Below are 72,089 nucleotides of genomic sequence, written 5' to 3'. Positions count from 1 at the left end.
AAATACAGGTGAAATTTGCACAATATTATGGATGAACTAAATGTCATGGGATTGATTATACATGTTAAAATGGTTAATGTTATGTTATGTAAAATTAACTTAAATAAAAAATAAGACTGTGCTTTTAAAATAAACTTATCTTGAATATGTGTTTTAAAATCCAATCTTACAAATCTCTCTTTTATTTGTTGTGTTTGCTATGTTTAGAACATTTCAATTTAATGTAATTATAGATGTAGTTAACTTAAAGTTTATAATTTATATAGATATATATTTTTACCCTCTTTTTTCTCTTTCCATGTCTTTTTCTTGCTATCTTTTGGATATTGTATATTTTGTAATATTTTATTGTATTGAGCAGTTACTTTTTTTACATCTCTTTGTATTATGTTTTAGTGGTTTTATATATATGTATATGTATATATATATTCATATAATATACACACCTAAGTGCTAAAAGTCTACCCAGAGTTGATATTTTACCAGTTTAGCAAAAATGTAAGCCATATACCCATAATGTCTTCTTATCTTCTCCATTTTATGCTGTAGTTATTGTGTTTATATACATTGACCAATCATCAAGGAATAGATAAACATTTTATGTTTATCCATATATATATATATATATACCATTTTATTGTTCTTCCTTCATTTTGGAAGTTCTAATTTTCCCATTTCTTTTATTTTTCTTCAGCGTGATATACTCTCTTTAGCATTCCTTTTAGAGCAGAGATATTGGCAGTGAATTCTTTTGGGTTTCCTTCATCCAAGACTACCTTTATTTTACCTTAATTCCTAAAAGATATTCTCAGTGTATAAATAATTATTGATTAGCATTCATTATTTTTTAAACCAATTTGTACTTAATCTCTTCACCTTCATCATCCAGTCATTAATGGCCCTACCCTCTAGCAATCATCAGACTATTCTCTATGTCTACAATTCTGTTTCAATTTTGTTTGTTCATTAATTTTGTTCTTTAGATGCCCCATATAAGTGAAATCAAATGATATTTCTCTTTTTATGATTGGCTTATTTCACTTAACATAATACCTATAGATCCAACCATGCTGCTGCAAATGGTAAGATGTTGTTCTTTTTTGTGGCTGAGTAATATTCCAGTGTGTGTGTGTGTGTGTGTGTGTGTGTATACATACACATATATATATTCCATTGTATGTAATATTCATATGTATATATAATGGAACATATGGCTCATTATATTCCTGGTATATTGTGGGGAACTTTCACCAATATGGAAGTATATTGGTGGGAACTGGTATATTGGTGGGAACTTCCATAACTTGGCTATTGTAAATAACTCTGCAAAAAACATAGAAGTGCATATATGGTTTCGAATTAGTGATTTGTGTTTCTTTGGATATATACCTAGAAGTGAAATTCCTGGGTCATAAGGCAGTTCCATTTTTAATATTTTGAAGATCCTCCATACTGTTTTTCATAATAACTGAATCTACTTTCATTCCCAACCACAGTGCATGAGGGTTCTCTTTTCTTCACATATTTGCCAACATTGTTCTTTGTGGCTTTATTGACAATAATTCTTCTGATAGGTTTGAGGTTGTACTTCATTGTGGTTTAAATTTACATTTTTCTGATAATTACTGACATTGACAATCTTTCCTTATGTCTATTGACCACCTCTGTTTTCTTTAAAGAAGTGTCTATTCAGGTTCGCTGCCCAATTTTTAATTGGGGTATTTGTTGATGTTGAATTGTGTAAATTCTCTTTTATTATATTCTATTGTTTATACTTTACTGTTGTCCACACTTTGTCCACTTTTGCCAACTACCCCCCAGGCAATCTCCATACCATAGTCTGTATCCATGGGGTTATACATATATGTTCTTTGGCTAGTCCTGTCACTTTAAAATCCAGTGTCCACTTCTCCCTCTCCTCTGACAGCTATTAGTCTGTTCCATGTATCTATGCCTCTATTCCTATTTTGTGTCTTAGTTTACTTTGTTCATTAGATTCAACATATAAGTGAGATTATATGGTATTTGTCTTTCTTGACTAGCTTATTTCACTTAGTGTAATAGTCTTCAGGTCCATTCATACTTTGCAAAGGGTAAGAGGTCCTTCTTTTTTATTGCTGTATAATATTCCTGTGCATAATATTGTGTAAATGTACCACGCCATTTTTTAGGCTGTTTCCAGATGTTGGCTATTGTAAATAATGCTGCTATGAACATAGGGGTGCATTTATTCTTCTGAATCAGTGTTTCAGAATTCTTAGGATGTATTCTTAGAAGTGGAATAGCTCAGTCAAAAGGGAGTTCCATGTTTAATTTTTTGAGGAAACTCCATCCTTTTTTTTCATAGTGGCTGTACCAGTCTTCATTTTTACCAAAAGTACACTAAGGCTCCCTTTTCTCCACATCTTTGACAGCACTTGTTGATTTATTGATAACAGCCATTCTGAATAGTGTGAGGTGATATCTCATTGTGGCTTTAATTTGCAACTATTTGATGATTGGTGACATTGAGCATTTTTTCATGTCTATTGTCCATCTGTATGTCATCTTTGAAGAAGTGTTTATTCAGGTCCTTTGTCAATTTTTAATTGTATTGCTTATCTTCCTGGTATTGAGTTGTATGCTTTATAAATTTCAGAAATTAACCCCTTATCAGATGTATCATTGGCAAATACATTTTTCCGCACAGTGGGTTCCCTTTTCATTTGATGATGGTCTCTATAGCTGTGGAGAAGCTTTTAATTTTATGTAGTCCCATTTGTTTATTTATTTTTCTTTGTTTTCCTTGTTCTAGGAGATATATCAGCAAAAATATTGATTACTGAGATCTGACATTCTACTGCTTATGTTTTCTTCTAGGATTTTTGTTTTCATGACTTACATTTAAGCCTTTTATCCATTTCTAGTTTATTCTTGTGTATGATGTAAGTTGGTGGTCTAGTTTCATATTTTTTGCATGTACCAGTCCAGTTTTCCAAAAACCATTTATCAGAGAGACTGTCTTTTGCTCAATTGTATGCTATTGCTTTCTTTATTAAATATTAATTGACCATAGAGCTATGGGTTGATTCTGGGCTCTGTTCTGTTCCATTCATCTGTATGTCTATTCTTATGCTAGTACCAAGTGTTTTGATTACAGTGGTTTGATAGCATAGTTTGATACCAGATATTGTGATACCTCTAACCTTGCTATTCTTTTCTCAAGATTGCTGAGGATACCTGACTATTTTTGGTCCCATGTAAATTTTTATACTATTTATTCTAGATTTGTGAAATGTTCTATTGGTATTTTAATAAAAATTGTGTTAAATATATAGCTTGCTTTGGGTAGTATAGACATTTTGATAATGTTAGTTCTTCTAATCTATAAACAGGATATATACCATATTTTTTGGACTATAAGACGCACGTTTCCCATCCCCCCATACTTTCAGTTATTTGTATTTTTCTCAGTTTCTTTCTTCAGTGTCCTATAGTGTTCTGAGTACAGGTCTTTTATGTCCTTGGTTAAATTTATTCCTAGGTACCATATTTACTTTTGTTTAAGTAGAAAATAGGGTTGTTTTATTCTCTTTCTGGTAGTTTCTCTTTCTGGCAGTTCATTATTGGTGTATAAAAATGCCATTGATTTCTGACTATTGATTTTGTATCTTGCTATTTTGCTTAATTCATTCATTAGGTCTAGTAGTTTTTTTTTATGATGTCTTTAGGGTTTTCTATGTACAATATCATGTTGTCTGCAAATAATGAGTTTTTCTTACTCTTTTCCAATTTGGATGCCTTTTATTTTCTTTCTTCTTGTCTGATCACTGTGACTAGGATTTCCAGTACTATGTAGAATAAGAATGGTGAAAGCAGGCATCCCTGTTTTATTTCTATTTTAAAGGAAATGTTTTTAGTTTTTGTCCATTGAGTATGAGTATTATGTCCATCTATGGTCTTTATTATGTTGAGATAAAATCCCTCTATTTCCACTTTACTAAAAGTTTTTATTTTAAATGGTGCTGAATTTTACCAAGTGGTTTTTCCTCGTGTGATTTTTGTCTTTCATTTTGTTTATGTGATGTATCACATTTATTGATTTGTGAATATTGAACCAACCTTGCATACCTGGGATAAATTCCACTTGATCATGGTGTATGATATTTTTAATGTATTGCTGTATTTGGTTTGCTAATATTTTGCTGAGGGTTTCAGCATCTATGTTCATCAGGGACATTGGCCTATATTTTATTTCTTTGTTGTGTCTTTATCTGGTTTTGGAATGAGGATAATGCTGGCCCCATAAAGAGAGTTTGGAAAACTTCCCTTCTCTGGAATTTTTTGCAATAGTTTGGCAAGCATAGGTGTTAGTTCTTCTTTGAATGATTGGTAAAATTAGCCTGTGACACCTTCTGGTCTAGGACTTTTGTTTGCTGGGAGTGTTTTTGATTACTACTTCAATTTAATCATTTGTCATTGGTCTATTTAGGTTTTCTGATTTTTCCTAATACTGTTTTGGAAGATTGTATGTTTTCAACATTTCTCTATTTCATCGTGATTGTCCATTTTCTTGGCATATACTTGTCCTAGTATTTTCTTACAATCCCCTGTATCTCTGTGGTATCAGTTGTTACTTCTCCCATTTCATTTCTGATTTTGTTGATTTGGGTCATCCCTTTTTTGCTCTTGATGATTCTGGTTAAAGGTTCACTATCTTGTTTATCATTTCAAAGAAACAGCTCCTGGTTTTATTGATCTTTTGAATTGGTTTCTGGTCTTTATGTCATTTATTTCTGCTCTGATATTGATTATTTCCTTCTATTCACTCTGGGCTATGTTTGTTGTTGTTTTCTAGTTATTTAGGTGTAGGGTTAGATAGATTATTTGAGATTACTTCCCTCCTTGAAGTAGGCTTGTACTACTATGAATTTCCCTCTCAGAATTGCTTTTGCTGTGGCCCAGATATTTTGTTTTCTGTCTTCATTTTCATTTATTTCCAGATAAGTTTTGATTTGTTCCTTGATCTCATTGATAACCCATTTATTATTTAGTAACATGATGTTTAGCCTTCATGTATTTGAATAGTTTTGAGTCTTTTTATTGTGGTTGATTTCTACTTTTATGCCAATGTGATCTGAAAAATGCTTCATATAATGTCAATCTTCTTGAATTTGTTAAGACAGACTGTTCTAACATGTTGTTTGTCTGTGGGAATGACCCATGTGCACTTGCGAAGAATGTATATTCTGCTGCTTTGGGATGAAATGTTGTGTTGCTATCAAATCCATTTGATATAGTGTGTCATTTAAGGTCACTGTTTCCTTGTTGATTTTTTTTTTGCCTGGAATATCAACCCATTGATGATGGTGGGGTGTTAAAATACCCTAATATAAGTGTATCACTGTCAATCTCTTCCTTAAAGTTCATCAAGATTTTTTTTATATATTTAGCTGCTCATGTGTTTGGTGCATATGTTTACAAGGGTTATATCTTCTTGTTGTATTGATCCCTTTAGAGTTTTTTTACTGTCCTTCTTTGTATTTTATTATGGCCTTTGTTTTGAAGTCTGTTTTGTCATATGTAAGTATTGCTACCCCAGCTTTTTTTTGTTTCCATTTGTATGGAATGTTATCCTTCACTTTCAGCCCATGTAAATTTTTTGATCTGAGGTGAGTCTCTTGTAGACAGTACATATCAGGGTCATATTTTCTTATCCAATCAGCTACCCTCTGTCTTTTGATCGGAGCATTTAGTTCATTCACAGTTAATGTTACTAAAGATAGATGCGTGCTTACTGCTATTTCAAATTGTACCTATGCTTCTCTCTTTCACTATTTCTTCTTTTCTTAAACCAGTTCTTTTTAACATTTCTTCTAATGCTAGTTTGGTGGTAAGGAACTTCTTTAGACTTTTTGTTTCTGGGAAGCTCTTTGTTTTGCCTTCAATTTTAAATTATACACTTTCTGGGTAGAGAATTCTTGGTTGCATGTCCTTATTTTTCATCACTTTGAATATTTCATGCCAATCCTGTCTGTTCTGTAGTGTTTCTTTTGAGAAATCAGCTGACATTGTCATGGGAAATCCCTTGTAGGTAACGAACTGTCTTTCTCTTTCTGCCTTTAAGATTTTCTTTTTGTCTTTACCCTTTCCATTTTAATTATAATGTGGATCTTTAAGTTTTGGCTGGCCAAGGCAGAGGCATAAGTAGATATGCTGTGTTTTCTTGCACAACCAAGAGAAGGATAACAACCAATTGAAAAACAAAAAAATCATCAGAACTGCCAGAAAATTGAACTGTATGGAAGTCTGACAACCAAGGAGTTAAAGAAACATCCTTCCAGATTGGTAGGAGGAGTGGAGACAGAAAAGCAGCAGGTGGGGCAGGGTGGGGGGGAGGGCAAGGATGTGCCACAAGGTGGCAGCTGATGGACTGGGTTATCTTACACTTGAGTGCAAATAAACTGGGAGGAACAACTGGAGAGCAAGACAAATTATGCAATCCAGTGTTCCAGCATGGGGAAATAAAGGATCAAAACCCCTGGCTGTAAAAACTTGTGTTGTTGTGGCAGCAGGAGAAACTCCCAGTCTTACAGAGGAGTCCTTGGAGGGGCCCATATGATTCTAGGAACATACGCAAGCCCACCCACCCAGGAATCAGCACCTGAAAGGGAACAATCCACTTGTGGGAAGTGAGAGAAGTGACAGAAAGTGGGGCAAGAGCGAAGTAAGCTGCATTGTTCCCCCTCTGACCCCACAGAGTTTTTTCTCAATACCTCAACTCCCACAGGTTTTGTTAGTCAACAGTTCTGAGGCTTTATTTCCCCATGCTGGAACCCTGTGTTGCATGGTGTATCTTGCTCTCCAGTTGTCCCTCCTAGTTAATGTGCACACAAATGTGGGGTCCTCAATTTTACTTATTTTTTTTTATTTTTTAATCATTGTTCAAATACAGTTTTCTCCTTTTTACTCCCAATCCAGACCCCCTCCCACACCTCCCCACTTCCCTCCCATTACCACTCTCCCCTTAGTTTATGACCATGTGTCCTTTAAGTTTGTTCCTGTGAACCCTTCCCACTGTCCCCTTAAATTCCCCCTACTCTCCCCTGTGGTCACTGTCAGCCTGTCCTCTATTTCAGTGTCTTTGATTACATTTTGTTTGTTTCTTTGTTTTGTTATTTAGGTTCCTGTTAAAGGTGAGATCATATGGTATTTGTCTTTCACTGCCTGGCTTGTTTCGCTTAGCATAATGTTTTCCAGCTCCATCCACTCTGTTGCATGGGCTAGGAGCTCCTTTCTTTCTTCTGCATGGAATTCCATTGTGTAAATGCACCATAGTTTTTTGATCCATTCATTTACTGATGGGCATCTTGGTTGCTTCCAGCATCTAGCTATTGTAAATTGTGCTGCTATGAACATTGGAATGCATAGGTTCTTTTGAATTGGTGTTTTAGTATTCTTAGGATAGAGTCCTAGCAGTGGAATTGCAGGGTCAAAAGGCAGATCCATTTTTAGTTTTCTGAGGAAGTTCCATACTGCTTTCCATAGTGGTTGTACCAGTCTGCAGTCCCACCAGCAGTGCACTAGGGACCCCCTTTCTCCACAACCTCTCCAACACTTGTTGTTTGTTGCTTTGTGTATGATGGCCATTCTGTCTGGTGTGAAGTGGTATCTCATTGTGGTTTTAATTTGCATCTCTCTGATAGCTAGTGATATTGAACATCGTTTCATGTGTCTTTGGATTTTCTGTATGTCCTCCTTGGAGAAGTGTCTGTTCAAGTCCTTTGCCCACTTTTCAATTGGATTCCTTGTCTTCTTAGAGTACAGTCTTATAAGTTCTTTATATATTTTGGAGATTAAACCCTTGTCTGAGGTATCATTGGCAAATATGTTTTCCCACACAGTTCGTTCTCTTTTAATTTTGGTACTGTTTTCTTTGGCTGTGCAGAAGCTTTTAATTTTGATGAGGTCCCATTTGTTTATTCTTCCTTTATGTCCCTTGCTCTAGGAGACAAGTCAGTAAAAAAGTTTCTGCGTGAAATATCTGAGGTTTTCCTACCTACATTCTCTTCTAGGACTTTAATGCTGTCACGCTTTATATTTAAGTCTTTTATCCACCTTGAATCTATTTTTGTATATGGTGTAAGTTGGTGCTCGAGTTTATTTTTTTGCACGTGGCTGTCCAGTTCTCCCAACACCATTTGTTGAAGAGGCTATTTTTACTCCATTTTATGTTGTTGCCTCCTTTGTCAAATATTAATTGACCGTAGAGCCTTGGGCTTATTTCTGGCTCTCTGTTCTGTTCCATTGGTCTATGTGCCTGTTTTTATGCCAGTACCAGGCTGTTTTGATTACAGTGGCCTTGTAGTATACATTAGTGTCGGGGATTGTGATCCCTCCTACTTTACTCTTCTTTCTCAAAATTGCAGCAGCTATTCAGGGTCGTTTATGGTTCCATATAAATTTTTGAAGTGTCTGTTCTATGTCTGTGAAATATGCCATTGGTACTTTAATAGGAATTGCATTGATTGTGTAAATTGCTTTGGGTAGTATGGACATTTTGATGATATTAATTCTTCCAATCCATGAACACGGTATATGTTTCCATTTGTTTGTGTCTTCCTTGGTTTCTCTCCTCCGTGTTATGTAGTTTTCTGAATACAGGTCTTTTACCTCTTTGGTTAGGTTTATTCCTAGGTATTTTATTTTTCTTTTTCCTATTTCGAATGGAATATTTTCCTTGATCTCTGCTTCTGCTGTTTCATTGTTGGTGTACGAAAATGCCTTTGATTTCTGAATATTGACTTTGTATCCCGCTGTTTTGCCAAATTCATTTATTAGGTCAAGCAATTTTTTGGTAGAGTCTATAGGATTTTCTATGTATACTATCATGTCATCTGCAAACTGACAGTTTTGTTTCCTCCTTTCCGATTTGGATACCTTTTATTTCTTTTTCTTGTCTGATTGCTATGGCTAAAACTTCCAGTACTATATTGAACAGAAGTGGTGAAAGTGGACAGCCTTGCCTTGCTCCTGATCTTACTGGAAAAGATTTTAATTTTTGCCCATTGAGTATAATGTTGGCTGTAGGTCTCTCATATATGGCCTTTATTATGCTGAGAAATGTTCTCTCTATTTCCACTTTGCCGAGTGTTTTTATCATGAATGGGTGCTGTACCTTATCAAATGCTTTTTCTGCATCAATTGATATAATCATGTGGTTTTTGTCTTTGCTTTTGTTTATGTGATGTATTACATTTACTAACTTGCGAATATTGAAACATCCTTGCATCCCTGAAATGAATCCCACTTTGTCATGGTGTATGATCTTTTTAATGTATTGTTGGATGCGGTTTACCAGTATTTTGTTGAGGATTTTAGCATCAATGTTCATCAGTGATATTGGCCTGAAGTTTTCTTTCTTTGTTGTGTCTTTATCTGGTTTTGGAATTAGGATGATGTTGGTCTCATAAAAAGAGTTTGGGAGACTCCCATCGTTTTGGATTTTTGGGAATAGTCTGTGAAGGACAGACGTTAGCTCTTCCTTAAATGCTTTGTAGAATTCTCCTGTGAAACCATCTGGTCCAGGGCTTTTGTGTGTTGGGAGTTTTTTGATTACTGCTTCAATTTCTTTTGTTGTTATTGGTCTGTTCAGGCTTTCTGCTTCTTTTTCATTGAGTTTTGGGAGATTATATTTTTCTAGAAATTTGTCCATTTCACCTAGGTTTTCAAATTTCTTGGCATACAGTTCTTTGTAGTAATTTCTTACAGTCCTTTGTATTTCTGTGGTATCTGTTGTAATCTCTCCTCTTTCATTTCTGATTGTGTTTATTTGGGTCTTCTCTCTTTTTTTCTTGATGAGTCTGCTTAAAGGCTTGTCGATTTTGTTTATCTTTTCGAAGAACCAGCTCTTCGATTCATTGATCCTTAGAATTGTGCTTTTAGTCTCTATGTCATTTAATTCTGCTCTGATGGTGGTTATTTCCTTCCTTCTGCTTGCTCTGGGTTGCCTTTGTTGTTGTTCCTCAAGTTCTTGTAGACGTAGGGATAGGTTGTTTGTTTGGAATGTTTCTAACCTTTTTAGGTGGGCCTGTATCGCTATGAACTTCCCTCTCAGGACTGCCTTGGCTATGTCCCATAAGTTTTGAGTTGTTGTGAGTTCGTTTAAATTTGTTTCCAGAAATGTTTGATTTCTTCCCTAATATCATTCTTGACCCATTCATTATTTAATAGCATGCTATTTAATCTCCATGATTTTGAGTGTTTTTGGCTGTTTTCCTTAGGGTTGGTTTCTAGCTTCAGTCCCTTGTGGTCTGAGAAAATGCTTGGTATGATTTCATTTTTCTTGAAATTGTTGAGGCTTGTTTTGTGTCCTATCATGTGGTCTATCTTTGAGAATGTTCCCTGTACATTTGAAAAGAATGTATATTTAGCTTCTTTTGGATGGAGGGCTCCGTATATATCAGTAAAGTCCATTTCATCAAGGGTATTGTTCAATGCCACAATATCTTTGTTGATATTTTGTTTAGAAGATCTGTCCATTTTTGATAGTGGGGTGTTAAAATCTCCAACTATAATTGTGCTGCTGTCCATATCTTTCTTGAAGTCCTCTAAGATTTTCTTTATGTATTTGGGTGCTCCCATGTCGGGTGCGTATATATTTACAATATTTATGTCTTCTTGATGGATTCTTCCCTTGAGTATTATGAAGTGACCTTCTGGGTCTCTCTTTATGGACCATTTTTGGAAGTCTATTTTGTCTGATATGAGTATTGCTACCCTGGCTTTTTTTTCCTGTCCATTTGCTTGGAAGATTTGTTTGCAACCCTTCACTTTCAGCCTGTGTACGTCTTTTATCCTGAGGTGGGTCTCTTGTAGACAGCAGATATGTGGGTCATTTTTTCTTATCCATTCAGCTATTCTGTGTCGTTTGATTGGAGCATTTAATCCATTTACGTTTAAGGTTATTATTGATAGGTACTTATTCATTTTCTTTTATGTACGTGTGTTTCTCCCTCCCTCTCTCTCTCTCTCTCTCTCTCTCTCTCTCTCTCTCTTCCTTCCCTTCCTTAAATCAGTCCCTTTAGGATCTCTTGCAGTGCTGGTTTGGTCGAGGCGTATCCTTTTAGACTTCTTTTGTCTGCGAAGCTTCTTATTTGGCCTTCTATCTTAATCGAGAGCCTTGCTGGATATACTAGCCTTGGTTGCAGACCTCTGGTTCTCATTACCTGGAGTATTTCTTGCCATTCTCTTCTGGCTTGAAGTGTTTCCATTGAGAAGTCAGCTGTTAGCCTTATTGGGGCTCCCTTGTATGTTACTTCCTTTTTCTCCCTTGCTGCCTTTAAGATTCTCTCTTTGTCTTGAAATTTTGCCATTTTAATTATGATGTGTATTGAGGTGGGCCTCTTTGGGTTCCTCTTGATTGGGACTCTCTGTGTTTCCTGTATTTGTGTGACTTTTTGTCTCATCAAATTAGGGAAGTTCTCCTTCATTACTTGTTCAACTAGGTTTTCAATCCCTTGCTCCTCTTTTTCTCCTTCTGGTATCCCTATTATATGGATATTATTACGTTTCATATTGTCTTGCATTTCTCTTAATCCCTCTTCAATCTTTCTGAGCCTCTTTCCCTTTTCTTGCTCTTTCTGGATGTTGTTTTCTACTTTGTCCTCCAGCTCGCTAATCCAATCCTCTGCTTCATCGATCCTGATTTTCATTCCTTCTACTGTGTTCTTCAGTTCAGAAATTGTATTCTTCATTTCCTCTTGACCTTTGTTGAGAGTTTCTATTTCCTTTTTCATGTTTATATAGTTTGCCGTGAGAATGATGTAGTTTCCCTCTAATTTCTGAAAACTCAATGTGAGTTCATTGAACTTCCTGGTAATCATTGTTTTGAACTCACTATCTGATAGTTGAGTTGCCTCTATTTCATTTACCATTTTTCCTGAGGCTTCCTCATTTCCCTTCAGTTGGGGGTTGTTTCTTTGTTTTCTCATTGTTCGTGGGTTTCTTCTTTTTTCTTCTTGTTTGTTAATTTGATCTGTTCTGATTCCCTGTAATTATGGTGTGAACTTCTGTGGTAGAATATTTGTGAGATTCAGTGGTGCAATCTCCTTCATGTAACCTGGTGTTCACAGCTTCCCCCTACTCTTTTTTGTGATCAGTTGGAAGAATAAGGCAAAATGGTTTAAGACAGCAAGACAGTATACTATGATATTTACTATAGCAACCAGTAGAGAAGAGATGGGTTATCCTTTGCCTCCTGATAGTGTTAACCATGATCCTCCACCCCACTATCCACGTTTTAGAAAGTGTGGAAAGAAGGTAAGACTCTTATTGGGGATGAGAGGATTGTTAGTTGGATCTAGAAAGCTGTGAGGCTGTGGGATGTCAGATTCTAAGGTAGGATTGGACTAAAGATTAGTATATAGGAGCCATGAGTAAAAGAATAGAGACAACCCTCACAATTGTATAGTTCAGAAAATTGCAAAGTGGGCTGAGATCAGGTAGGGGTATTGAGAAGCAATTACAATTGTATAGACTAGGTCTTACTAGTAGTAATAGTAAAGTGACAGTCTTGTGGCAGAATCGATGAGGTCTAGATAACAAGAGTAAGGAGTATAGGACCTTGAGAGGTGTATTAATGGAAGACAGATGAAGGATAGTAACTTATCAACACCTTGTGACTGAGATACCAAGGGGTACCTATCAAATGACAGTATAACCAGCCAAGCAAAGAAGATTATACAGAAAGAAAAAGAATACCAAAATATTATTAAAATAAAAAATGTCGGAAAAGTGAGAAAAAGATAATACAAATTTACAGTAACTTGCAAGATAAAATAAAAAGAAAAAGGAAAGAAAAGCAGAAGATGTAGTGCAGGAGAGATAAATTTGGAGTGGAAAGAATAATATTAGGATGAATGGAAGAGAAACATAAGGGATTGCGAGATAAAAATAATAAGAATTGAAAAATAAAATGTCACATAAAACACAAGATAAAATCAATCAACTAACAACAGCCACAAAAACAAAGCCAAACCAAACCAAACCAAATAAAACCAAACCAAACCAAACAAAAAAAAAAAAGGAGGAAAAAAAAGAAAAGAAAAAAACCCCCCAAAAAACCTCTTGTTGGTTTCTAACTGGCCAGACCAGTTTTTCTGATCTTGCTGGCTTCAACTGGCTGACGGACCTTTGAAATGCTTCTCTGTCTCCCAGCCCAAATCTCAGCAAGTCTGTCAGAATACAGACTTGCTGTACCCTAGGCGCTCCTGAGCACACTGGCTCTCTGGATCTCACTTCTACGTTCTTCCGGACTCTGGAGTCCTGCAGGATTCCAGGTCTATGATCTCAGGAGGCACCCACAACGTTTTGGGATTCACTGTGCCCTCCCTGCGAATGGTAAAAGGGCACGCCCCTCCCCCAAACTTTTGAAATTTGGGGTCTAGGATCGCCCTTAGCGCCTCGCTGCGCCCGTTCCGGGTTCACAGCGATCACGAAACAGTCTTCCCGGTGGTGCGCAAGCCGAGCCCTTTCTAGCTCCGTGGTCACCACCGAACCGCACTTCAACCGGGTGTTGGCGCCTTTCCCGGCTCCCCTGGTCAGGCTGGCCGGAAATTTCTGAGCCACTACTATAGGAAAGCACCAAGCACCAAGTCCCTCCAGGGATCCCGGCGCACGATTCAGGCCTCCCTATGGGGCACGAACCAAGCGCGGCACGACTCTGTGCTCTCCACGGATCTGCACTTCTTCTGGGCTAGGGATGCAGGCGCACTTCCAGGCTTCCCCTGGTCCTGTCGGCCAGAGTCCCTCACTTCACTTCTCCCAGGTCTCTGGGCGGGTGTTCAAGTCCCTGGGCGATTTTTTTCCCAGTCCAACTGGCCAATCTGTTCCTTCTAGCAACACGCTCTCCCCTGGAGTTGCTCACCCCCCGTATTCGGGGGAGGGAGCAGCGACTCCCCTCTCCCGGGAGCCCCAAGAACCGGGCCTGGGGACTGCACACCCCTAGTCCCCACGCTGATCCCTGGGCCCCTTTTGTCCTGAAGAAGTCTCCTTACCGTCTGGTTTTTCTGTGATCACAATAATTTTTGATGTCCTGCTTTCAAAAGTGATTCGGTAACCTAGTCCACTTGCTCTGTTTCTCCACGGATCCGCAAGTCACCCTCCTCTTCACAGAAGCCGAGAAAAACGCTGCCTAGAGTAAAGCCGCCATCTTCCCACCCCGGGTCCTCAATTTTTTTTAAGACAAGAAAGAAAACAGATAAAATAGGGAATTTCAACATTCATCTAAAAAGAGTTCCAGAGAGAGAGAAGAGAAATGAATGGAGAAATTTTTCATAGGAGATATATAGAGTTTTCTAGAAAAAAACAGGTCATGTTTCTTAAAAAATAAAGAGTATCCTATACAATGAACAAATAAGTCCCCTAGTAAAGCACTGAAATTTGTGAATTTTCAGAAAACTGATATGAAGATCAGATAGCAAATTGTTCTAGAAAACAACAAAACATAATTCAAAAACTTTCATTATACTTTCTGACAAAAACTGTGAAAGTACAAACTTCTGGTTTAAGATATGTAAGTCCTGGGGATGTAATTTACCCCATGCTCACTCTAGTTAACAATACTGGATTGGATTTGAAAGAATCTAAAAGAATAGATCTTAAAAGTTCTTATCATAATGGAACAAATTATAACAATGTGTAGTGATGGATGTTAACTAAACTTATAATGATTATTTGCAACATATACGTACATTAAATCATTAGTAGTACATGTAAAACTAATGTAATGTTATAGTAAATTGTATCTCAATCAAAAAAATTTTATTTGGTTTTTATTTTTAAATCATTTTTAAAAAAGATTTTGTTTATTTCTTTTTAGAGAGAGGGGAAAGGAGGGAGAATGAGAGGGAGAGAAATGTCCATGTGATGTGTGAGAGATACATTCATCTGTTGCCTCTCACGTGCCCCCAACTGAGAACCCAGCCCTCAACCTAAGCATGTGCCCCAACTGGGAACCAAACCAGCAACCCTTCACTGAGTGCTGGCCTGCAAAATGTAACCACACTAGCCATGGTTAAATCATTTTTATTTTTGATTACAGTTGATACATTATTACATTAGTTTGTGGTGTACACCCAGTGATTAGACATTACATAATTACTATGTTATCATCCAGATAAATCTTGCACCCATCTGGAATGATACATAGTTATTAGGATATTATTGACTATATTCTCTATGTTGTACTTTACTTCCCCATGACTATTCTGTAACAACCAATTGGTACTTCTTAATCCTTGCATCAGATTCACCCATCCCCCCCAACACCTCTCTCATTTGGCAACTATCAAAATGTTCTCTGTATCTATAAGTTTCTTTATGTTCTGATTATTTAGTTTTTTTTTAGGTTAAATTCTTGATAGATATGTTTTTATTGTCATTTAATTGTTCATATTTTTATCTTGTTTTTCTTGAGGAAGACTCTTTAACATTTCATATAATACTAATTTGGTGGTGATAAATTCCTTTAGCTTTTCCTTGTCTGGGAAAATCTTTATCTGCCCTTTCATTCTAAATGATAACTCTCCTGGTAATCTTAGTTGTAGGCCCTTGCTTTTCATTGCCTTGAGTATTTCTTGCCAATCCCTTCTGGCCTGCAAAGGTTCTGAGAAATCAGCTGACAGTCTTATGGTAGCTTTCTAGCAAGTAACTAACTGCTTTTCTCCTGCTGCTTTTAACATTCTCTTTTTGTCTTTGACCTTTTGCATTTTAATTACGATGAGTCATGGTGTGGGCCTCTCTTCTTCTGGCACTTCTATGATGTGAATGTTGGTACTATTAAGGTTGTCTCATAGGCTCTTTAAACCCTTCTCATTTTTAAAAAATTCTTTTTTTTAGTTTTTGTTGTTCTGATTGGGTATTTTTTTTTTGTATCTTTAAATTGCAAATCACTGATTTGATTCTTGGCTTCATCTACTCTTCTGTTGATTCTGTAAGTTATTTTTCCATTTCAATTAGTGTGTCCTTTTTTTATGCTGTTGAAGTTGTCACTGAGTTCATTGAGGATCCCTATAACCAGTGTTTGGAACTCTACATGTAGTAGATTGCTTGTCTTTATTTTGTTTAGTTTTTTTTTTCCTGAAGGTTTGATGATATTTCATTTGAAACATGTTTTTAGTCTCATTTTCCCTGCCTCCCTGTGTCTGTTTCTATGTATTAGGTAGAGCTGCTATTACTCCAGGGCTTGGTGGAGTGGCTTAATGTAGTAGTTGTTCTGTAGGGTCCAGTGGCATAATCTTCCTGATCACCCAAGTTGGACACTCGAGGTACATTCCATGTGAGCTGAGTACACCCTCTTCTTGCAGTTGAGCCTTGATTGCTGTTGGCATGTCAATGGGAAAAATATACTCTAAGGGCAATCAGTTGCAAAGACTGGCTGTGACCTCTGACCACTGATCTCTGACCTTGGTTGAGGATCAGCTGTGTAGGGGCCCACTCCACAGAATAGTAGTTACTTTAGTGAGGACCTGGTGCCTGCTGACTCTGCCCCTTGAGTGTGTTGCTTACGGAGGTGATTCAGGAGTGATGCTTCAATGTTGTCTGAAGCTGTCTACTAGGTGCACTGGCTCTGAGGCCTCCCAGGAGGTGCAGGCCAAGAGCAGTTGCCACTTGTGTCCTGTGTGGGGCCACCTGATATAAGTTACAATGTGATTAGCAGATGGCTGCTATTTTTGTTGGGCTTGGAGTTGCCCAGGCAAAGGCAAGCTGCCAACCAGACTGATTGTCACTGGTGCTGGGCCTGGCACCATTTAGTTAGAGGTATGGGGCATGGTGAGGCCCGATGCTGCTTGTTTGAGAGATTTTAGGGAAATCTGGTGCATGAGCTAAGACAAACCAATTGTAAGGAAAAGCCACTGGGAAAATACAGGTTCTGGCCAAGATAGAGGCATAGGTAGAAATGCTTTGCTTCCTTGAACAACCAGAAGAAGGATAATAACCAATTTAAAAACAACAAACAACCAGAACTGCCAGAAAATCAAACTGCATGGAACTCCGACAACCAATAGTTAAAGAAACATTCACCCAGACTGGTAGGAGGGGCAGAGACAAGCAGGAGAGAGGACTCACAGCTAGGTGGCAGACTGTGCAGGTGAAGCAGGGCTGGCTGACCAGGAAACTAAAGACTCAAAACCTCTAGCTATAAAATACTGTGGGGATGGTGAAAGTGGGAGAAACCCCCAGTCTAACAGGAGAGTTCTTTGGAAAGTGGGGCTGGAGCAGAGTGAGAGATGGTCATTGTTCTTTCTCTGACCCCTCCCCCACAGACAGAGCCACACAGCAAAGTGGGTTGCCCCACCCTGGTGAATACCTAAGGCTCTGCCACCTTACAACATAACAGGTTCATCGAGACGAATAAATATGCCCAAGTGAAAGATCAGATCAAAACTCCAGAAAAAGAGCTAAGTGATGAGGATACAGACAACCTATCTGATGCAAAGTTCAAAACACTGTTATGATTGAGAAATGATTGAGCTCATTTGCAAAATGAAGTTAGAAATGAAGGCTTTGCAAAGTGAAATAAAGGAAAACATTTAGGGAACCAAAAGTGAAGGGAAAAACACCAGAACTCAAATCAACAATTTGGAACCACAGGAAGAAATAAACATTCAACTAGAACAGAATAAAGAATCAAGAATTCAAAAAAATGAGGAGAGGCTTAGAAAACTTGGAACAACTTTAAGTGCTCCAACATCAGAATCATAGGGGTGCCAAAAGGAAAAGAGGAAGAGTGAGAAATTGCAAACATATTTGAACAAATAATGAAGGAAAACTTCCCCAATCTGGCAAAGGAAATAGACTTCCAGAAGGCCCAGGAAGTCCAGAGAGTACCAAAGACATTGGACCCAAGGAGGAGCACACCAAGGCACATCATGATTACATTACCCAAAATTAAATATAAGGAGAGAATGTTAAATGCAGCAAGAGGAAAGGAGACAGCTACCTACAAAAGAGTACCTATCAGACTATCAGCTGATTTCTCAAAAGAAACCTTATAGGCAAGAAGGGGCTAGAAAGAAGTATTTGAAGTCATGAAAGGCAAGGACCTACCTCCCAGATTACTCTATCCAGCAAAGCTATCATTTAGAATGGAAGAGCAGATAAAGTGCTTCCTAGATAAGGTCAAGTTAAAGGAGTGCATTGTTACCAAGCTTTTATTGGATGAAATGTTAAAGGGACTTATCTAAGAAATAGAAGAAGATTAAAAACTATGAACAGTAAAATGACAACAAACTCATAAATATCAACAACTGAACCTAAAAAACAAAAAAACTAAGCCAGATGATATGCCCCTCCCAATTTTTATCTGCTGCCTGTGAGAGTGGGATCAACCCATTCCACAGCTCTACACCTTGCATCAGTCTCAGTCCTTATGTAGCTCCTTTAAGTCCCTAGAGGTAGGACTTCTGTTCAGCCCTATTTCAGGCAATTCTAAACAATGGTTATTCTGCAGTTCAGTTGTAATTGTGATGTGGTTGTGGGAGGAGGCGAGTACATTTACCTACACTGCTACCTTGCCAAGAAGTTTTCAATTAAAAAAAAAAAAAGAAATACTCAGGCCCCACCACAGACATAATGAATAAGATTAGATGGTGGTGGGACCCAGTAATCTGTCTTTTTCTTAAAAAAAAAAGATTTTATTTATTTTAAGAGAGAGGGGAAGGGAGGGAGAAAGAGGGAGAGAAACATTGATTGGTTACTTTCAGGGGACCAGGCCCTTAACCCAGGCACATGTCCTGACCAGGAATGGAACCACAGGGCAGCCTTCAACCAACTGAGTCACATTAGTCAGGCCTAGTATATCTGTTATTAAGAAGCTCTCTGGGTGATTCTGATGTTCCTAAAGTTTGAGAATCACTACCTTAGATATTACCCCTACACTTATCTATAGCTGTGTCTTCTACCTTTTTATCAAGCATAATCACTTCCATGTACTGTGGTAATCAATCCCTTGATTTTCTTTGTTTTCAACATCTGTTTATCTTCATTTAGTTTTCCTTTTTTACATTAAAAATACAGCCACTGTTTTTTAAGGAAAAAAAAACGATTTTTTCTAGTCTTTTTAAAGAAAAAGACTACACGATAAGATATAATTCTTTTGAAATACTAAGGGAAAACTCTGTCCAACCAAAAATTCCAAACCTATTTAAGCTACCATCCCAAAAGGGTAGAATAAAGGCATTTTTAGAGGTGTAAGGGTCCCTAAATTTTACTCCAAATTGAGCTTTCTCAAGGTGCTAATGGAGCAATTTATTTATTTACAAAAATAAGCAACTAAACTGAGAGAAAAAAAATAAGTCATAAAATCTAGGAAACCAGAGACTGATCATAAGAAAGAGGTGAAGGAAACTCCTAAGATGTTCGTCGGCTGGCTGTTTACTTATAGTCTTTCAGTCCCATAATGAACCTCCTATACGCTTCTTTGTAAGGTTGGAACTCGGACTCTGCAAACAAGGCTTAGGACTGACTGACGGGAATCCGCTGCTCTTTTGTGTGCTCGGACTACATTTCCCATAGGATCTGTAGCTCGAAGGTACTTCTGCCGCGAACTGGGTGCCCGTCCTTTCCATACTTGAGATAACCAGGATGCCAGGGACGAGCAAAACGGGCAACTCCCTCGGCCGACCCGCTCCATCCCTGTAGGGGTCCTTGTGGTCGGATTTGGTGTGGAGGAGGGGTAGACAGCTCAAACACAGTTTCCGCTCTGAGAGGAATGGCGGGGCGGGATTAGGGAGGGGGGCGGTGCTGTGGTCCGCCTCTGGACTACATTTCCCAGAGGACTCCGCAGGCAGGCGCACCATTCGGCGGGCTTTCGGCTCCCTGTGTACGGAGTGGTGGGCCGGTAGGCTCCGAGGTCTTACCTCCTCCGGAGACTTTGGATCCCGGTGCAACTTGGCCAGTTTGCACTAGACCGGAACTAGGGGAGGACTAGGGTGAGGATTCGGGGACCCAGCCTTTAGGGTCTGGAGCTGGCTGATGGGCCGGTTCTTTCGTGTCCGAAGGGAGCTGACGAGAGGAGATCGTTTGTGTGTGAGAGATTGAGATTGTTACTGTCCTCGTGGTATGTGATTGTGACTGTATGTGGTGAAAACATACAGTCTCTGGGTGATGGAATGGAGTGCTCGTGGCTGTGTATTCCTGCAGTGGGAATGTAATAGTGGCTACATAACTCCACCATTGTGCACGGGGATGTAGAGGGACGGTGATCGTGCTGTTGGGACTGTGTGTCCCTGTGTTGGGTGTGTGATTGTGCAGCGCACCGTGTGTGTGGGAGTCGGGAGTCTGTGACTGTGTGGTATTAGGCGCCTGTAACTATGCAGGTGCAAGTAGTGTGACCCCTTGTGTGTGTACTTGTGTGAGATTGTGATTGGCTGTGGGGCAATGGGTAGGTGGATGTGGGGAAGTCTGTGGTAGTGGGATTGGGATTTTGTGAGTCCCCTACGTGCTCATATGGGATTCTAAGTAACCAGGAAACTAGGTACAACACTATGAACCTATGGTACACATATGGTACACACATGGGAGATGAAGGGTTGGGACCGTGTGAGAGTGACTTCACCACTTTCTTTACCTAGGAGACTGCCTCATCCTGTAAGTACATTGGGTTGTACTCTTCAGTGTCCCCTGATCTTCCTCTGTATGTATGTGTGGGTAGAAGAGGGGCTAGAGGAAGTGTGGGTTGAAAAGCCAAGTGTCTTATCAATTTTTTCTTTCCACAGTTCTGTCACTAAGAGGAAGAAGACAGAATGGTTATTGAACATTCAAAGACCAAGATCAAGGTGCTTTGGGGTATTTCTTTCTTCCCTGAGATCTTTCTTGTTTTTCAGGGGGTAATTTTTTTTCCTCTTCTGGCAATTCCCAGTAATCAAAGCCTAATTAGTAGACCTTGTCCGCACTACTTCCCATTTAGATATATAATGGGGGACCTTGGGATTAGAACCAAAGCCCAGTTTCCTATCTATCCCTTTCATCTTAGTTTTCTTGTGACAGTTTCTTTTGTGTGCCATATCTCTAAGAGGCAAATATAAAAGCCTTATCATAATAACTGAATTGTTGAAAATAAGATTAGTGCATATGTAACATCACACATCACAGTCCTGTTATTGAAAGCCATGGAATTTGTAAGATGGTGTTGGTTAGTCTCAGTTCAAGTAGGTGACAGGATCTTTCACTTTGCCATTATTTTTGCAGTATGAGTGAGATTAGGGGCTTGATCAAAGAGTTTTTTACCAATCCCACCAAGGATTTGCCAGGTAATCTGTGAGTAAGCCCTGAATCAATTTTCAGATCTATTTGGAATTAAATACTCAAATGGTCCTCTTGGGGTTCTCAGCCTGGAATTCTTGGACTCCATCATTGGATTTCTAAAGGGAAGGAAGAGTGTAATGATATTCATTAAGGGTTATAAAAAAGGTAGAACCATGGATAGAGACTATAACATGTTGGGACAAGACTTAAGATAATAGTATCTAAAATTAGTTTTCGTAAATAGGGAAGTTTTAAGTAAACCCCACTATGAGATGGTATTTTATACAGCTAATTAAAACTACGTTTGAGATATACCATATGCATTTTTATTATGACTAACATTAAGCAACACTAAAATAAATAGAAATAGTCAAGGAATTGTTATTTAAATCTACCTCCTTATTTTTTTTTAGGAAGAGAAGTATTTGTAAAAGGGCTAATGGAATTTGAGGTCTTCAGAATGACAAAGCTTTGGAACACAATTTGCAGCTCAGTAAATCGCAAAGCAATTCTTAGATAGAGTTAAGCTCTTCAGGCACTCCTTTGAGATTCACATGACAAAAAGATGTCATAAAAGGCAGATTATGAACACTCAATGAGCAAAACTAGGCTTTTTTCCTTCTCTTGTATAATATCCTTGAAAAAAAATCCCTCTGAACAGAATTTAGTCTTTTGCCCTCCACCTAGCAAATGATGACTACATCCATGAATACTTCCCTCCTCTGAGATGGCAAAAATTTTCTTGTCCAGGGGCCTGTGTTTCCATGTTGCCCTGGTGCGGGTGGAAATAGGGAAGGAGCAATGAGAGGGAAGATAAGGTAATCAAAATGTTGTAAGTAGACAGCATGTACACAGGCAATATTTGACATTCTAAACTTCACACAGTAATCAATTAGATTATAAAAATCTATAGTTTGAGTTGTAGCTAGACTTATTTATTATTGGAAACAAGGGTAGTTCCAGATAGTGGAGAGAAAGGTGATAAGCCTATGCCCAGGTGAGTGAGGGGAACTCAGAATTTGGAAGCCTTGCATGTGAGAGTTCATCTGGTTTATGTCTAGGCCACAGTCTTCTTTCATTTGATCTGTTGCAGTAGACTATTAACTGATCTCCCTACTTCCTTCGTGGCCTGCCTTCTTTTTTAACAGAGCAGCCAGGGTGATTTTTCTAAAAAGTAAGTTAGATTATATTATTTCTTGACTTAAAACTTTCTGTGGCTTTCCATCCTACTCAGAATAAAGAATAAAGTTTCTATAGTGGCTTTTTCTATAGTGGCTTAACATACTCATATGTAGTTTGTCTCTGTTACCTCCCTGACTTATTTTCTATAATATTTTTGACATTCAATTCTTTTCCCTATGCATTTGAGCTTGCTGATTGCCCTGCTAGGAATTTTCTTATTCCTGATACCTGCATCATTTACTCCACAACTTCTTCAAGACTTCCGTCATCTGTCTCCAAATTGGAAAAACATTCCTTGAATACCCTACATAGAATAGCATCTCAACCAACACATTTTCTATTTTTCCTGTTCTATTTTACTTTTCTCCGTAGCTATTATTATTTTTTATGGACATATAATTGACGTATAACGTTAGTTTCAACATTTGTATATATTGTGAAATGGTCACCTCAATGAGTCTAGCTACTAATCACTATAGATAGCTTCGATTTTTTTCATATGATGAGAACTTTTAAGATCTATTCTCTTGGCAACTTTCAAATATACAGTATTATTAACTAAGTCACTGTGCTTTACATTACATCCCTAGGACTTACTTATTTTATAATGGAAGTTTGTACTTTTTGACCACCTGCACCCATTTTGTCCACTTTCCACCCTCAACCTTTGGCAATCACCAATCTATTCTCTGTATTTATGCATTTTTTTGTTTTGTTTCTTTAAATTCCACATGTAAGTGAGATTGTATGATGTTTGTCTTTCTTTGTCTGACTTATTTCACTTAGCATAATGTGTTCAAGTTCCATCCATGTTGTTGCAAATGTCAGGATTTCCTTCTTTTATACATATTCATTCACTGATGGACACTTAAATTGTTTCCATGTCTTGGTTATCGGAAATAATGCAGCAGTGAACATGGGATGCAGATATCTTTTCAAATTAGTGTTTTTGATTTTTTCAAATAAATACCCAGAGGTGGAATTTCTAGATCATATGGTAGTTCTATTTTGAATTTTTTGAGAAACTTTATATTGTTTTCCATTGTGGCTGTACCAATTTACATTCTCATCAGTAGTGCACAAGTGTTCCCGTTTTCCACATTGTTGCCAACACTCATTTTTTTTTAAGATTTTATTTATTTACTTTTAAAGAGGGGGAAGGGAGGGAGAAAGAGAGGGCGAGAAACATCAACGTGCGAGAGATACTTGATCGATGGCCTCTCACATACCCCACACCAGGGACCTTGCCCGTAACCCAGGCATGTACCCTAACTGGGGAATTGAACTGGCTACCCTTTGGATCACAGGCTGGCACTCAGTCCACTGAGCCACACCAGCCAGGGCAACACTCGTCATTTTTGATAATAGCCATTCTAATATATGTGAGGTGATATCCCATTTTAGTTTTGATTTGCATACCATATATATTTGTATCCACCATCTACAACTAAGTCTTAAGTATATCTCTGGTGAGGGAGTTGACAAGGAATTTAGTATTATTACTGTAGCAGTAGCAGACTAGACTAGGCCATGCTATTTTAACTTAAATGTCAGTATCTTAGCATGCAAAGTTTATTTCTCATTCATACTACCTACCCATCATGGGTTATATACAAGAGTGTAGCTAAATTCTTGTCTTGTTTCCTATCCATTGGGTTGGCTAAAAAGTCTTTTTAGTTTTTTTCCATAAAATTTTAAAGATACATTTTTTACTTTCATCAATAACATTATTGATTTGGATATTTTCAGTATGTTGGCTATCTCCCGTGTGGTGTGATGTTGATTGTTCTCAATTAATGTCTTGATTGGACCGATATCAACTTCAACTGGTCTACCTGGCCATGGAATATTGTCCAGTGAGAAATCACCAGCATGAAACTTCACAAACCACTTTAGACACATTCAGTCAGTTACACCACCTTCTCCATACACTGCACAAATCTTTTTTTTGTGTTTCAGTTGCATTTCACCTTTCTTGAAATAATAAAGCATAATATAGCAAAAATGTGCATTTTCTTCCATCTTCAACATTTAAATGGCTACACAAAAAATTCACCAATTTTGGTATTTTTTAAGAATGCATGCTAATATGACAGCTGTCACAATACAATCTAACAAAATTGTTTTGAATGAAGTTAAAGACAATGAAGTGCTAGTAGAGCCATCTTACAGAAAATAACAGATTTCTTGGCTAACCCAATAGTTTGTGGGGCAGGGTATCAAGGCCTTCTGGTCTCTGGCATGCCTGTCTTAGATTTGGTGGTCCATAATGCAGTCAGAAGCCAAGAGATTTTTACATCTTAAGCCTGGTGTATACTGGGAGCCTCTGAAAGTCTTTGTCTAAGTATGGAACATGTGCAAGTATATTGGGTTTCCAGCTTGAGGACTCCATCTTTGACTTAAGCTGTGACTTGGGTTACCTGGCTTGAGGAAAACTGGCCATACCTACAAAGGGGGAACTATGGAGCCATGTTATTATATCCACCTGAGGTTCAGACCAACATCTTTAGATTTGTGTAATGGTCTGCCTGAATCCCTCCTGCAGAGGTACATGGGCCCCTTTAGTACTGGAGCATATCTGCCCTGAATCCATCCTGATGTTCTTGGGTTTCACAAGCTTAGGGAAGTGCTGGGATTTGTATACATCCCTTTTAGTTTCCATCAGGGAGAGTGTATGTATGTGCCTGGGAGGAGTAGGGGTAGGCAGCACAGTAAGTAAATTGAAAGAGGAGTTATTTTGGGCATATCTGGGAGTTATTTTTTTCTTATCCCAGCTGCTTTCTTGGGATGCTGTACTTTTCCAAAAGAAGAATTTAGGAATGTACAACTCAGCATAAAAATTTTAAAAGGCATACTCTGAGTCATTTCTTCTCTCCTGAAATATAATGTCTTTTTAAAAAACATTTTTATTGAGGTATAATTGACATGTAGTTTCAGGTGTTTAACATAATGATTAGCTATTTTGATATATAATGATCACCATAATAACTAGTTAATATCTGTCACCATACATAGATACAAGTTTTTTTCTTGTGATGAAAACTTTTAGGATCTACTTACACTCTTAGCAACTTTCATATATGCAATATAGTACTTTTTAAAATCTTCACCCAAGGATATTTTTATTGATTTTTAGAGAGAGAGGAAGGGAAGGAGGGAGAGAGAGATAAATCGATGTGAGAGAGTAGCATCAATTGGTTGCCTCCCATTTGCACCCTGACCAAGGATCAAACCCACAAACTTGGTGTATGGGATGATGCTCCAACCAACTGAGCCTCCTGATGAGAGGTGCAGCCTTCTTCTTGCCTTTATTTTCTTGACTCTCTTCATGTATACTCTGATTCTTTCCGGTTCCTGCCTTACTGGATGTTCCTTAGGATTAACTCCCTGAGTTGCCAAATAAACCCAAAACATCGATTTTGTTGTGTAAGCAGAAAATACATCCACTATTACATGTTCAAGTGGGCCCAACTTCTGCAACAACTCATTTCTAAAAACAGACGTCTTGATCTTCAGCATGTCATCTACAGCACCAATGGAATTCTCAAATGCTGATAAATACTCATGAATTTCTGCTGGATTGTCTCCAATGATTTCTTTTTCTGTCTTTATGACTAAAGTGGTACCAGTATTGGTGAAACCTCGCTTCTGATTACAGACTGCCGACTTCTTGTATTCTCATTTGGGGAAGGCCTCCTTTAACTTCAACAGTACAATATAGTTTTATCATTTCAGTGGTTGGTGACTTTCAGGGATGTGGCTATAGACTTCTCACAGGAGGAGTGGGACTATCTGGACCCTGCTCAGAGAGATTTGTACAGAGATGTGATGATGGAGAACTACAGCAACCTGGTCTTACTAGGTAAGGTTATTTATCCCCAAACATCTTGTGAATTTTGGGTGTATTTTGTGCCTTGCAGTTTAGGATATGGGTAGCTCTTTGTAATCCCTTTATCTTCTCCATTCTTTAGAACTTTATAACTTGTTTTTCATGTAGTTGCCTACTTTCTTGAGAACTAGGTTTGAATTCAGCAACAGCATGGTTATGTCTTATTATCTTTTCTTGTAAACAGGACTCTCTATTTCTAAGCCTGATGTGATTTCCTTATTGGAGCAAGGGAAAGAGCCCTGGATGCAAAGGAACTTGGAGGGAGGATGGTGCCCAGGTGAGTAAGGATTTAACTGGGAAAAGGCACTGCAGTTAAGAACCCACCGCCCTGGCTGGCGTGGCTCAGTGGATTGAGTACCAGCCCATGAACTGAAAGATCGCTGGTTCAATTCCCAGCCAGGGCACATGCCTGGGTTGTGGGCCAGGTCCCCAGCTGAGGGCATGCAAGAGGCAATGAGTTGATGTATCTCTTGCACATTGAGGTTTCTATTCCCTTCTTTCTCTGTCCCTTACACTCCCTCTAAAAAATAAATAATTAAAAAAAAAAACAGAACCCAGCTGGTGGGAGGCAGAATCTTAAAGGTAACGATTGAAGAATCTATTCCTCGCAGGCCCATCCAAGAGTTGTGAAGAAAAGGTCTAAGATATATGGAGAAGAGTACTCTCTGTGTTCTCTGTACTCCTCATCTGCCTTCATTCTCTCCCATTTTAAAGCCCTTTTTTGATCTTGAGGAGATATCCTATTTGATATAAGTTGGATCTACTTCTTTCCCTTTTATTTTATTATGTATTTTTTAAAATTATTTTTTAATCACAGTTGATGTACAATATTATATTTCAGGTGTAAAAGATAGTAGTTAGACATTTCTATAACTTTGAAGTGGTAAGTCTAGTACTCATCTGACATCTGACATAGTTATTATATATATTTTAGTGATTATGCTATTACAGTAGCCCCATTTCCCCGCCTTTGCTCCGCTCCACCCTGCATACCCTCTCCCACTCACATTCCCCCACTTTAGTTTGTGTCTATGGGTCGTACATATAAATTCTTTGGCTTCTACATTTTCTATAATATTCTTAACCCCCCCATCTATTTTCTACCTACCATCTATGCTACTTATTCTCTGTACTTTTTCCCCCTCTCTTCTTCCCCCTCCCACTCACCTGTTGATAACCCTCCGTGTGATCTCTATTTCTGTGGTTCTGTTCCTGTTCCACTTGTTTGCTTAGTTTCTTTTTGTTTTAGGTGTGGTTGTTGATAATTGTGACTTTGCTGTCATTTTACTGTACATATTTTTTATCTTCTTTTTCTTAGATAAGTCCCTTTAACATTTCATAAAATAAGGGCTTGGTGATGATGAACTCCTTGAACTTGACCTTATCTGAGAAGCACTTTATCTGCCCTTCCATTCTAAATGAAAGCTTTGCTGGATAGAACAATCTTGGATTGTAGGTCCTTGCCTTTCATGACTTCAAATACTTCTTTCCAGCCCCTTCTTGCCTGCAAGGTCTCTTTTGAGAAATCAGCTGATAGTCTGATGGGAACTCCTTTGTAGGTTACTGTCTCCTTACCTTTTGCTGCTTCTAGGATTCTCTCCTTCATTTTAATCTTGGGTAGTATAGTTATGATATGACTTGGTATGTTCCTCCTTGGGTCCAACTTCTTTGGGACTCTCTGAGTTTCCTGGAAGTCTATTTCCTTTGCCAGATTAGGGAAGTTCTCCTTTATTATTTCTTCAAATAACTTTTCCACTTGTTGCTCTTCCCCTTCCCCTTCTGGTACCCCTGTAATTCGGATGTTGGATTGTTTAAAGGTGTCCTGGAGATTCCTGGGCCTGTACTCATTTTTTTTTTTAATTCTTGTTTCTTCTTTTTCTGTTTGTTTGTTTCTTTCTACCTTCTGGTCCACTCCATTGATTTGAGTCCCAGTTTCCTTCCCATCACTATTGGTTCTCTGTACATTTTCCTTTATTTCACTCAGCATAGCCTTCATTTTTTCATCTAATTTGCAATCAAATACAACCAGTTCTGTGAGCATTCTGATGACCAGTGCTTTGAACTGTGCATCTGATAGGTTGGCTATCTCTTCGTTGCTTAATTGTATTTGTTCTGAAGCTTTGATCTGTTCTTTCATTTGAGCCTTTTTTTTTTGGTCTTGTGGTGCCTGTTATGTAGTGAGGGGTGGAGCCTTAGGTGTTTACCAGGGCAGGGCAACTCTCGTGGCTGGGTTATGATGATGTTTGTGTGGGTGGGGTTCAAGAGGGAACAGTGGTGCTTGCTCTGCTCTCTGCTGGATTTCAGTCCCTTCTGCTGCTTCCCCCAAACAAACGGGGCCCTTCTGGTGCTGATCTCCATGTGGGTGGGCCTGTGTACATTCTAGGACCTTGTGGGTCTCTCCAATACACTCTCCTGTGAGGCTGGGAGTCTCTCCTGGCACCTCAACCCCCACAGGTGTTTTCAATCGGTGTTTCGGCTTTATTTCCCTGTGCTGGAGCCCTGGGTTGCATGGTCTGTCTCTCTCTCGAGTTTTACCTGATTTAACTGTGCGCAAATATGGGACAGCCTGGTCCGCCAGCTACCTTGTGCGTGGCACCTCTCCAGAATCTGCTGCCTCACTGGGTCTGATCTTTGCTACTCCGCGCCCAGGGTCCGCCTACTGCCATCTTGCGCGCCCCGGGGTCTGCCAGCTGCTGCCTACATGACTGAGGTCCACCAGCCACTGCTTTTTTTTTTGGCTGCAACCTCTCTCCTCCTGGCTGCCCAACTCTGAGCCCCTTACCGGTCTGGATGAATGTGTCTATTTTAACTCCTTGGTTGTCGGACTTCCATACAGTTCAGTTTTCTGTCAGTAGTGGTTGTTTTTTCATTTCTAAATTTTTGTTGTCCTTATTTTGGTTGTGTGAGGAGGCACAATGTGTCTACCTATGCCTCCATCTTGGCCAGAAGTCCATAGTTATTATAATATTATTGGCTGTATCCCTGTAATGTACTTCACACCCCAGTGAGTGTGTTTTTTAAAATATATTTTATTGATTATGCTATTATAGTTGTCCCATTTTCCCTGCTTTATTCCCTTCCGCCCTGTACACCCTATCCTACCTGCATTCCCCGCCTTTAGTTTGTGTCCATGGGTCGTACATACAAGTTTTTTGGCTTCTATGTGTCCTATACTATTGTTAACCTTCCCCTTTCTATTTTCTGCCTACCATCTATGTTACTTATTCTCTGTACCTTTTCTCCATCTCTCCTCCTCCCACTCCCCCACTGATAACCGTCTATGTGATCTCCATTTCTGTGGTCCTGTTCCTGTTCTAGTTGTTTGCTTAGTGCTTTTGACTTTGTTTTTGTTTTTGTTTTAGGTTCGGTTGTTAATAAGTGTGAGTTTGTTCATATTTTTTATCTTTTTTTAGATAAGTCCCTTTAACATTTCATATATAAGGACCTGGTGATGATGAATTCCTTTAACTTGACCTTATCTCTGCACTTCCATTCTAAATGATAGCTTTGCTGGATAGAGTAATCTTGGGTATAGGATCTTGCCTTTCATGACTTGGAATACTTACTTCTTGCCAGCCCCTTCTTGCCTGCAAGGTTTCTTTTGAGAAATCAGCTGATAGTCTTATGGGAACTCCTTTGTAGGTAAGTGTCTCCTTTTCTCTTGCTGCTTTTGAGATTCTCTCCTTATCCTGAGTCTTGGATAATTATGATGTGCCTTGGTGTGTTTCTCCTTGGATCCAACTTCTTTGGGACTCTCTGAGCTTCCTGGACTTCCTTGAAGTTTATTTCCTAAGCTAGATTGGAGAAGTTCTGCTTCATTATTTGTTCAAATAAGTTTTCAACTTCTTGCTCTTGTTCTTCTCTTTCTGGCTCCCCTGTGATTTGGATGTTGGAACGTTTAAAGATGTCCTGGAGGTTCCTAAGCCTCTCGTCACTTTTTTGAATTCTTGTTTCTTCATTCTGTTCTGGTCAAATGTTTCTTTTTTCCTTCTGGTCCACACCATTGATTTGAGCCTTGGTTTCCTTCCCTTCACTGTCGGTTCTCTGTATATTTTCCTTTATTTCATTTTGCATAGTCTTCATTTTTTTCCTCTATTTTGTGACCATACTCAACCAGTTCTGTGAGCATCCTGATTACCAGTGTTTTGAACTCTGCATTTGATAGCTTGGCTATCTCTTTGTCACTCATGGTGCTTTTTTTGGAGCTTTGATCTGTTTTGTCATTTGGGCCATTTTTTTTTGTCTTGGTTCACCTGTTAAGTAGTAAGGAGCGGAACCTTGGGTTTTTACTAGGGCTAGGCAACCTACCTTGCTGCGTTGTGATGCTGTATGTGGGGGAAGGGTCTGAGAGGGAACAGTGCTGCTTGCTCTGCTCTGTGGTGGTTTTTAGTCACTTCCCCTGCTCCCACAGATAAATTGGGTTCTTCTGGTGTTGGTTCCCGGGTCAGTGGGTTTGTGTATGTTCTAGGGCCCTGTGGGTTTGTTTCTCCAGTGAACTCTCATATGAGGCTGTGAGTTTCTCCCACTGCTGCTTCAACCCCCACAGGTGTTTTCAGTCAGAGGCTTTGTGACTTTATTTCCCTGTGCTGGAACCCTGGGTTGTGCCTTCTGTCTCCCTCCCAGTTGTTTCTCTGGGTTTATCTGCACACAAATGTGGGAACACCGCGTCTGCCAGCCTCAGCCCTGTCCTGGTCCACCAGCTGCTGCCTTGCCATGAGTCCTCTCCACCTGGCTGCCCATCTCTTCCCCTCCTACTGGTCTGGATGAATGCTTCTTTAACTCCTTGGTTATCAGACTTCCATATGGTTCAATTTTCTGTCAGTTCTGGTTTTTGTTTTTTAAAGATTTATTTATTTTTAGAGAGAGGGAAAGGGAGGGAGAAGTAGAGGGAGAGAAACATCAATGTGTGTTTGCCTCTTGCATATCCCCCACCGAGGACCTGGCCCGCAACCCAGGCATGTGCCCTGACTGGGAATCAAACCAGTGACCCTTTGGTTGGCAAGCCTGTGCTCAATCCACTGAGCTACACCAGCCAGGACTGTTTTGTTTTTTTTCTTGTTCAAATTCTTTTTTTTTTTAAATTTTACTTGTTGTTCAAGTACAGTTTTCTATCTTTTACTCCCATCCCAACCCACTCCCTCAGTGCTCCCCATGTTTTTTGTTTTCAAATTTGTTGTCCTTCTTTTGGTTGTGCAAGGAGGCACAGTGTGTCTACCTATGCCTCCATCTTGACCGGAAGTCCCTGTGAGTGTTTTTATAACTGGCAATTTTCATATCTTAATTTCTTCCCCCTTTTCACTCACTCTCATAATCCCCCTCCATTTGGCAATCATCAAAATATTCTCTTTATCTACGAGTTTGTTTCTGTGTTGTTTGCTTATTTTGTATTTAGACTCCACCCAGAAATGAAATCATATGGTTTTTGTCTTTCTCAGATTTATTTTACTTAGTATAATACCTTCTAGATCCATCCATGCTGTTGCAGATGGCAAGATTTCATTCTCTTTGGGGGTTAGTAATATTGTATATGGTTCAAATGTCTTTTCAAATTAGTGTTTGGGTTTTTTCAGATAAATATCCAGAAGTGAAATTGCTGGGCTCTTATTTGTCTCTTGTTATAGTCTTTGTTTTAAAGCCTATTTTTGTCTGATAAAAGTATCGATACTCAGCTTTTTTTATTCCTATTTTTATGAAATATTTTTTCATCTCTTTACTTTCAGTTTCTGTGTGTCTTGGTCTGAAGTGGGTCTTTTGTTGGCAGCATACTCGTATATGTGGATCTTATTTTCTTAGCCATTCAGCCGCTCTCTGTATTTTGACTGAAACATTTCATCCATTTACATTTAAAGTAATTATTGATAGGTATGTAGTTATTGCCATTTATTATTCATATTTTTAATCTCTTTTTCTCCTTTTCTTTTAAAACAAGTCCCTTTAACATTTCTTGTAATACTGGTTTTGTGGGGATGAATTTTTTTTTTTAGCTTTTTCTTATCCAGGAAGCTCTTTATCTCTCCTTTGATTCTAAATTATAGCCATCAGGATTAGAGTAATCTTGGTTGCAGATCCGTGGTTTTCATTACTTTGAATATTTTATGCCAATTCCTTCTAACTTGCAAAATTTATGTAGAGAAATCAACTAGCAGTCTTATGGCAGCTCCCTAGTAGATAATGACTTTTCTCTTGCTGCTTTTAAGATTCTCTATCTTTTAATTTTGTCATTTTAATTATGATGTGTCTTGGTGTGAGCCTCTTTGGGTTCACCTTGTTTGGGACTCTGCCCTTCCTGAGCTTGTATTTCTATTTCCTTCTCCATGTTATGGAAGTTTACTGTAATTATTTCTTTTTTTTTAAAGAGTTTATTTATTTATTTATTTTAGAGAGGGAAGGGAGGGGGAGGGAGGGAGAGAGAGAGGGAGGGAGGGAGGGAGGGAGAGAGAGAGAGAGAGAGACATCAATGTGCAGTTGCTGGGGGTTATGGCCTGCAACCCAGGCATGTACCCTGGCTGGGAATCGAACCTGGGACACTTTGGTTCCCAGCCCACGCTCAATCCACTGAGCTATGCCAGCCAGGGCTTGTAATTATTTCTTTAAATATGTTTTCCATTCCTTGCTCTTTCTCTTTTCCTCTGGTACCTCTATGCTGTGAATGTTTACATGCTTGATGTTGTCCCAGAAGCCTTTTAAACTTTACTCATTTTGTTTATTTATTTTTTTGCTTTCTCATTTGGTATTATCTGTTATCTTTATTTTATTTTTTAAATATATTTTACTGATTATGCTATTACAGTAGTCCCATTTCCCCCCTTCACTCCCCTCTACCCTGCACACCCTCTCCCACCCACATTCCCCCACTTTAGTTCATGTCCATGTGTCATAAGTTCTTTAGCTTCTACATTTCCCATACTATTCTTGCCCTCCCCCTATTTTCTACCTACCATCTATACTACTTATTCTCTGTACCTTTTTCCCCTCTGTCCCCCACCACTCTCCTGTTGCTAACCGTCCATGTGATCTCCATTTCTGTGGTTTTGTTCCTGTTCTAGTTGATTGCTTAGTTTGTTTTTTGTTTTAGGTGTGGTTGTTAATAGTTGTGAGTTGGCTGTCATTTTACTGTACATGTTTTTTATCTTTTTCTTAGATAAGTCCCTTTAACATTTCATATAATAAGGGCTTGGTGATGATGAACTCCTTTAACTTGACCTTATCTGAGAAGCACTTTATCTGCCCTTCCATTCTAAATGAAAGCTTTGCTGGATAGAGTAAACTTGGATGTAGGTCCTTGCCTTTCGTGACTTGGAATACTTCTTTCAAACCCCTGCTTGCCTGCAAGGTCTCTTTTGAGAAATCAGCTGACAGTCTGATGGGAACTGCTTTGTATTGTCTCCTTCTCTCTTGCTGCTTCTAGGATTCTCTCCTTCATTTTTATCTTGGGTAATTGTGATGTACCTCGGTATGTTCCTCCTTGGGTCCAACTTCTTTGGGACTCTCTGAGCTTCCTGGACTTCCTGGAAGTCTATTTCCTTTGCCAGATTAGGGAAGTTCTCCTTTATTATTTCTTCAAATAAGTTTTCCACTTGTTGCTCTTCCTCTTCCCTTCTGGTACCCCTATAATTCGGATGTTGGAACATTTAAAGATGTCCTGGAGTTTCCTAAGCTTCTTCTCATTTTTTTGAATTCTTATTTCTTCTTTCTTTTCTGTTTGGTTGTTTCTTTCTTCCTCCTGGTTCACTCTATTGTTTTGAATCCCAAGTTTCCTTCCCATCACTATTGGTTTCCTCTGCATTTTCCTTCATTTCACTTAGCGTAGCCTTCATTTTTCATCTAATTTGTGACCAAATTCAACCAATTTGGTGAGCATCCTGATCACCAGTGCTTTGAACTGTGCATCTGATAGGTTGGCTATCTCTTGGTCGCTTAAAAGTATTGTCTCTGGGGCTTTGATTTGAGCCATTTTGCGGGGCGGGGAGCAGGGGTGGTCTAGTCATGCCTGTTACATAGTGAGGGGCAGAACCTTAAGTGTTCTCCAGGGCAGGGCAACCCAGTTGCTGGGTTGTGATGCTGTATGTGGGGGTGGGGTCTGAGAGGAAACAGTGGCACTTGCTCCTCTCTCCTTGGATTTCAGTCCCTTCTGCCACTTCCCCCAAGCAAACTGGGCGTTTCTGGTGTTAATTCCCATGTGGGTGGGCTTGTGTACGTTCTAGGACCCCGTGGGTCTCCCCAGTGCACTCTCCTGTGAGACTGGGAGTCTCTCCCTGTGCCTCAACTCCCACAGGTGTTTTCAATGTCCTGAGGTTCTATTTCCCGGTGCTGGGACCCTGGGTTGCATGGTCTGTCTCACTGCCCAATTCTCCTGGTTTATCTGTGCATGAAAGTGGCCCAGACAGCCAGGCGGCTTGTACATAGTGCTTCGATTCACAGTTGCCGCTTCACTGGGTCTGCCAGCTGCCTGTTCTCCCAGGGTCTGCCGGCTGCGGTCTTGCACTCAGAATGCCTTACATGTCCAGGATGCGTTACATGTCTGGTGCCACTGTTTTTTGTGCCTCGACCCCTCTCCACCCGGCTGCCCGACTCTGCCCCTTCTACCATTCTGGATGAATGTGTATATTTTAACTCCTTGGTTGTCCAACTTCCATACAATTCAGTTTTCTGTCAGATCTGATTGTGATCTTGTTTCTAAATTGTTGCTGACCTTATTTTAGTTGTGCAAGAAGGCACAGTGTGTCTACCTATGCCTCCATCTTGGCCAGAAGTGGTATTATCTGTCATGTTTAAAAATCTCTGATTTGAACCTCTGCTTTATCTAATCTGCTGTTGATTTACTCTAATATATTTTTCATTTCAGTTATTGAATTCTTCATTTCTGACTGGTTCTTTTTTATGCTTTCTATTTCCATTTTTATGTTTCATATCTTTTTATTGAAGTTCTCACTGTTATTCACTGATCATCCTTTTAACTCTGTATCTGGTAGATTGCTTGTCTCCATTTTGCTTAGTTCTTTTTCTGTAGTTTTGGGACTTCTTTCATTTGGGACATATTTTTTTCTGTCCTCATTTGCGTTGTCTCCCTGTGTTTGTTTCTAAGTGTTAAGTGGAACTGCTACAACTCCCAGTTTTAGCAGAGTGTGTTTATGTAGTAGGTGTCCCGTGGAGCCCAGTGGCACACTCTCCTTGGCCACCTCAGCCAGGTGCTTTAGGTGTGTTCCTATTGTGAGTCACATGTTATGTCCTCTTGTAGTTGAGCCTTGATTGCTATTGGCATGTCAGTGGGAGGAATTGACCTTCAGGCTGATTGGCTTGAGGCATCAGAGGAGCTTCTTCTGTGCAAGGGCTGAAACCATGAAGCAGGTTTTGCATTAGTGGGGCTTTGGTGCCTTTTGAGTCTGCACTTTGGGTATGTTGTTTGTGGAGGTTGCTGGTCTGCTCTGGTGTGATCTGAAGCTGGCCATCAGGTGTGTTGATTTGGGGGCTTCTTGAGAGGGTTTCTGGTGCAGCCCAAGGTCAGCCACTGCCTGTGCTTTCCCTGGGGCTATCTGGTACTAAGTGATATGCAGATTGTTTCTGCTTGTGCTGGGTTTGGAAGTGCCTGGGAGAAGCTAAGCTATGAAGTGAGGCTGGCTGCCATTAGTGTTGGGCTTGGAACCGTTTAGCAAGAGGTACAGGGTATGTCCTGGCCAGATGCTGCTTGTTTGGGGTTTGTGAAGATATGAGAGATTATAGGAAAGTCCATAGTGTGAGGTAAGACAGCCCATTGGTATGGAAAAGCCATTGTATGTGTCTTGAATGGGTTTACAAGTTGTGTGGGATGGGGTCTCAGGGAATCACCAGGATGGGGTGAGTGGTATTAGTAGGTCGACGGAGACATGACACCCACCTGAGCCTGCAGCCTGGGTGGGGGGAGGGGTCAACAAAGGGACAATGGCTTCTGCTAGCACTAAGTCTCAGAGAAAGCTGCCTACCAGCCTTGCCCTGAAGCCAGACAATTTAGTTCCTCCCCTATGTGCTCAGCACTTTGTGACCTCCTGCCCCTGTGCTGCAGCTCAGAATGAGTGAGTCTGAGTAGGTTTTGCATGGGCCCTTTAGAAGAATGCCTAGGTCTCCAGAAGTCCTCCTTCTCAATCAGCCGTAATCTCCTCTGAATTTCACAGACAGATAGTATGCGGACTTTTCTTCCTGGCACTGGAAACCTGGGCTGGGGAGGTTAGTGTGGAGCTGGGACCTTTGTTCCTCTGGGGTGGACCTCCATAGCTGAGATATTGCACCTATCATTAACTGCCACAGGTGGGTTTGGAATCAGCCAGTTTGGCATCTTTACCACCCCTACCAGTCTCCATATAGCTTCTTCTTTATAGGACTTTTGTTCAGCTTGACTTCTGGCAGTTCGCAAGGGTGGTTGTTCTGTATTTAGTTGGAATCTGCTATGTTTGTAGGAGGGGGATAACACAGCATTTACCTAGTCTGCCATCTTGACTGGAAGTCTCCTCCCTTTTATTTATTTTTAAAGATTTTATTTATTTTTAGAGAGAGAGGAAGGGAGGGAGAAAGGGAGAGAAACATTGATGTGCAAGAGAAACATCTATCCATTGCCTCTCACATGCCCCCAACTGGTGACGTGGCTCACAACCCAGGAATTGCCCTGACTGGGAATTGAACTGATGATCTATCAGTTTGTGGGACAATGCCCAACACACTGAGCCACACAAGTCAGGGTCCCTTCTTTCCCTTTCAAATTTGTGTGCGTATGTTTTAAATCTCTTGAAATACATTATTAAACCCTACTGTGCATATTTCCTACTGATCTTCGACTCTTTTTTTCTGACTCCTTTTGCTTTGATGCAGCATTTCTGTGTGTGAATGGGTATTCATTCATTTGAAATCAGCATTTTTGACTTAAAAATTAATACAGCCTTTTCTTGGTGGGTGGGAATTAAATAAGTATATAAGGTATTCAGATACAGTCTAATAAAGGGTCTAGAACATGTTGATAAATAACTTCCAGAGAACAGAATTAACCATAAGACTTCTAATATGGTGCTTAGAAGAAAGAGCTAAAGATATTAATGTGGGAGAGTCCTAGGAGAAAATGATATGCTCATTTTAGGAGAAAAACTACACAGAAATGGTTGTGGATAAAAGTGGATAATAAGTAAATTGTAGAAAATTTAGGTTTCAAGGAAAAGTGAGAGATTCATTTTCAAATAAGTTGATGACATTCATTTTGTAAAGAATTTTATGTAGGTATAGTTGGTATAGAATATTATATTGGTTATATTAGTTTCAGGTATACAATAGAGTGATTTGGCATTTTTACATCTTACCGTGTAATTATCACACTAATAATAGTAATCATTTGCGTAAACTTACCACAATATTATTGACTACATTATTCTTCCCCTTTTCACCCATTCCACACCCTGTCCCTTCTGGTAGTGCCCTTTGGTCTCTATTTCTATGAGAGTGTTTTTGTTTTGATATGTTTGTTTATTTGTTTTGTTTTTTTAGATTCCACATAGTAAGTGAAAGCATATAGTATTTGTCTTTCTCTGCCTGACTTATTTTACTGAGTATAATATCTTCTAGATCCATCCATGTTGTTAGAAATAGCAGGATTTCATTTATTTATTGCTGTGTAATATTCTATCACATATATATCACATCTTTACCCCTTCATCCATTGATGGACACTTATGTTGCTTCCACATCTTGGCTATTGTAAATAATGCTGCAGTGAACATAGTGGTGCATACATAGTCTTCTCAGAACTAGAGCAAATAATCCTAAACTTTATATGAAACAACAAAAGACACCAAATAGCCAAAGTAATCCTGAGAAAGAACAACAAAGTTGGCGATATCATGTTTTCTGGTCTCAAACTATACTGCAGTGCCACAATAATCAAGACAATATAGTACTGACACAAAAACAGACAAATTGGTCAGTGGAACAGAATATAGAGCCCACAGATAAACACTTATACGGTCAACTAATCAGTGACACAGAAGGTAAAAATACACAATGGAGTCACGACAGTTTCTTTAACAAGCGGTGTTAGGAGAACTGAACAGATACCTGCAAAAAAGCTGAAACTTTCTCATGCCATATACAAAAATAAACTCAAAATGGGTAAAAAAACTTAAATATAAGGCCTGGAACCATAAAACTCCTAGAAGAAAACATGAAGTACACTAGTTGACAGCAGTTTAAATAATATCTTTTATGATACATCCCCTTGTGATGCAGACTCTGGCCAGCAGTGTCTGTGGTGTTGTGGATGCAAGAAACAAATTCACATGGACTGCAGAAGTCCTGTGGAGAGAAAGTGATGGCATGCCCATTCTCTGAGTGAGAGAGTGCCTCGACCCTTGCCTGGATAGGCTTTTATTGCTTTCTAGTTGTATTACATCAAAGAAGGTTCCCATTCATTATATGTAGGCTTACTTTAAGTGATTACTTCTTACAGATAACAACGGGAAAAAATGTTGCAAATGCAGGGAATGATAAAAGTGATTGATCTGATTACATTCTGTCCTTGGGACGACTTAGCACAGACTTGAGGGAGTTGCTTCAGAGATATACATTAAATAAACATCTGCAGTCTTAACTCAGGGTGAGGGAGTTTTAGCAAAAGCAAGCTTTAAAGCAGCCTAGGTACAGTGCCGGCCTGGTTGCCCATGAAAGCTGGTCTGCATGCCTGGGTCCTGTGTGCTGCCTCGTGCCTGCCGGTTTTCCAAATCGTGGCTGAGTTACATTCGCCACTGCCATGCTGACCGGTTCCCTATACTCTTGAGCAAGGGAAACAAAAGCAAAAATAAACAAATGGGACTGTGTCCCACGAGAGCTTATGTACAGTGAAGGAAAGTACCAACAAAACAAAAAGACAACCTACTGCAATGGGGGAATATATTCACAAATGATATATCTGATAAGTGGCTGATATCCAAAATATAAAACTCAATAACCAATAATAAATAATCCAATTCAAAAATGGGCAAAGGACATGAAAAGATACTTCTCCAATGAGGGCATACAGATGGACATTAGAAATATGAAAAGACAGTCAATATCATTAGTCATCAGGGAACTGCAATTCAAAACCACAAAGAGATACTACCTCATACCAGTCAGAAGAGCTATTGTTAAAAAGCTAACAAATAACATGTGTTGGTGAAAATGTGGAGAATAGGGAACCCTGGTACACTCTCAGTGAGCTGCATCCCCTAGGGAATAAATATAGAATGGTGATTCCTCAAAAAAACTAAAAATAGATATATGACCCTTCAGCTATACTTCTGGGTATTTATCCATGAAAATGAGAACACTAATTCAAACAGATATATGCACTCCTATGTTCATTGCAGCATTATTTATAATAGCCACTGTGGCAGTCTTAATTTGATTTTGCTAAAATGTTTAAGTGCAATCAAAAGTATGTACATCTCATTTTATCTTGACATTTGGATAGGGCTAAAGGGTCTCTCTTACACACACACACACACACACACACACACACACACACACACACACAGAGCTGACTGCTGGAACCTGGGATGTCTAACTTACCTTTAGGCTTCCTGTTAGTGACTCCAACAAAGTCTCTCTTTATTATGAATGATGTGACTTTGTCTTACTAGAGCTGTCAGAATCAACAACCTTGGTCTTAGAAAACAAGATAAGAATATTGCCCAGTCCTCCATTGATGATCCAGACCTTGGCGCCACTGAGGATGTAGTGCTTCTTATCTTCACTTAAGGTCACCCTGGTCTGCGTAGAGGCAGCATCACACCCACTGGCTGGCTCTGTCAGGCCTAAGGTGACAATGTGTTCTCCAGGTGCCCGTTTGGGCAGGTATTTGGCCTTTAGCTCCTCACTGCCAACTAAAATGATCCCCATATTCTTTTGGGACTTCCATTCCCCAAAGCCCTAGGCTGTTCTGTTTCTCTAAAGTTTCCTTTGAGATTTTTTACCCTCAGTGAAAAATTTTTCTATGGGCTCCACAAACTGATTTCATGAAGTTCATCTTGGCTAACTTCCAGAAATGTGAAAACTTCTTTCTTATTGATTTTACTTGGGAAGAGCTCCTTGGCAAAAGTACAGCTTGACAGCCTTGTGCACTTCCACTATTGGTTGACAGTGAAGGCCACCAGAGTCCGGCAGGAAAGCACCACTGCAGCTACCCACACTGCCCCAAGTCCCTCATACTCCCTAGTTGATGACCTGCTTTTTTTTAAAGTATATTTTGTTGATTATGCTATTATACTTGTCACATTTTTTCTCCCTTTTATTCCCCATCCTCTCTGCACCCACCTTCCTTCAGTAATCCTCACCTTAGTTCATGTCCATGGTTGTACATATAAATTCTTTGACTTCTCCATTTCCTATATTATTCTTAACATTCCCCTGCCTATTTTGTACCCACCAATTATGCCTCTTATTCCCTGTATCTTTTCCCCCTTCTCCCCTGCCCCTTCTCCACTAATAACCCTCCGTGTGATCTTCTTTTCTGTGAATCTGCGATTCTGTTCCTGTTCTAGTTGTTGGTTTAGTTTGTTTTTGTTTCTGTTTCTTTAGATTCAGTTGTCAATAGTTTTGAGTTTGTTGTCATTTTACTGTTCATTGTTTTCATCTTCTTTTTCTTAGATAAGTCCATTTAACATTTACATATAATAAGGGCTTGATGATGATGAACTGCTTTAAGTTGACCTTATCTGGGAAGCACTCATCTGCCCTTGCCTTTCATGACTTGGAATACTTTTTCCAGCCCCCTGCCTGCAAGGTCTCTTTTGAGAAATCTCGATTTCTTGCTCTTCCTCTTCTCCTTCTGGCGCCCCTATGATTCGGATGTTGGAATGTTTAAAGATGTCCTGGAGGTTCCTAAACCTCTCCTCATTTTTTTATTTTGAATTCTTGTTTCTTCATTCAGTTCTGGTTGAATTTTTTTTTTTGAGAATATGAAATAACTTTTTTTAATTTAAATTATTTTATTGTTGTTCAATTACAGTTGTCTGTATTTTCTCCCCACCCTTCCCCCTCACCCCCTCCAAACCCACCTCCCTCCCTTGGTTTTGTCCATGTATCCTTTATAGTAGTTCCTGAAAACCCTTGTTCCCACTGTTCCCTCCCACCTCCCCTCTGGCTATTGTTAGATTGTTCTCAATTTCAATGACTCTGGTTATATTTTGTTTGCTTTTTTTCTTTTGTTGATAATGTTTCAGTTAAAGGTGAGATCATATATTTGTCCCTCGCTGCCTGGCTTATTTCACTTAGCCTAATGCTCTCCAGTTCCATCCATGCTGTTGCAAAGGGTGTAAGCTCCTTCTTTCTCTCTGCTACATAGAATTCCATTGTGTAAATGTACCATAGTTTTTTTTTTGTTTTTTTTTTAAGATTTTATTTATTTATTTCCAGGGAGGGGAGGGAGGGAGAGAGAGAAACATCAATGTGCGGTTGCTGGGGGCCATGGCCTGCAACCCAGGCATGTACCCTGGCTGGGAATCGAACCTGGGACACTTTGGTTCCCAGCCCGCGCTCAATCCACTGAGCTACGCCAGCCAGGGCCTGTAAATGTACCATAGTTTTTTGATCCACTCATTTGCTGATGGGCACTTAGGTTGCTTTCAGCACTTGGCTGCTATAAATTGTGCTGCTATGAACATTGGGGTGCATAGGTTCTTTTGGACTGGTGTTTCAGGGCTCTTAGGGTATAATTCCAGCAGTTGAATTGCAGGGTCAAAAGGCAGATCCATTTTTAGTTTTCTGAGGAAATTCCATACTGTTTTGCACAGTGGCTGCACCAGTCTGCATTCCCACCAACAGTGCACTAGGGTTCCCTTTTCTCCACATCCTCTCCAACACTTGTTTGTTGATTTGTTTATGTTGGCTATTCTGACTTGGGTGAGGTGGTATCTCATTGTGGTTTTAATTTGCATCTCTCTGATGGCTAGTGATGCTGAGCATCTTTTCATATGTCTCTGGGCCCTGTGTATGTCCTCCTTGGAGAAGTGTCTGTTCAAGTCTTTTGCCTATTTTCTAATTGTTTTTTTTTGTCTTTGTGGAGTCATATGAGTTCTTTATTTATTCTGGAGATCAAGCCCTTGTCCAAGTTGTCATTGGCAAACATGTTTTCCCATACAGTTGGCTCTCTTTTCATTTTAATGCTGTTTCCTTTAGTCATGCAGAAGCTTTTTAATTTGAGGAGGTCCCATTTGTTTATTCTTTCCTTTATGTTTCTTGTTTTAGGGGCTATATCTGTGAAGGTGTTGCTGCGTGGAATGTCTGAGATTTTCTTGCCAATGTTTTTCTCTAGGACTTTTATGGTATTACAATTATAGCCTCTTCAATAAATGGTGTTGGGAGGTCTGGACAGCTACATGCAAAAAAATGAAACTCGATCACCAACTTACACCATTCACAAAAATAAATTCAAGGTGGATAAATGAATGTTTATTTTTTTCCTACAGTTCCAAACCATTGAATTGAGTCCCGGTTCCTTCCCTTCACTGTTGGCTACCTATATATTTCTTTTATCTCACTTTCTATAGCTGTCATTTCTTCCTTTATTTTGCAGTTGTATTCAATAATTTGTGCTAGGATCCTGATTACCAGTGTTTTGAACTCCACATCTGATAGGTTGGCTATCTCCTTGTCACTTAGTTCTTTTTCTGAAGTTTTGATCTGTTCTTTCATTTGGGCCATATTTCTTTGTCTCCATGTAGTTGTTACATTGTAAGGGGTGGGGCCTTAAGTATTTTCCAGGGCAGGGGAACCCACTTTGCTGTGTGTGGTGCTGTATGTGGCGAGGAGTAAATGGGATGATGCCACTTACTTGGCTCTCGCCCTGCTTTCAGTCTCTTTTGTACTTTCCACAAGTGGATGTGACATTTCAGGTGCTGCCCTAGTGCTGATCCCTGGGTAGGTGCACTTGTGTACATCCTAGAATCCTATGGGCCACTCCAACAGACTCTTCTATGAGACTGGGAATTTCTTCCAACACTGCAACCCCCACAGTTTTTTACACAGGGGTTTTAAGTCTTTAGTTTCTTGTGCAGGAATCCTGGATTGCATGGTCTGTCTTGCTCATCAGTTGTTCCTCCTGGCTTATCTGCAGGCAAATGTGGCATCAGCCAGTCTGCCAGCCCTGCCTTGTTGTGAGTCCTGGCCAGCCTGGCTTCCCGTCTCTGCCCCTCTTACCATTTGGATGAATGTTTCTTCTTTTTTTTTTAAAAAAAGATTTTATTTATTTTTTTTTTTTTAGGGAGGGAAGGGAGGCAGGGAGGGGGAGAGAGAGGGGGAGAGAGAGAGAGAGAGAGAGAGAGAGAGAGACATCAATGTGCAGTTGCTGGGGGTTGTGGCCTGCAACCCAGGAATATACCCTGGCTGGGAATCGAACCTGGGACACCTTGGTTCCCAGCCCGCGCTCAATCCACTGAGCTACGCCAGCCAGGGCTTGAATGTTTCTTCTTTAACTCCTTGGTTGTCAGACTTCCATACAGTTCGATTTTCTGGCAGTTCTGGTTGTCCTTTTTTGTTTTTAAATTGGTTATTATCCTTCTTTTGGTTCTGTGAGGAAGCAAAGCTTATCTACATATGCCTCCATCATGGCTGGAAGCTGAAGTTATTGATGACATTCTTAATGTGGGCAAAAATTGGGTTTTAAGTAGCATAGACTGAGGGATTTTTTTTTTAATTTGAGAAAAGATAAGGCTTTTAATTTCTTAAAAATATGCTTTTAAGTAATGGGAACACTGTCCATTTTTAAAGTGTTCTAGTTGTAGGGTATCAATGCTTTTTAGTTTTTTCACAGGGCATTACAAATGTATTTTAAATTTTATTACTTTAATGCAGAGAGTTTTAAATATATACAAGAATGGTAAATTGAACATCTCATGAATCCATTTTTCAGCTCCAGCAATTATCACAATGTTTCCAATCTTATTTGATCTATCCCCATTGACCTATGTACTCCTCAACCCTGATGTATTTTAAAGCAAGTCCAAGATATCAAACATTAGGTCGCTTTTCTGTTTCTGCTGTTTAAAATTATTAGTCTTATGCAACTTGATTTAGATGGGTGTTTTCATGTTAGATTCTCAGATGTGAGATTCCTGGGCCAAAAAGTTTAAACCTTTTTAAGCTCCTGATATTCTAGCGCAGAAATACATGATCCAATGAAGCTGACTTATCCAACTCAATGCAGACAAGTATTAATAGTCAGCTAGTTTATTGAAAATGTTAAAGTGAAAAAGTATGATGCGCCAAAACCATTTTATTTTAACTGAAAACATTTAGTTATAGATCTTTTATTCATTTTTTTTATGTCAGGGTAGGCATTTTGTTTGAAAATGTGTTCCTGATTTGGAGTTCTGCCTTACTTTTCATGCATACTAAAGTCATAATGTGATAATTATAATTTAAGCTTTCAGGTGTTTTTTGTTGTTGTTTTTTGTGGCTTTTTTTTTTTTACCCTGAAGGGACAACATAAAGATTCTTGCAATCCAATGTAGAATAGAGAATGCTCAAGAACTGTGCTGTCCTATATGGTAGCCACTAGCTACATGTGCCTATTTAAATTTAACTTTAAAGTAATTTAAATTGAATAAAATAAAAAATTCAATTTTTCAGCTGCCTAACCCTATTTTATATGCTTAGTTATTACATTTGACTCTGGGGTACTACATTGGACAACTCAGATTCAGAACATTTTCATTATTTCAAAAAATTCTTTTGCATTTCTCTCATTGTAGAGCGTTCCTCTCCTGTGCACCAGGTTTTCACTGGTGATTTATCTCCATATAATTCAAGAGTGTTTTTTTTTGTGTGTGTGTGTGTGATTGGCTTTATGGAATTTCCCAGAACATTCCGCTTAATTTTTTGTGTTTGAAAAACTCTTTTTATTATTTGTTATGATATATTTAAAAAGAATATATATAAATTTTAAAGTATAACAACAAAAACCTGTGACTCTGCCACACTATTCAGGAGCTAGAATAATTTACAGTGCCATTACACCTAACTTGTGCTTATTTTTAATTCTCTTTTACTACTTCCCTAATGTCCCCATAGCACCTAACCTGATTTTGTGTTTATTCTTCCTTTGATCTTTTTATATGATATAATACTTTTGATTTATATTTAAATAAATGAATGAATTTTTTTTTGTTTATGCTATTACTTTTGTTTTTGCATTTTCTCCCTTTCCCAGCCACACACTCTCCCCTCCCTATGTCATTCCCCATATCGTCCACGTCCATGTGTTGTGCATGAATGTTCTTTGGTTAATCCCTTCACCATCTTTCATCCACTACCCTCTGCTCCCCTCTAGCAGCTGTCAGCCTGTTCCATGTATCTGTGCTTCTGTTTCTATTTTGTTCATTAGTTTATTTTATTCATTAGATTTCACTGACTGGCATATTTCACTTAGCATAATATTCTCTGGGTCCATCCATGTTGTTGCAAAATCTAGAATTTTCTTCCTTTTTACTGCTGCATAGTATTCTATTGTGTAAATGTACCGCAGCTTTTTTTATCCACTTATCTACTGATGGGCACTTAGGCTGTTTCTGGATTGTGGCTATTGTAAATAGCACTGCTATGAACATAAGGGTGCACATATTTTTTTGTATTGATGTTTTAGGATATTCAGGATGTATCTCAGAAGTGGAATCACTGGGTCAAAAGGGAGTTCTATGTTCATTTTTTTGAGAACACTCCATATTGTTTTCCACAGTGGCTCCACCAGTCTGCATTCCCACCAACAGTGTGCTAGGGTTCCTTTTTCTCTACATCCTTTCCAGAACTTGTTGTTGAATGATTTATTGATGGTAGCCATTCTGACAGGTATGAGGTGATATCTCATTGTGGTTTTAATTTTCATCTTTCTGATGATTAGTGATGTTGAGTATTTTTTCATATGTCTGTGGGCCACCTGTATGTCTTCTTTGGAGAAATGTCTATCAGGTCCTTTGCCCACTTCTTAATTGAATTTTTTGTCTTCCTGGTGTTGAGTTTTATTAGTTCTTTATAAATTTTGGAGAATAAACCCTTATCAGATGTATTATTGGCAAAAATGTTCTCTAATACAATGGGTTCCCTGTTTGTCTTGCTGGTGGTTTCTTTAGTTATGCAGCAGCTTTTTAATTTGATGTAGTCCCATTTGTTTATTTTCTTATTTGTTTCCAATGCCCTAAGAGATATATCAGCAAAAAATATTGCTACGTGAGATATCTGAGATTTTACTGCCTTTTTTTGTTCTAGGATTTTTATGGTTTCATGACTTACATTTATGGGTTTTGTCAATTTTGAGTTTATTCTTGTGTATGGTATAAGTTGGTGGTCTAGTTTCTTTTCTTTTCTTTTTTTTTTTTTTGCACGTACCAGTGCAGTTTTCCCAACGCCATTTATTGAAGAGATTGTCTTTGCTCCATTGTATGTTTCATTCACCTTTGTCAATTATCTATCGATTATAAAGGCATAGGTTTATGACATGGGCACTGGCCTGCAGTGTCCGCAGTGTTATGGATGAGACGAGATGGACTACCGAGTCCTGTGAAGGAAAAGGGATGGCACAGCCACTCTCTCAAGGGGAAAGCGCCCTGACCTTTGCCTTGACAGGCTTTTATCAGCTTTCTAATAGCATACATCAAAGAAGGTTTTCATTCATTATGCTTAGGTTTGCTTTAGGTAATTACCTTTTACAGATAGCAATGGAAAGGAAGTTACTGATTACTTCTTACAGATTAACAAGGAAAAAATGTTGCAAAAAGAAGGGAACAATAAGAGTAATTGGTCTGGTTACACTTCAGTCCTTGGGAGAATTAGCACAGACTTCAGGGAGTTACTTTAAAGATATGCAGTAAGCATTTGCTGCCTGAACTCAGGGTGAAGGAGTTTTAGCAAGAGCAAGCCTCAAAGCAGCCTAGGTATAATGCAGGCCTGATTTCCCATGGGAGAACCAAGCTGTGGGTTTGGCTCCTGTGTGCCACAGCACACCTATTGGACTTTTCAATAGGGCTGAGCTACAATTGTCATTGCCAGGCAGATCGGTTCCCGGCAGGTTTATTCCTAGGCTCTCTTCCTGTTCCATAGATCTATGTGTCTGTTCTTATGCTGGTACCAGGCAGTTTTTATTACAGTGACCTTATAGTATACAAATAAGTGGAAGCATATGCCGAGTTCATGGAATGGAAAAATTGACATCACTAAAATGTCTTTTCTACCCAAAGCAATCAATACATCAACACAATTCCTATTAAAATACCAATGTCATATTTGACCGAACTAGAATAAAATTTCCAAAAATTTATAGGGAACCGCTAAAGACCCCATATAGCCTCAGCAGTTCTACAAAAGAAGAACAAAGCTAGAGATATCACAACTCCTGATATCAAACTATAAGACCACCGTAATAGTTTACGGTGTATGTATGTATGTATGTTAGGGATACAAACATACAGTTATCCTGTATGTTTGTATCCCTAAGCAATGTATTTAGTATTTTTGCTATTGAATATTATAAAAATTGTTTCATACTATATGGAATAGTATTTATTGATATTTATAGGATTCATCTATGTTAAGTGCACAGGCCTCCAGACTGCAGAATATGCCCAAGACTTTTGACACCTGCTGAAAATTCAAGGGGTCCAAGAGTCATCCTCATTTCAGATCAGCTAGTTACAAATTTGAGGATCTTCGTGGACTCTCTCAAATTTGGTAATTGACTAGACCAACTCATACAACTCAGGAACCTAATACTATATCTATGATTAGTTTTATTATAGTGTAAGAATACCAGCAAAAGGATTAGAACCAGCAAAAGGAAGAGACACAGGGCAGAATCTAGGAGGGTTCCACAGGTGAAGTTTCCATGTCCTCAGGGGTGCATTTTCCTGTCATTCATGCATGACAATACGGAGTGTGGCAAAAGTAGGTTTACACCTAGGAGTTTGCAAAACACAGAGTTTATTCTTACAGTATTATTTTCTACGTGAACAATGATAAACCTACTTCTGCCTTACCCCGGACGTATGGAATATTGCCAGTCCAGGATGTCCTCCTGAACTTGAGCATCCAAAGTTTTTGATTGAGGCTTAATTACATAGGCATGATTGATTAAGTTATTGCACATATGGTTGAACTTAATGTCCAGCTTTCTTCCTTTCTGTGGAAGCTGATTTCATCTGACTCATGCACCCAACCCTTTAATCATATAATTCATCTTTCTGGCATGGGCAACCCCCACCAGGAATCACTGAGTAAACATAAATTGTCAAGTGTGGTCCAAGGGCATCACTCTGAAAACAAAGATACTCCTATACTTGGGTTAATTCCAGGATCTAGGAGAAATGCCTGACCTCTTTTAGGGAAAGTTAATTATTTTCACTACATAATAGTGAATGTAAAATTGTACTATATTTTTAGTTTTTATTAATTAGGCTTAACATTTATTTATTTATTTATTTTTTAGAGAGGGAAGGCAGGGAGAAAGAGAGAGAGAGAGAAACGTCAATGTGCGGTTGCTCAGGGCCGTGGCCTGCAACCCAGGCATGTGCCCTGACTGGGAATCGAACCTGCGACACTTTGGTTCGCAGCCAGTGCTCAATCCACTGAGCTATGCCAGCCAGGGCTAACATTTTTTAAGTATATTTGCTATTTATACTTTTTACATGAAATTTTGCCATCTTTGTCACTAGGCTGTTTAAGTTATTTTCTTAATACTTAATTATTTTGATAGGAGTCATTTATTTATTTACATAAAATTATAAAATGAATAATCAAATTTATTACCATGTTAACTTCTTCGAGTATAAATTCATTGGCATTAAGTTCATTCACATTGTTGTACAATCATCACTGCATTCAACTGCAGAATTTTTTCATCTCTCAAAATGAAACTATTCCCTCATTAAATAATAACTCCCAATTCCTTTCTCCCCTGTATCTGTGAATTTCAGTACTCTAGGGAACTCATGTGAGTTGAATCATACAATGTTTGTCCTTTCATGTATGACTTATTTTACTTTACTTACCTCAAGTAAAGTGTCCTCAAGGTTCATCTATGTTGTAGCATGTGTCAGAAGTTTCTTTTTAAGGCTGAATAATATTCTGTTGTATACATTTACTGTATTTTATCTATCCATTCATTCATTGATGGAGTTGCTTCTATCTTTTGGCTATTGCAAATAATGCTGCTAAGAACATGGTGTACAAATATCTCTTTAAGTTTCTGCTTTTAAGATTTTGGGCAGATACCCAGAAGTAGAATTGTTGGATCATATGGTAATTGTATGTTTAATTTTTTGAGGAACTGCTATACTGTCTGTTAGATCAGGATTGCTCCAGAAACCAGACAGATGCAGCAAGCTAAGGAGCAGGGTTCATTAGCAGAGAATAAGAGGGAAAAGTGGAGCCAACTAAGGGAGGTTGGGACTCGTGGGGGAAAGTGGGTCAACCTAGGGAGGTTGGGGAGCCAACCAAGGGAGGTTAAGATTTGCTTGGTTGTTCTTAGGGCAAGGTTTTTAAGTGCAAAAACCCGAGAAGGGTAACTGATTGGCGTGTCAGAGTGATTGGCTAGAGCTGGTTGCTGGGTGCCATTTCTGCTGATCATTGTTCTTGATACATCTTGTCAGCCTCATGTTAAAGCTGCATCCTGTTATGCAGGCTAGGCCAACCCCAGACCCTAATCTTAGCCAGGTATCTGTTTGTCCTGGGCAAGGTTGGCAGGCAGTTTCCCAGGCAGGCATTGTCCCAGGCTAGTTTCCCACAATACAGTTTTCCTGCCCGGTGATTTCCATTCCTCCTAGGCCTACGTAGGTCTGCCACTTTCACATTGAATGTACCATTTTATATTCTCATCAGCATTGCACAAAGGTTTTGATTTCTCTGCATTCTTAGTAATATTTATTTATTTTTTAAATAATAGCCATTCTAATGGGCATGAGGTGGTATCTCATTGTGGTTTGAATTTGTGTTTCCCTAATGATTAATGATGTTGAGCATTATTTCATGTGCTTATTATCTATTTGTATATCTTTGGAGAAATAGCTATTCAAGTCCTTTGCCAATTTTAATATTGGATTGTTTGTTTTTCTGTTGTTTACTTGTAGAAATTCTTTGTATATTCTGGGTATATAATCCCTTATTGGATATGTAATTTGCAAGTGTTTTCTTTTATTTTGTGGGTAGCCTTTCATTCTGTTGATGGTGTATCTTAGTCCATTTGAGCTTTTATAACAAAGTGCCATAGACTGGGTAGCTCGTAAACAATAACATTTATTTCTCAGTGTTCTGGAGGCTAGAAGTTCAAGATTATGGTACCAGCATGCCCTCTCTTTCTGTTTTATAACTGCTGCCTTCTCACTGTGTCCTCATGTTGTGAAAGGGCCAGTGATTTCTGTGGAGACTCTTTTATAAGGCAGTAATCTCATTTTTGAGGGCTCTACCACACGACCTCAGCACCCTCCGGAGGTGGGGGAAACATAAAATTCAGACCACAGCATGGTGTTCTTTGATGCTCAAAATTTAACATTATTTTTCTTTTTTTGTATGACTTTTGCTGTCATGTCTAGGAAATCCCTGCCATATCCAATCTCATAAGTCTTTCCTCTCTGTTTTCTTCTAAGAGTTTTGTAGTTTTAGCTCTTGATTTCTTGATCTGTTGATTTCCAGTTTTATTTCATTGTGATTGGAAAAGATACTTAATATAATTTCAGTGTCTTCAAATTTATAAAGGGTTGTTTTGTGGCTTTGAAGTGTTTTTCTGGGCTTCCTGGGAGATAGTTTTTATTGACTATTTTCCCTCCATGTCCCTTGCCCCAATACACACAAACACACACACACACACACACACACACTTATGGTTTGAGTATTTTTGTTGAAAATATGACATTTCAAATAATATAATATAGCAACTTCAATCCTTCCAGGAATTGTTAATGCTGTTTTTATTTTTTTCTTTAAAATTTATTTGTTTAGTGACTTGTTTGGACTAATTCTGTAGTCTGTTTTCCTACAGTGTGTGGCCATTGATGTTTCTGCTCAGTTTCTTTTATTCTTTTTTAAAAATATATTTTATTGACTATGCTATTACAGTTGTCCCATTTCCCCCTTCATTCCCCTCCACCCCCTCTGCCAATCACATTCCCCCCCCTTTAGTTCATGTCCATGTGTCATACTTATTTTAGCTTCTACATTTTCCATACTGTTCTTGCCCTCCCCCTGTCTATTTTCTACCTACCATCTATGCTGCTTATTCTCTGTACCTTTTCCCCTTCTCTCCTCCTGCCACTCCCCTGTCGCTAACCCTCCATGTGATCTCCATACATTTCTGTAGTTCTGTTCCTGTTCTAGTTGTTTGCTTAGTTTCTTTTTGTTTTTGTTTTAGGTGTGGTTGTTAATAGTTGTGAGTTTGCTGTCATTTTACTGTACATGTTTTTTATCTTCTTTTTCTTAGATAAATCCCTTTAACATTTCATATAATAAGGGCTTGGTGATGATGAACTCCTTGAACTTGACCTTATCTGAGAAGCATTTTATCTGCCCTTCCATTCTAAATGAAAGGTTTGCTGGATAGAACAATCTTGGATTGTAGGTCCTTGCCTTTCATGACTTGGAATACTTCTTTCCAGCCCCTTTTTTCCTGCAAGGTCTCTTTTGAGAAATCAGCTGACAGTCTGATGGGAACTCCTTTGTAGGTTACTGTCTCCTTATCTCTTGCTGCTTCTACGATTCTCTCCTTCATTTTTGCCTTGGCTAATGTAATTATGATGTGTCTTGGTATGTTCCTCCTTGGGTCCAACTTTTTTGGGACTCTCTGAGCTTTCTGGAAGTCTATTTCCTTTGCCAGATTAGGGAAGTTCTCCTTGATTATTTCTTCAAATAACTTTTCCACTTGTTGCTCTTCCCCTTCCCCTTCTGGTACCCCTGTAATTCGGATGTTGGACTGTTTAAAGGTATCCTGGAGATTCCTAGGCCTCTCCTCATTTTTTTTTGAATTCTTGTTTCTTCCTTCTTTTGTGTTTGGTTGTTTCTTTCTTCTTTCTGGTCCACTCCATTGATTTGAGTCCCAGTTTCCTTCCCATCACTATTGGTTCCCTGTACATTTTCCTTCATTTCACTTAGTGTAGCCTTCATTTTTTCATCTAATTTGTGACCAAATTCAACCAATTCTGTGAGCCTCTTGATCACCAGTGCTTTGAACCATGCATCTGATAGGTTGGCTAACTCTTCGTTGCTTAATTGTATTTGTTCTGGAGCTTTGATCTGTTCTTTCATTTGGGCCATTTTTTTTTTTTTGTCTTGTGGCCCCTGTTATGTAGTGAGGGGTGGAGCCTTAGGTGCTCACCAGGGTGTGGCAACCCACGTTGCTGGATTGTCACACAGTATGTGGGGGTGGAACCTGAGAGGGAACAATGATGCTTGCTCTGCTCTCTGTTGGATCCCAGTCCCCTCTACTGCTTCCCCCAAACAAACTGGGCCCTTCTGGTGCTGATTCCCATGTGGGTGGGCCTGTGTACATTCTAGGACCCTGAGGGTCTCTCCAGTGCACTCTCCTGTGAGGCTGGGAGTCTCTCCCTGTGCCTCAACCCCTGCAGGTGTTTTCAATTGGTGTTTTGAGGCCTTATTTCGTGGGCTCTGGGACCCTGGGCTGCACAGTCTGTCTCTCTTCCCAGTTTCACCTGGTTTATCTGCATGGGAATGTGGGACCACCAGGTGTGTGCACCACCAGTGCACAGCCGCCTGGTGTGCAGTGCCTCACTTCACAATTGCCACCCTGTGCCCGGGTTCTGCCTGCTGCTGCCTGCACACCCAGGCCTTCCCACTGCCATCTTGTGCACCTGGGGTGCCTTGCGCGCCCAATGTCACTGCTTTTTGTGGCGCATCCCCTCTCCACCCAGCCGTCTGACTCTGTCCCACCTACTGGTCTGGATGAATGTGTCTATTTTAACTCCTTCGTTGTCGGACTTCCATACAGTTCAATTTTCTGTCAGTTCTGGTTGTTTTTTTCTTTCCAAATTATTGTTGTCCCTATCTTGGTTGTACGAGGAGGCACAGTGTGTCTACCTACGCCTCTGTCTTGGCTGGAAGTCCTTATTATTTTTATTTATGTGCCTAGAGGAAAGTTTTTACCCACTGACTTGTTTACTTTAGTGGCTATGGTATAATTCTAGTTTTCTGTTTGATCATGAGTAAGTTTTCATATAAAGTTTCAATATTATTGGCATTGAGTTTTATATTTACTTTATATATACTTTAATTAAATCTTTAAAATATGGAAGATAGGCAATGAAGATCTAACATCTTCATAATGAGTTCCAATAAAAGTGCAATGAACAATAATCAATAGAAATTATTCAAAATGACTTTATTATAATTATGAACAAAAGGATTGGAATTATGTTTTGTAACAGTTCACCATGTATCCAGAAAAAATTACATCTTTGGTATCCAGGCATAAAGTTACTTAAAAGTAAAAAATTAGATTGCTGTTTGATCTTTCTGTAGCAAAGCTTCATTACAGAAAACAATTTATATTTTTCCATTAAATTGTGAGCTAAGAATTTTACCTGTAGCCAAATTGTTAAGTACATACAGTAGCAGAGTATATTATTTTTGTAACTTCTTCCTGATGAATCCACTGGGAAATGAGCTTCAGAAAGACGAAATAGAGACATATCAACTTAAGGACTGATGGTGAGCATTAAATATACAATAATCTGTATATTTAACATCCAGTGGTATTATTAAGGGAGAGAGTATAGTTTTATTGTTTAGGTATAGTAGATACAGTATAATTCTCCAAAATGTAGTGTGAGAATGTGGAGAATATATGAATAAGTATAATAAGCTTGCAAATTATCTTATAGGTATTAACAGGGAGTAGTTACTTTGAATCAGAGGCTGGGTAGAGAGAAAAGAGGTTAGTAATTACTTTCAGTATTTCTCATAATAGAAAATCTGTAAAATAATAGCAAAAAAGAGAGAGAACAATAATTATATAAATTTATTACATAACCATAGGATCAAAACCTAAACTTTACTAAATATGAAAAGATGTACCTCAGAGTACATTATAAGTAAAAAAGTCTACAAATTGAAATACTGTATATAAAAGATAAGGATGTGTGCATGTTCAGGTGTTTATGTATCATAAATCAAAATGATAGCACAAGGACAAACACTGATTGTACTAAAGTATGCTACTATTTAAAACAGGGAGGATATTATAATTTTTTAGAAGTTTTCTTCAATTGTTACCTACAAGGGGAAGGAAAGAAGTAGGATGAAGAGGATTTCTTTGACTATACTTTGCTTTGTAGATTTGAGTTGTGAACTATATAAATTTCCTATACAATTTTAAAATAAATTTAGAAAAATTTCTGAAATCAAAAGAGAAGTGAAGCAATTCAATATTAATATGTATCCAATGCAAAGACAAAGAAACTAATGTCCCCCCTGCCAAAAAACCCCCTCTTCACCTTACATCATTTTTAGTAATAATATTAGTGGTAGAAGTATTGATATTGTTATTCTGAGAATATTGTGTATGTAGTGAGGGATAAAATGAATGAGCAATTTAGGTTGAGTCTTTGAAAACTGAGATTTTCAGTATGAGATAAAGGAAACACAGATGTAAGATTGGTAACATTAAGTAAAAACCATATAGCCCTGAATATGCATTGGAGGGATTATTTTGACCTAAACCTGTATTTTATCTTTAATTATATATCTTACAGAGTAAAAGAGACTTAAAGATATCAATCAGTTTTATATATAGATTTCATATCCATCCTGGTTCACACAAATGGAAAATCACTTATTTATAATTAAGTAATTAAATAGAATGACTAAATGGATATTTGATCTTATAGGTTTTTTAAAAGATTTTATTTATTTTTAGAAATAAATAAAGGGGAAGGGAGGGAGAAAGAAAGGGAGAGAAACATCAATGTCAACAATGTGTGGTTGCCTGTTACAGTCCCCCCACTGGGGACGGACCTGTCCTGCAACCCAGGCATGTGCCCTGACTGGGAATCAAACTTGTGACCCTTTGCTTGGCAGGCTGGTGGTGCTCAATCCACTGAGCTACACCTGTCAGGGCAGATATTTGGTCTTAAAGAATTGCTGTTAAATTTTTGGTATGATTACTATATTATTACACTTTTGCCAAAATGTCCTTGTCTTAGGGATTCATGCTGAAGTATTTCAAGATGAAATAACATGATGCCTGGAATTTGCTTCAAAATAATCTGGAGCCCTGGTTGGTGTAGCTCTGGACTGAGTGCAGGCCTACGAACCAAAGGGTCACTGGTCCTATTCTCAGTCAGGGAACATGCCTGGGTTGTGGGCCAGGTCCCCAGTAGGGGGCATATGAGAGGCCACACATTGATGTTTCTCTCCCTCTCTCCTTCCCTTCCCCTTTCTCTACAAATAAATAAAATAAAATCTTTTTAAAAATCTGTGGAATTTGCTGTGAGAAGTGAATGAATAAACAAAATTATAAGTTGGCAGTTGTTGAAGCTGAGTAATTGTTACATTGGTTTTTTTCCACTTAAATAAGTTTACTTTTTTTGTGTGGCAGACAATTTTAATGCAAAAATAAAAAATAGAGAGTGAGACAATAGGTGGATGGTGAAGTGGGAACTAACTATAGCAGGTCCTCAAATATTGTCATTTTGTTTTCTCTTTGTAGGAACTTAACTCTCATTTATATTAATAAGCCTGTGGTAAAATTGGTTTCATTATAGGTTGGTTTGCTTAAAGTCATCTGTGATGTTAAGTGAGGATTTATTGTATGAAATTTTGTAAAGCTAGGGACAAAGAAGTGATTTAGCTGCATGGGCAGGTCCTCTGATCAAGATCAAGGAAGTTGTGTATGTGTGCACTTTACAAGAGAATATATGGGAGTGTCTTTGTATGCTGATGGAACCAAAACAGGAGATCAGGAAAAATCCTTTTTGAAGGAGAAGGGGGTGTGAACTGCAGAAGCATATAAGAGAAGAGGTTATATCAGAGGTGATGTTCTTTAGTGCCCAATAGTGGTATTGGCCTTGGCAAGAGCACTTTATCAGCAGAGATAACAGACTATTGGAGTTTATGTACAAGTTGGTTGATTTGCTTACATAAAGGAAAATGTTCTCATTCTTTCTTTTCTTTTTCTCTCAGTGAAATAATCAGTATGGACATCAGTCATGAGATAGTTTTCAGGTTTTAGGAGAGAGAAAAGGTGGGGAATATTTTTCCCAGAGTGAAAGAATAAGAAATGTAGTAGGGATGAGGGGAAATACTGAGGGTGTACTTGAGTCGTGTGGTTATTAGTCAAGATGGTGTGTTTTTTACCAGGCATGTTTAACTACTCAGGTGGAGAAGAACAATGGGTGGGATTGGATTTACTCAGGGTTAGGAAGATGAATGCAAGTTAAGTTATAATGATGGACTGTGGAATTTAAGCTAGATTAGGCCATTGGGAATATAATTGACAGTAAAATTAACATTGCAGATAATTAGGGCATGAACGAGAGGATGATTATAGAATAATATTTACCTTTCTGCTTGAGTTTTGGAGGTCTGTGGTTTCTGATTTTTTTTTCATGCTTCATTTCTTTCACATTTGTCTTCTTTATGATAGACTTTTATGAAAAGCAGTGCAGGTGCGGAACAACTTAATATCATTTTCCTTGCTTAGTCCTCCTTCACCCTTTTTCCCTGAACCTTCTTTTGTAGTAATAAGAATGATAGTAACAACCACTTCTTGACTATGCCAGCTACTTTATATATATTATTTCTAATCTCCATAAGCTTATGGAACAAGTATTTCTATATTTATTACTATATGATGAAATGGAGATTGAAGTAGTTAAAAGTAATTTGTTTGTAACAGGTCATCATCAACAGAGTGTGGTATGAAATGCTAATCCCTCTGAATCCTGTTCTCACTGAATTTCATTACTGCTTTTTCTTTTATTCTGAACCATTTCTCAGCCTTTACTGTCAAATCATTCATTATTATAGACTTTGCCTGAGTTCCTTTCTGTATTATTTCAAGGACAATCTTTATAGCACCTGCACCAAATGATAGTTTCATTGTATCCACAAAACTTACCATACTGTAGTCATAGGGATATTTGTATTGTAATCATTCTATACTTACTCAACATTTTAGAATATTCTCAGTCTGTTCCATTATCTAGATTGCCATTCTCCATTATTTCCTTCATTTTACATCCAGTATACCCTTTGTTAATAGAGTTCCTAGTGTTCTACTTTACCCACTCATTCTATCAAACAGTTGGTGATCCTTACCTCCCAACATTCTCAGTTCCCTTTGCTTAATTAATATTACATAGGTCTTTTATTATGCTTTAAATATGTTAGGATGCCTGGGGGGGGGAATACAGTTTTCTGGGAAGTACAAATATAGTGGTCTTAGACAGACAGGAGTGGAAGGGAGACCCTGAGAAAGGACCTGGAGGAACAAAATAGAGTGTGTTTTGGAAGAAAGGGTAATACCACAAGTTTAAGTGAAGATTAAAAGAAAATGCACCTCAGTTCAGTAGTTGAAATAAGGAGACAGAAAGGATAGACATGACTATGCAGGGTGCATTAGTACAGGTGTATGTATAAATAGAGACATGGTTGGATAGATGAGTGGTTAGGTATATGTATTATTTTTCTATTTGCATCATTTAATCATCTAGCTTTGGTTGTAATTTTGTTAAGCCTCTGAGGGAAGTGATGAAGTAAAAAGCATATACAGGGACTGACACAAATAACTCCCCTTTTTATTTCAAAATCATTTATTACAAAATCATAGGCATGTAATTCTGTAACATAACAATATCACCCTTAAGCACACCACATAACATCTTAGGTGAAATGTTCAAATTAAAACTATACAGTATTACACCCATATTATTACCCTACCAACCACACTCAAGTAGGCCTTACTTCTGCCAGACCCTGTATTTTCAGTGATAGGGAAGAGGTTAAAATCAGGGACAAGTGCTTAGAACTATTCTATAATTATAAACACAAACTCGACAGATACATGCATATATCTGTATAATATTTCTCTTTATCCCTATAATAATCCCCTTTTATTAACCCATTAATTGAATGGATTAATTCATTCAATAAGCAGTTGAATGAATTAAGTAAACAATTCATTCATTTAAAAATTTATGGAAACCTATTATGAGTGAGATGTTAGTTATTCTGTGTTGAGAGATATGCCATTGTTCCTGCCCCTTAAGAGTTTTAACAGTAAGATAAAATATTACATATGAATAAATAAATGATTGTATAATTCTAAAATCCAGAAAACTGCAATGAGAAAGAATGAAGTGAATTTAAGTAGGATTATCTAGCTCAAACTTTCTAAGGAGGTAACTTTTCACCTGAGACTTATAGCATAATACAAAGCCAGCCATGCAAAGTATCAAGTTTAGAGAATTTCTAACAAGCTGAACGGTCTATGAAAACATTTGAAATGGTAAAGAGTTGGTTTATATCAGATGCTTGCAGGTGATGAATATTTCGTACATAATGAACTGTGAGAAGTGGGTTGAGATGTTGGATAGAATTTTGATTGAGATATGTCTAAGAAAAGATATGGAGGATCTCATAAGTTCCGGTAAGGTGTTTGGATGTTATTCTAAGTGTAGTTGGAAACCACTGAAAAATTCTAAATGGGATTCTTAAATTTTGTGCAACATCGGAATTAGCTAGTGGAGAGTGTTAAAAATAGGAAACCTAGGACCTATTGCTCTAAATTCTTATTTACTTGATATGAGTACGCTGACATTCAATTTTTAAAATAGACTATTTAGATGACTCTGATCTACACCTAAATTTAAAAACTACTGACTATACTTACTTTTCTAAGAACCCTCTTCATAGTTCTTAACTGTTTATGCTCTTGATCTCTTTTTCAAATTGAAGTCTATGTACACCATCTTCACTTATTAGGGACATTATTTTTATTTCTACCATAGAAGTTTTATTTCTCTCCAAAGAAGAAACACCACATGTTTACTTTCTGGTTATCTTTCAGGCTTGGAATTTGGATGCAAGATCAAGGAATTGTGTCTTCAAAAAGAAATCTGTGAAGTAACATCAGCCCAGTGGATGGTAATAGAAAAAAGTTATAGCCTTGTAGGCTCCAGTGTCAGAGATGACTGGGCATGCAAAGGCCAGTTTGAGAAACAAAAGATAAATCAGGGTGGACATCTGGGGCAAGCATTACTGACTTATGAAAAAATGCCAACTTGCAGCCTGAAGACATCTCTTGTTCTTCCTCAGCAAATTTTTCCTGGAGAGAAACTCTGTAAATTTAAAGAATGTGGAAAACCCTTCATTTATGGCTCAGGACGTATACGACAGCAAGGAATTCATGTTGGTGAGAAACCCTATAAATGTAAGGAATGTGGGAAGGTTTTTAGTCATTTTTCCTATCTTACTGAACATCAGAGAATTCATACTGGTGAGAAGCACTATGAATGTAAGGAATGTGGAAAAGCTTTTATTCGTGGCTCACATCTTATTCAACATCAGAGAATTCATGCAGATGAGAAACCCTATGAATGTCAGGACTGTGGGAGGGCCTTTAGACAATCTGCACACCTTACCCGACATCAAAGAATTCATACTGGTGATAAACCTTATAAATGTAAGGAATGTGGGAAGTCTTTTATTTGTGGCTCAGAACTCACTCGACATCAGAGAATTCACACTGGTGAGAAACCCTATGGTTGTAAGGAATGTGGTAAGGCATTTAGACTGCGTTCACAACTTGTTCAACATCAGCGTCTTCATAATGGTGAGAAATGTTATCAATGTAGGGAATGTGGAATGGCCTTTATTCGTAGTTCACAACTTACTGAACACCAGAGAATTCATCCTGGTATGAAACATTATGAATGTAGAGAATGTGGGAAGGCCTTTATTTGTGGTTCCCAGCTTTTTCAACATCACCAAATTCATACTGGTGAAAAGTCCTATGAATGTGCACAATGTGGGAGGGCCTTTATTTGTGCCTCACAACTTACTCAACATCAGCGAATTCATACTGCCAAGAAACCCTATAAATGCAAGGAATGTGGAAAGGCCTTTATTCGTGTCTCAGAACTTACCCGACATCATAGCATTCATACTGGTGAGAAACCCCATGAATGTAAGGAATGTGGAAAGGTCTTTAGACAGTGTGCACACCTTAATCAACATCTTAGAATTCATAATCTAATATAATTAATGTAGGAAACCCTTTATCTGCCTTTCATTTGTTGTAGCTCATCAGATTTCATGCTAGAGTAAAATACAGTTGATGTGGCAGTTCCTTTGACCTGATATTCAGTTTATTCAGAATCAGAACATTTAATGCTGAAAAAATGGGTAATGAACGTTGAAGAGTTTGTATTATAACTCAAACCTTGTTGAATTTTACAAATTCAGACTAGAAAATGTGGTGAATGAGAAAAGGCTGCTATTTACTATTATGTGCCATTAGGCAATTTAACTTCTCTGTGCTTAAATTTATTAATTGTTAAACTGTTGATGGTACCTATTTATAATAAAGAGTCTGACTCCAGTTTTGATGTTTGACCACTGACTTTTTAAGCTTTACCTTTCTCTGCACTTTGGCCCCACAACTGGACAGGCCCCTCTTCCTTTAGAGCCAGTGGGAAATTTAAATTTTGCAAATTTCAGTCCATATCCAGTTCTACCTCCTGGAGGTAGAACTATGAAAGCTGACCTTTTCCCTCCACCTACACAAGCTACCCCAGATATGTTTGTGCAGGCCCTGCTCTGCCCAGGCATCCCATTTGTGAGTAAGAAACTTTCAAAATCTCTTGATGTGTGGAGTGTCATCAGCCTCAACAATCAATATAAAATTGGGAGGGAGAGCAATCCCTGCTTTGTGGAGTGACCCTAAATTAATTTGTGTAGTTGGCAGGGCAATCTCTAGGCTATGACCGCCACTACCACTTTTTGGTTTGTTTTTAAAATGACTACCAAAATGCTCATAATTATAAAAATAATAAAATGCACAGGAATCACAAACATTACAACTTTTATATTGTATGCCACTGTGTGTAGAGCATTATGAATATTTCAGTTCTACTTTAGTTAAGCTATTCATACACTTTGACTTTTCAAGCCTTTTAAATCGAATACAAACATGACAAAATGGTACAATAATTGTTTCAACAACAGAACACATTCTCTTCCTCCTTGTTGTGAATTAATGTTTTCTGAAATTCAAGATGCATGTGCAATTAAAGGGGAAGACTTTGGTAACAAATAGTTTACAAGATAGCCATGTTTAGTTTTCAGACAAAAATGATAGCTTTCCATATGTATTGATATAACCAAAATTCTGAGGGATATTTTTTAAAAAATCCCCTGAGTATTTTGGTCTAATGCTTCAGTCCCTTGAAATTCATAAGCTTTACAAAAGGATATAAAATGAAAATTTTTCTAGTGGTTAACACTGGGCAGGTCTAGGGCCAGATTTTCCTTTCATAGGTTCAGTGCCACACCCACCCATTTTGGCAGGGATGCTGCCTCTGCGTGCATTTACACATCCAGCCCATGACCACTGTAGACACAGCCCCACCTTTTCCTTCACCACCATGTCAGGACTAGACTTATATTAACACTGCTGGTGATCACCACTACTTTAAGGTCTGTCTTTTTTTGCTCATAGCTCACTAACTGGGTACAAAACACTTTAAATATTTGGGGAAATGGCTCTGCTGCTTGCAGGTAAGGTTGCTCTTTGAATTGTACTGCCCTGTGTGCTTCATTTGCTGAATTTTATAGAACCTCTGTTATAGGTATAATGAACCGAAGTCAGATGGTTTGATAGTTGGTGTTTAGGGATGGGCTTGTTGTTGGGGATGGTGACGCAGGCTGTGAAAGAATTCACAAAGAGAAGAAAGTGCAGAGAGTAAAGGTAGAAAGTAATTTTACTTTCCCAAGGGAGAGAAAGGGCTAGGAGTAGGGATATGAACCAGCAGTAGCACCAGCACTGAGGGGTTAGGGCTTTGAGTTTTTATTGGGTAATGGGACCATTGTAGAGGAGGATGTTTCAGTTAGGTTGCAACTTGTTTCGATGTTATCTTTGGGTGTAGGGTCCTGTGGTTGTGGTCTGATATGTCCTGTTTTGCAAGTTCCTGGAACCTCTGTACCTTCAGGGTGCTTCCAGTAATTTTCTAGTTTTGAGGATAAAGGCTCATAGAACAATTAGGGTCAGTCATGCTTTCTGGGGTCCAGCTAACTCTGGGAAAGAGGGCCTGAGAAAGTGGCTTTTGTTCTATTACTTGTGGGATTGAGGCCCTCATTAAAGTGGTCCTGGGTTGTGTGTCCTGGTCTGGATACATCTATATGTGTCTTAGAATTGTGTGTCTCTAGTTCCAACATAATAAGCTGTGACTGATGCTAGGCTCAGGGGAATACCTCTTTACACTGTGACTACTGGTTGTGTCTCTCACCAGGCATTGGCCCCTGTTCTACAGAAATGGTCGGGAAAGACTGATATCCTATACAGTATATGCACCTATCAGTTGGTTGCTTGGGGAAGAGGAGTCATTAGAGAGTGAAAAAACAGTTGTGAGGTTTGCTGAGCTCTGTACTCTTCAGATGTCTGATTGAGACCTTTAAATATTTCTTCTGTTGGTACCCCAACAAAGATTCTGATCCTCAGGATTGTTTGAAAAAACACCTATGTTGTCCTGTGGCACAGACACTAATTAACATTCTGTTACTGAAGGAAGTACCCTTTTCAGTTTCCAGGCTGCCCTCTACCACTATAGAGCCCTCACCAGAAGACCTGGTGTTGGTAACACTGCCATCTGGGCTTCTCCAGTTATCTCATCTCAATAACACTCCAAGGAGCTCCAAGTTCTTCTATGACAAACTTTACAGAGCATCCAGTCTCTTCCTTGTCCACCCAGATCCCTAAGATGTAGGACCCACTGCCCCATTTCCTAACCTGAAACAGTGGCAACCTCCCTAGCTTTACAGTGATATAGCATGCCCTTGGGACTCCAAACGCCACCCACAGACAACTGACCCTATACAGCCATGGTGGTCCATTGGTCACCACACAATGTGTAACCTTTTATGGCTTTAATTGATACCAGTTTCCAAATTATGGTAATTCCCAGAAAACCCACTAAATTTAAAGGAGGAACTCGCTATGTTCTTTTGGGCACCACTGGACCTAAGATTAAAGGCAAACAAGTCCATCTTACTTAGGCCATTGGCACAATAACTTTATACCTAATTTTTCAGTGATCATATTTCAGACCCCCATTTGGATTTTCCATTATTGGGATAGATGCTCTAACTGGTTGTGTGGCCCATTAGAATGAAATTAAAGCTTTGGTCTTACCAAATGGGGCCTTGAAGATCTGCTCCAGCCCATTAAAATTGTTGATATGACCCCAAATAAATTGAAAAAAGGCCTTTACTAATTCAGATCTAATATACAGGAGCAATACAAAGAGAGGAGGTCATTATTCTCATTCTTTCTTCATTTTACAGCCCATTTGGCCTGTCTTAAACCTAGAAAGAATGAGTGGTACCTTAGGGCAGGTTATTACAACCTAGTGCTATGGTCCCACTCATTAAAATAAGACCCAGCATAACTGGAGTGACCAAAAGTATATAAGCTTTCAGTTGTCAAATGAGTAAATACATAGGATCTAATGTATAGCATAGTGACTATAGTTAATATTAGTGTATCGTACACTTGAAATTTGCTAAGAGAGTAAATGTTAAGTGTTCTCATCACACATACACAGAAAAAGGTAATCGTGAGGTTATGGATGTATTAACTGAGCATGAGAATCATTTCACAGTATGTGCCCTGACTGGGAATAGAACTGCTAACCTTTTTCTCTGTGGGATGATGCCCAACCAACTCAGCCACACCAGTCAGAGCCACATTGTATAAATATATACAATTTTATTTGTCAATGATGCCTTAATGAAGTTGGAGTAGGGGGGAGAAATAACCAACACCATTCCATCTGCCACTGCCAAATACTTTGCTATTATAGATTTGGTTACTACATTCTATTCAGTACATATTTCAACAACCTCTCAGTTTGCACTTAGCTTTGAAGGGATGCAATACATTTTAACTTGGTTGCCCATAGGGTACCTAAGTAGCCTGGCTGTAACACACAGCTTCTGACAAGATCTTGGTTGGATCCAGTTGTCTCTATGTTCCCAGGGTATGGTACTATATTGGTGACATTCTCAGATTAAGGTATTTTCTAGACACACTGACACAGGGTATACAAACATTTATGAATGTTTTTACTGAGAGGGAATTGGTAATTGCCCCACATGAGTTTCAGGGGCCTGTTACCTCACTTGAATTCTTAGGCCTCATGTGCTCTGCTGAGGACAGCTCCATTCCTAATGTAGTTAAAAGGCAACTTCTAGTTTTTCAAGCTTAACTACTCTTGAGCAAACCCAACACCCATTAGGTTTCTTTGGCTTCTGCAGGCAACATATTCCTGTTTACAAATATTACTAAAACTTATTTATGCTTTCACCTATATTTTTTAGTATATTTTATTTATTTTGCTATTATAGTTGTCCCATTTTTCTCTCCCCTTTATTCCCCTCTGCTATGTATGCCCCACCCCTCAGTTCCAGTCATACATATAAGTTTTTTGGCTTCTCCATTTCCCATACTAGTCTTAACCTTCCCCTGTCTATTTTGAACCTACGATTTATGCTTCTTATTCCCTGTACCTTTTCCCCAATTCCCCCCAGTCCCTCCCCACTGATAACCCTCCATGTGATCTCCATTTCTGTGATTCTGTTCCTGTTCTAGCTGTTTCCTGAGTTTGTTTTTGTTTTATTTTGTTTTTAGTTTCAGTTGTGAGTTTGTTGTCATTTTACTGTTCATATTTTTGCTCATCTTTTTCTTAGATAAGTCCTTTTAACATTTCATATAATAAGGGCTCAGTAATGATGAAATCATTTAACTTGACCTTATCTGGGAAGCACTTTATCTACCCTTCCATTCTAAATGATAGCTTTACTGGATAGGAGCAATCTTGGATGTAGGATCTTGCCTTTCATGACTTCTAACACTTCTTGCCAGCCCCTTCTTGCTTGCAAGGTTTCTTTTGGGAAATCAGCTGATAGTCTGATGAGAACTCTTTTGTAGATAACTGTCTCCTTTTCTCTTAAGATTCTCTCTTTATCTTTAGTCTTGGGTAATGTAATTATGATGTGCTTTGGTGTGTTCCCTCTTGGGTCCAACTTCTTTGGGACTCTCTCAGCTTCCTGGACTTCCTGGAAGTCTTATTTCTTTTGCCAGATTAGGGAAGTTCTCCTTCATTATGTTTTCAAATAAGTTTTCAATTTCTTGCTCTTCCTCTTCTCCTTCTGGCACCCCTGTGATTTGGACATTGGAATGTTTAAAGTTGTCCTGGAGGTTCCTAAGCTTCGTCATTGTTTTGAATTCTCGTTTCTTCATTCTGTTCTAGTTGAATGTTTATTATTCCTTCTGCTCCAAACCGTTGATCTGAGTCCAAGTTTCCTTCCCGTCACTGTTGGTTCCCTGTGCGTTTTCCTTTATTTCACTTTTTATAGCCTTCACTTTTTCCTCTATTTTGTGACCATACTTCACCATTTCTGTGAGCATCCTGATTATCAGTGTTTTGAACTGTGCATCTGATAGTCTGGCTACCTCTTCATCACTCAGTTGTATTTTTTCTGGAGCTTTGATCTGTTCTTTCATTTGGGCTATAATCCTTTGTTTCAGTGTGCCTGTTACTTAGTAAGGGGCAGAGCCTTAGGTATTCACCAGAGCAGGCCAACCCATGTCCCTGCATTGTGGCACTATTTGCGAGGGAGGAGTCTAAGAGGGAACAATGCCACTCCTTCAGCTCTGCCAGCTTTCAGTCACTTCCTCCACCACCCACAAGTAAATTGGGCCCTCCTGGTGCTGATTCCTTGGCTTGTGGTTTTGTGTATGTTCTAGGACCCTGTGGGTTTCTTCAGTGAACTCTCCTGTGAGGCTGGGAGTTTCTCTGGTTGCCTCAACCCCACAGGTTTTTTAGTCAGAGGTTTTGAGGCTTTATTTCCCCACGCTGGAACCTTGGGTTACACGGTCTGTCTCACTCCCCAGGTGTTCTTCCTGGTTTATCAGCATGGAAGTGTGGGACTGCTTGCTCTGCCAGCCACTGCCTCACCCACCCCAGTCCTCCAGCTGCCACCTTGCTGCGAGTCCTTTCCACCCCAGCTGCCCATCTCTGCCCCTCCTACCAGTCAGGATGAATGTTTCTTCTTTAACTCTTTGGTTGTTGGACTCCATATAGTTCAATTTTCTGGCTGTTCTGGTTATTTTTGTTTTTAAATTTGTTGTTGTCCTTCCTCTAGTTGTACGAGGAGGGAAAGTGTATCTACCTACACCACCATCTTGGCCAGAAGCTCCCTCTAAAGCCTTTATATATTTTGGGGATTAATCCCTTGTTGAATGTATCATTGGAAATATATTTTCCCATGTGGTTTGTTCCCTTTTCACTTTGATGATGGTTTCTTTACCTGTGCAGAAGCTTTTAAATTTGATGTAGTCCTATTCATTTTCCTTTATTTTGCTTGTCCTCGAGGATATATTGGCAAAAATATTGCTATACAAGATATGTAAAATTTTAATGCCCTTTTTTTACTTTAAGATTTTTATGATGCCAAGACTTATATTTAAGTCTCTTATCCATTTTGAGTTCATTTTGGAGAATGGTGTAAGATGGTGGTCTGGTTTCTTTCTTTTTCTTTCTTTTTTTTTTTGCATGTACCAGTCCAGTATTCCCAACACCATTTAGTAAAGACACTGTCTTTTTTGCATTATATGCTTGTGGCCCCTTTGTCGAATATTAATTGACCATAGAGACGTGGGTTTATTTCTGTGGTCTCTATTCTGTTCCATTGATCTATATATCTGTTCCTATGCCAGTACCAGACTGTTCTGATTACAGTGGCCTTGTAATATAGTTTTATGTCAGGTATTGTGATCCCTCCTACTTTGTTCTTCTCTCTCAAGATTTCTGAGGCTATTCAGGGTCTTTTTTGATTCCATATAATTTTTTTGAATATTTGTTCTAGTTTTTGAAATATGCCATTGGTATATTGATAGATATGGAGTTGAATCTATAGATTACTTTGGGTAGTATGGACATTTTAATGATGTTGATTTTTCCATTCCATGAACATGGTATCTGTTTCCACTTATTTGTATCTTTTCAATTTCTTTTTTCAATGTCCTAAAGTTTTCCAAGTACAGGTATTTTACCTCCTCGGTTAAATTTATTCCTAGGTAGTTTATTTTCTTTGTTACACTAGTAAATGGGATTATTTTCTTAGTTTGTCTTTTTGGACCATTGAGTATGATGTTGGCAGTAAGTTTTTAATGTATGGCCTTTATTATGTTCAGGTATCACTCCTCTTTTACCACTTTGCTACATGTTTGTTTTTGGTTTTTTTATCATAAATGGGTTTGGATTTTATCAATTCCTTTCCTGCATCTATTGATAGGATCATATTGTTTTTGTATTTCACTTTGTTTATGTGATGTACCACTTTTATTGATTTGTGGATGTTGTACCATCCTTGCAGCTGTGAAATAAATTTCACTTGATCTAGGTGTATGATCTTTTTGGTATGTTGCTGGACTTGGTTTCCTAATATTTTGTTGAGGATTTTAGCTTCTATGTTCTTCAGAGATATTGGCTTGTCATTTTCTTTCTTTGTTGTGTCTTTGTCTGGTTTTGTAATTAGGACACACTAGTTTCATGAAAAAAGTTTGGAGTCTTTCCTTAAAAATTTTTGGAATAGTTTGAGAGTGATATGTGTTAGTTCTTCTTTGAATTATTGGTAAAATTCACCTGTGAAACTGTCTGGTCCAGGGCTTTTGTGTGCTGGGAGTTTGTTGATAGCTGCTTCAATATCACTAGTTGTTACTGGTCTATTCAGGTTTTCTGCTTCTTCCTGATTCAGTCTTGGAAGATTATATGTTTCTAGTAATTTATCCATTTCACTCAGGTTATCCAGTTTCTTGGCATATAGTTGTTCATTGTAATTTCTTACAATCTTTTAATTTCATTTTATTTCAATTGTTACTTCTCCCCTGTCATTTATGATTTTATTCATTTTGGTTCTCTCTCTTATTTTTTTTTAACTTGATGAGTCTGGTTTAAGGTTTGTCAAGTTTGTTTATCCTTTCAAAGAACCAGCTCCTGGATTTATGATCCTTTGGGTTGTTCTTATAGTCTCTGTGTCATTAATTTCTGCTCTGATTTTGATTAATTCTTTCCTTCTATTTGCTCTTGGCTTTGTTTGTTGTTGTTTTTCTAGTTCTTTTAGGTGTAGGGTTAGGTTGTTGATCTGAAAATTTTCTATGTTCTTTAGGTATTTTTTTGTCTCCATATTTTAAGTGTTTCTCTTTTGGTTGTTTCTATGTGCTAGATAGATCAGGTTTGACTTTCTGTCTTGTAGGGTGTGCTCATGTGGTAGAAGCCCTGTAGTACCAGTGGTGCAGTCGTCTTGGTCTCCTGATCCGGATTCTTTAGGAATGCTCTTTTGTGTGGGTTATGTGGACTCTCTTATATTTGGGCCCTTATTGTTGTTGGCTTGTTCATTGGTTGTATCTTTGGCTCTCTGTCTGTGAGGCACTACCCTTACCATGTTTTGTACACTATTGTGCAGGTGCTAATAGAACAAAGCAAAACAACACAAAAAACAAATTCCAAACAAACAAAACACCCACAACTACGACAGTGCTATCGATGACAAAAGAACAAAGAACAATAAAAGTGTGAAGAGAAATGGAATAGTAGAGAAAGGGGAGAAAAAAATGAATAAGAGAAGACCAAAGGAAAGAAAAGTGATTATGAGAGGAGAAAATGGATGAAAGCTAATATGAATAATAAATTGAAAGATTAAAATGGAAAAAAGGGATGAAGAAAGAGAAAGAATAACAAAAATAAAAGGAATGTAGAAGCGAACAATAGGGTAATAAAACATAAGAGTAAATAAAGATATGAAAATAAAACATGGAACACCTAAAATAGAAGAATAAAGAAATAAATAATAATAAGGCTACGAAAAAGAATAACTAATGAAAATAATTTTAAGAACAAAGTGACATTCCTCTCAGCAGTTTCATGCTTGCCTGCTGGGGTTCTTTTGGATATAGCTCTGATGTGTCTGAGGCTGGTGTAAGCCAGTGACAGGTCCTGTCCATGTCTGCTCTGAGCAGTGTATTCAAAGCTACAAGCAATCCACAATTTGTGGATGATGTCTTTGAGCTTGGCTGCACCTAGGATGGGCCAAGCTGCTTAGTAAACCTGAATTTTGTCAGCAGTAGTTCCAGGGTTGTGTCAGCAAAGAACCTAAGTCACCATTGGATCTGTCTCTCTGCCTGCCAGTCTGCTATCAGCCTTAGACAAGTTGTAGACTCAACTCTTTCTGAGAGGGCTTCTGGTGGCATCATGGGAATAGGACTCCTGGATCTACCATGGCAGGTGCCTTTCAGACTTTAGGGAAGATGGTGGGTGTGTTCCCCTCCCTTTGCACTACCAGCCAGTATGTTTGGGAGTATGTCCCTGTACTCAGGAGGGTGTGGCCCGTAGTAGGCTAATAGGTAGGTGCCTCAGAGTCCATGTTTTGTGTCTGCTGCAAACCAGAAGGGTATTTCCCTGGTTGTCCCGTGTGGAGAAAGCACCAGCCTGTTTCCCAGGAGAGTGTGTTATATGGCTGCATCCACAGAGTCTTACACCACCTGAGTTTGCATGTGTTGCTGTCTCCTTAGCAGGGTGGGAAAAAAGAAAGAATAACAAAAGAAAAACCCATACAAAACAAAACAAAAAACTGAACAAAACAAATAAAAGGGAAAAAAGTTACAGGGCACAGCAAGCAGGATTCTCAAGGGAGAGTAGGGTAATATCCCACAGGGTAAGGTAATTGCTTTCCCCCTGGGAGGGGCTTGCACTTCTCAAGAAAGATGGCTGCTGTATAATCCAGGCATATTCCAGCACAGAAAGCTCCAGAGCTGCTCCCCCACATTTCTCCCCAGTGCCTCCTACTCTAGACTCTCCTCATGTCATTGCAGTCACACTACTTTCCATTTGCTGGTAACAAGGTAAATGGTTAGGAATATAAAAAGCTGTGCTTTGGCACCTTTAAGAGTTAAAGAAAAAAAATAGTGGCTTTGTCCCCAATCATATACCATAAACAAGTGGAATTTGTTCTGGGAATAGAAGGTTGGTACAACATTTGCAAATCAACAAATGTGTTTCACCACATAAACAAAATGAAGAATAAAAAACACATGTTCTCACCAATAGATGGGAAAAAAGCATTTGGTAAAATCATTCATGATAAAAATTCTCAGCAAAGTGGGAATAGAGGGAACATATATGACATAATAAAGGCCATATATGACAAACCCACAACCACCATTATATTCAATGGGAAAAAAACTACACGAATTCCCTGGAAGATCAGGAATAAGGCAGGGATGTCTGCTTTCACCTCTTACCCAACATAGTATGGAAAGTTATAGCCATAGCAATCAGACAAAAAGAAAAAATAAAAGGAATCCAAATTGGAAAGGAACAGGTAAAACTGTCTTTATTTGCAGATGGCATGATACTGTACATACAGAACCCTAAAGATTCTACCAAGAAACTATTAGAACTGATAAATGAATTCAGTAAAGTAGAATACAAAATTAATATTCAGAAATCAGCTGTATTTTTATGACAGAAACAACTATCAGAGAAATTAAGAAAACAATCCCATTCCCAATTGCTTAAAAAAATACCTAGGAATAAATTTAACCAAGAATGTAAAAGACTGTAACTCATAAAATTATAAGACACTGAAAAAAGAGATTGAAAAAGACACAAATAAGTGGAAGCATCTACCATGTTCATTGACACATTAAGAAAGAGTTAATATCATTAAAATGTCCATAATACCCACTCCCAAATCAATGCAATTACTATCAGGAGACCAGTGGTGTATTTCACAGTACTAAAACAAATATTTCAAAAATTTATATTGAACAACAAAAGCCACGAATATCAACAGCAATCTTGAAAAAGAAACACAAAGGAATCACATTAACTAATATCAAACTATACTATAAGACCATAGCAATCAAAACAGCATGGTTATGGCATAAAAATAGACATAGAGATCAATGGAACAAAATAGATATACTAGAAATAAACCCACACTTTTATAGTTAACATTTGACAACAAAGGCAAAGATATACAATGGGATAAAGATTATTCAATAGATGGTGAGAAAAGTGGATAGACACATGCAAAAAAAAAATTAAACTACAGCACATTCTTAATCCACACACAAGAATAAACTCAAAATGCAATGAAGGCTTAAATGTTAAACTGGAAGCCATAAAAATCCTAGAAGCATGAGCAGCAAAATCGCAGACATTTCTTTTTTAAATTATTTTATTTAAATTATTTTATTGTTGTTCAATTACAGTTGTCCATATTTTCTCCCCAGCCCTCCCCCCACCCCCTCCAAACCCACCTCCCTCCCTTGCTTCCACCCTCCCCCTTGGTTTTGTCCATGTGTCCTTTATAGTAGCTCCTGAAAACCCTTGTTCCCACTGTCCCCTCCCGCCTCCCCTCTGGCTATTGTTAGATTGTTCTTAATTTCAATGACTCTGGTTATATTCTG

At 38.6% G+C, this 72,089-nt stretch overlaps 1 protein-coding gene across 3 annotated transcripts; it reads left to right on the top strand.

Moving 5' to 3' along the window:
- Positions 1 to 19,826: 19,826 nt before the first annotated feature.
- On the top strand, positions 19,827 to 60,811 carry LOC114510854 (zinc finger protein 850-like). 3 transcript variants are annotated; one of them, XM_036012882.1, is made up of 6 exons: positions 19,827 to 19,973; positions 20,760 to 20,819; positions 26,206 to 26,332; positions 26,544 to 26,636; positions 59,406 to 60,434; positions 60,519 to 60,811. In XM_036012882.1, the coding sequence occupies exons 2-6, from the start codon at positions 20,787 to 20,789 to the stop codon at positions 60,596 to 60,598; spliced, it is 1,362 nt and encodes a 453-aa protein (XP_035868775.1). In that variant the 5' UTR covers positions 19,827 to 19,973; positions 20,760 to 20,786; the 3' UTR covers positions 60,599 to 60,811. The 3 variants fall into 3 exon arrangements, with proteins under 3 accessions (XP_035868775.1, XP_028385140.1, XP_035868774.1); XM_028529339.2 differs by having other exon boundaries at positions 19,828 to 19,973; positions 59,406 to 60,811; XM_036012881.1 differs by lacking the exon at positions 19,827 to 19,973 and adding an exon at positions 20,006 to 20,101 and having other exon boundaries at positions 59,406 to 60,811.
- Positions 60,812 to 72,089: the final 11,278 nt, after the last annotated feature.

Source organism: Phyllostomus discolor, chromosome 12 (genome assembly GCF_004126475.2).
Source record: "Phyllostomus discolor isolate MPI-MPIP mPhyDis1 chromosome 12, mPhyDis1.pri.v3, whole genome shotgun sequence".
NCBI lineage: Eukaryota > Metazoa > Chordata > Mammalia > Chiroptera > Phyllostomidae > Phyllostomus > Phyllostomus discolor.
Note: the sequence above shows the minus strand (reverse complement) of the source record. Positions and strands in the feature narration are given on the sequence as shown.

Bases quoted from the DNA above. Each gene is read 5' to 3' on its own strand.
- LOC114510854 (XM_028529339.2), top strand. From the start codon at position 20,787: ATGGTTATTGAACATTCAAAGACCAAGATCAAG. The intron at 20,820-26,205 runs GTGCTTTGGGGT...TTATCATTTCAG, and splicing joins ATTCAAAGACCAAGATCAAG to TGGTTGGTGACTTTCAGGGA. The intron at 26,333-26,543 runs GTAAGGTTATTT...TCTTGTAAACAG, and splicing joins CAGCAACCTGGTCTTACTAG to GACTCTCTATTTCTAAGCCT.